General features: G+C 31.0%; 8 protein-coding genes and 1 pseudogene across 9 annotated transcripts in view; 6 read left to right on the top strand and 3 right to left on the bottom strand.

Annotated features, from left to right (window-relative positions):
• The window catches only part of LOC118051017 (uncharacterized), a 3663-nt gene extending 777 nt beyond the window's left edge, over positions 1-2886 (bottom strand). Inside the window, exon 1 of the mRNA XM_035061524.1 lies at positions 2467-2886. Coding sequence (XP_034917415.1) covers positions 2467-2781 — 315 coding nt within the window. The 5' untranslated portion in view covers positions 2782-2886. The remainder of the gene's footprint in view (positions 1-2466) is intronic.
• Positions 2887-7492: 4606 nt separating this feature from the next.
• LOC118051469 (RING-H2 finger protein ATL70) lies at positions 7493-8573 on the top strand. Its single transcript, XM_035062125.2, has one exon. The coding sequence runs from the start codon at positions 7827-7829 to the stop codon at positions 8328-8330; it is 504 nt and encodes a 167-aa protein (XP_034918016.1). The 5' UTR covers positions 7493-7826; the 3' UTR covers positions 8331-8573.
• A 6129-nt stretch (positions 8574-14702) lies between these two features.
• Positions 14703-16829, top strand: LOC118051089 (uncharacterized). The gene is made up of 4 exons (XM_035061633.2): positions 14703-14992; positions 15085-15183; positions 15293-15453; positions 16510-16829. The coding sequence occupies exons 1-4, from the start codon at positions 14899-14901 to the stop codon at positions 16615-16617; spliced, it is 462 nt and encodes a 153-aa protein (XP_034917524.1). The 5' UTR covers positions 14703-14898; the 3' UTR covers positions 16618-16829.
• Positions 16830-20126: 3297 nt separating this feature from the next.
• On the top strand, positions 20127-22401 carry LOC118051074 (uncharacterized protein At3g28850-like; annotated as a pseudogene).
• Positions 22402-23972: 1571 nt separating this feature from the next.
• Positions 23973-27855, bottom strand: LOC118050654 (uncharacterized). The gene is made up of 4 exons (XM_035061067.2): positions 27103-27855; positions 26325-26480; positions 25450-26142; positions 23973-25260 (listed from the first exon to the last, which is right to left on the bottom strand). The coding sequence occupies exons 1-4, from the start codon at positions 27499-27501 to the stop codon at positions 24124-24126; spliced, it is 2385 nt and encodes a 794-aa protein (XP_034916958.1). The 5' UTR covers positions 27502-27855; the 3' UTR covers positions 23973-24123.
• Positions 27856-39198: 11343 nt separating this feature from the next.
• On the top strand, positions 39199-41049 carry LOC140954733 (ubiquitin carboxyl-terminal hydrolase 8-like). The gene is made up of 5 exons (XM_073405414.1): positions 39199-39378; positions 39592-39705; positions 39803-40047; positions 40296-40445; positions 40554-41049. The coding sequence occupies exons 1-5, from the start codon at positions 39199-39201 to the stop codon at positions 41047-41049; spliced, it is 1185 nt and encodes a 394-aa protein (XP_073261515.1).
• A 5010-nt stretch (positions 41050-46059) lies between these two features.
• Positions 46060-49879, top strand: LOC118049616 (protein YABBY 1). The gene is made up of 6 exons (XM_035059661.2): positions 46060-46278; positions 48111-48239; positions 48430-48550; positions 48932-48983; positions 49068-49143; positions 49472-49879. Exons 1-6 carry the CDS (start codon positions 46210-46212, stop codon positions 49532-49534), a joined length of 510 nt encoding a protein of 169 aa, XP_034915552.1. The 5' UTR covers positions 46060-46209; the 3' UTR covers positions 49535-49879.
• A 5918-nt stretch (positions 49880-55797) lies between these two features.
• On the top strand, positions 55798-57167 carry LOC118049632 (dihydroneopterin aldolase 1). 2 transcript variants are annotated; one of them, XM_035059683.2, is made up of 3 exons: positions 55798-55935; positions 56514-56712; positions 56854-57167. In XM_035059683.2, the coding sequence occupies exons 2-3, from the start codon at positions 56516-56518 to the stop codon at positions 57056-57058; spliced, it is 402 nt and encodes a 133-aa protein (XP_034915574.1). In that variant the 5' UTR covers positions 55798-55935; positions 56514-56515; the 3' UTR covers positions 57059-57167. The 2 variants fall into 2 exon arrangements, with proteins under 2 accessions (XP_034915574.1, XP_034915583.1); XM_035059692.2 differs by lacking the exon at positions 55798-55935 and having other exon boundaries at positions 55948-56712.
• Positions 57168-57508: 341 nt separating this feature from the next.
• On the bottom strand, positions 57509-61490 carry LOC118049626 (uncharacterized). The gene is made up of 7 exons (XM_035059672.2): positions 61333-61490; positions 61056-61200; positions 60833-60918; positions 60039-60197; positions 58840-58950; positions 58193-58259; positions 57509-58117 (listed from the first exon to the last, which is right to left on the bottom strand). Exons 2-7 carry the CDS (start codon positions 61186-61188, stop codon positions 57837-57839), a joined length of 837 nt encoding a protein of 278 aa, XP_034915563.1. The 5' UTR covers positions 61189-61200; positions 61333-61490; the 3' UTR covers positions 57509-57836.
• Between the last annotated feature and the right edge of the window lie 9299 nt (positions 61491-70789).

The following is a 70789-nucleotide window of genomic DNA, read 5'->3' as shown; positions in this document are numbered from 1 at the left end:
CTAGGGAAGTGAGTGCAGGAACTGAAAGAAATTGAAAGCCAGTGGTGCCTTCACTTATATCCAACCTTATGGTTTAGGGTATCTAGGTCAATACCATGCATGGCTTAATAAACATGCATAAGGCTATCACCAAATCAATACTCACTGTGAGAGACTATATGGTGTAAGTTTAGACAAACTTGAAGCATCAAACTAAACTTCTATTGATGCCAAATAAGACAAAACATGTTTTTACTCCAGCTGCTAGTTTTTCAAACTAGGTGAGGATGAGTAAGGTACATAGGAGTTATGGTAACGAGGGTTAAACAGGTTGTTACGATTGGAATGCAGCATTGGTGAAAAATGTAAGAAAAGACACTTGGTCATGGCAATAAAAGAAAAAATTATTACCAAGTGCACAAGACAGATGCATCTTGCAGGCATCCTCAACTCAAGTTTTGGTTTGTGTTAAGATAACATCACACCAGCATCTAGAATACATTTAGTGCTGTTTGGTAGTGTGGTGCAAGTGTTTATGGACAAGTGACAGAGCCTTAATACTGTTTATTATAGTTCTAAAAAAATAACTAACATATTAAAAACATAAGAGTATATATACATTTTTGGTTTCAACTTGTTTCGAGATCTCTCATTGCACCCATTCCTCTATAATTCAATTCATCTATAATTATCTGACAATTAGAAGAATGTGAGTTATTAACACTCCTTAATGAACATTTGAAATACTCCAAGTTGATTATGCATTAGCTTGATCTTAGCATGTGGTACAGTTTTCATGATGTGTATGTATGCCTCATAATATTTGAACTCAGATCAATCCATTTGAGTTCACCTTTTTCGATAGATCTTGCTCTTTCCTTTATTACAAAAGAAAAATCTTTTTCACAATAAGAACATTGATTGCTAACCGAAGCATACTAAGAACTATTGAAATTAATGCACATTCTTAAATATGCTTGAAAAGTATTAGAAGAATTATTAAGTTCTGAAGCGAACAAATGTACAGATTCTAGAATTCATATATAAGTCAATTAGCATGAAGTGTTCTAAAACTATAACGAGACAATATCAAATATATCTCTAGACATTATTAAGTCGTTAATGTTGGTTATAAATAGGCAAAAGGCACAAATACCTTGTCTATTTGATTACTTGAAATAAAATTTTCTTCTATTCCAACAACCCAAGTGTAACTTTCTACATTTTCCACCAACTATATGCTTGCTCTAGCTATAACAGCTATTTCACAACAAATTAGCCTTTTCTACAATAAGACATAAGTCCTGAATCCTTTACATTACCTTATCTACACTCGAAACTAGCGTTGTGGCACATGGGAGAATAAGCATTAATTTTAACACCAGCAGTTTCTATGGCAATTTGCAGAAAGTCCTATGTTGCTTAGACTCGGGATCCATGTGTGTGTCCAACATGCATTCCCATGTCCAACTTAGCTCTTTTTTTCCAAATATTCTTTTGTTTTTCCATCTTAGCGTGTTTAGCAGTGTGGTTGTGGTTGTGGTTGCTTTTCAAATAACTTTTCGTGCCAAAATGCATGCCAATGATTTTTTTTTAAAAAAAAATTTATTTTTTATATCAACACATCAAAATGATTTGAAAACACTAAAAACATATTAATTTGAAGTTAATAAAAAAATTAAAAAAATTTAAATTTTTTCAAAAGCACTTTTGAAACACAGAAACAAGCAGTCACTTGAAGTGTCCAAATGTTCATCCTCATGTCCTAGCTTCCAATGCTGGACATGAGTAAACAAGGAATAAAAGCAAACACAGACAGAAGCTCATTGCCAAATTCTGCATATTGTGGAAGGCTTAGTCACAGCACATAGAGAAGCTTCCAAATGTTCTTGCTCAGATAAGAATGAACAGTTCGATTGCAACATTTTAAATATATCTCTTCTTTTCAAGAAGATGCAATAAAGATTAATCAATTAAACAAAAGGATAATTGGTTTATATGCTTGGCACTATCAATGTCTTGAAACTAATAGAGAGTACATTCTCAACAGTTATTTCTCCATGATTCAGGCGTCTTAGTGCATTTTACCCCAGCTTATATGTTTCAGAACTTTGAAAATCATTCTCCCGAAAAGCCACGTCCAAACCCTCAATCAAATTCCTATTTTCTTCCATAAGTTAATCTAACACAGCCAGGTTTCTCCATAACTCCCTAAAATTAGAAAAAGAAAAAAAGAAGAAAGAAAACAAGAAAGTAGTTCTACCATTCAATCAAAAAAGAAAAAGAAAGAAGAACAAGAACAATTTAAACACTTAAGCCGAAAACCATCAATAATCTCTATAATTAAACCAATTCAGAAGCACTATATCACACATAAGCGATTCGATCAATCGGAAGAAACAAAACCTCAATTTACTTAAATACTAATCCAAGCAAAATATCCAAAAACCAAGAAGAATGTAAGGAGAAAGTGGGGTTTTGACAAACCGGAAAGAAAGATGAGGTATTGATAGTAAGGAGAGAGATCTCGTCGACTTTAGGTCTAAAAACAGAGATCTGAGAATTTTGGCCAGTTAGAGCAAGTCTGCGGTCGCAGGGAGACAACTGGAGGCTACTGTTGAAGAAGAAAGATGCCCTTGATGAAAAAGCGATTGAAAAAGTGAAGCCATCAGATACTTGTACAGTGGTGTCTGAACAGGGTAAATAGACCTTGTTCGTGTCATCTGATTTTACTAGGAATAGAGCTGATGCTATTGTTACAAGGAATACAAGGAGAGCTTTTAGTGCTGTTAAAGTTGCCATTGCTTCCCTGGTGGCGGTGGTGGTTTTTATTGATGTTTTTGACTTGCCAGAAAAAAATCAGAGAGAGAGAGAGAGAGAAGGGAGACGGAGCATAGATTCAAAGACGAGCAGAAAGGAAGGAGGATGATCGGGTTGAATGGGCTTTCCAAATATGGGCTTACTCTTGGGCCAAAATTTAAGGTATTGGGCTATGTATATGGTGCTGTACCTCCGTATCATATTGTTACAGTTCTTGATTTGTGTTTTCTTCTTTTATTTTCTAGTTTCTTATAATACGTTCGCATAATTTTTACCAATCGCACTAAATTTTATCATTTCTTTAATGTCTCCATTCTTTTTGTATTAATATTCTTTTTTTTTAAAAAAATTTTTTTTTTTTTTAAATAAAAACATAAAGTAAAAGAGATAGTTTAGAAGTATCTTAATAATTATTTTTTAAAAGTGTTTTTTATTAGAAAATACTTTAAAAATAATATTTTTTATTTTTTAAAAATTTAGTTTTAATGTGAGCGTATTAAAATATTAAAATATTAAAAAAATATTAATTTAAAGTAAAAAAATAAAAAAATAAATGTTTTTTTAAAAATATTTTTTTTAAAAAAAACAATAAACACCACCATTAGAAATTCACGAATTAGTTCCAGAAATTGTATCCCTGTAGGGCCACACCGTTGCGTTAGCTAATAAATGCCTATGCTGGAAAGCCACACCGATTTGCGGGTGGCCTTTTTTCTTTTTCTCTTTTTTTTTAATGTTTTAGAAAAAAATATTTTAAAATCAATTTATTAGAATTACATTTAATATATTATCCAGTTACATTGTTTTTAAGAAGATTAGGGATTTTTTAAAGTCGATATTATCAATTGCTTTATAAATAACTATGTATTTAGTAAGAATAAAATATCAAATTTTTTTGTTGTATTTTTTTATAGAATTTTCTCCAATTTATTGATCTTAGATTTCTTCATATAGGTGTGTAGACATACTCAATTAATGTTTTTTTAGTTTTTTAATTGAAACTATTATAATAAGTTTTTTTTAAAAAAAAAAACAATAGTTTTGATATAAAAAAAAATTCATCAAAATACAAAAGAAATGAAGTAATAAGAAGACTGGGTCTATTTTATAATTGAAAAAAGATTTCAATTAAAATAAAATGAAAAAAAAAAAAACTCAAGTCAACTAGGTTAATCTTTCAAACTCGTGACACGAATCATGAGACTAAAATAACCATGTAGAAAGTAAAATGCAACAAATCATAAAGTCTGGTCTCTAGTAAACTAAATGTTAAAGGATAAATTAAAAAAAAAACAAAAAAAATATTTATTGTAATTAATAATTTTTTGTTAGGTGATGCACAGTAAAAACACCATATCTTTTAGTGTTTTATTAACTAAATCATTGGTTCGCGTTGTGCTATGAGTTATGTTAGTTTTTTAACATAAAATATATTTTTAAATGTTGCTAAAGTGTTTTCTAATAAAAAAAAATAGTTATACATTCAAAATTTAATGCATATTGAATGATATATTTTTTAAATGGTGATACCATGATATATTGGATGACATTTGTTTTCAAATATTAATACTATAACATATTGGATCGATCAGAGTTAACTTATTAAATCTATGATTTGGGGTATGAGATTATAATAACTTTATAGAAAGAAAATCAAAATAAATTGTGAAGGCCTATTTCTAATCAACCTAATGGTGATAAATAAAATTAAAAAAAAATAAAAAAAATTACCTGAGTCAACTTGAATTAACCAGTCAACCTACAACCCATGTCTTGAAATTGGAATAAACCCATAGAAAAAAAAATTTAAAAACAATATAAAGTTCAATTTTTAACCAACTCAATATTAAAAGGATAAGATATATATATATGAGATTAAAATAAATCTACATAAATAAAATTCAAATAAAATTACAATACTCAATTCCAAAATAAGCTAAAATTGAAAGTTGAAATTGAAAAACAAAATATTGAGTTGTTGGATGGTGAAATTGAGAAAAATATGTTCAATTAAAAAAAAAAATCTAGTCAACTTGGATAATAAGATTAGAATAATTCCATTAAAACTAAATTAAAAAAATAAAGCTCAATTAAAAAAATAAAAAAGGAGCAAAGTCAGGTCAATCTATTGGAAATTTGGTTTAATTTTTTTAACATATAAAAAAAATTAATAAATTAAATGTGTCAACTTGAATTAACTCATCAACTATATAAAAATAAAAGCAAAAAAAATATAAAAATTAATTTTTAATAAATCAAATAGACTGATCAACCTATTAAATACTAAAAAAAAAACATGAAAGTAAATACCCGTGATTGTCAGTTTATTTCTTTTGCTTAAGGGTATAAAAGTTTGTACACGATTCCTAAAAAAATGTAAAAATAACCTTTAAATAAATTTTACTTTCAAGTTGATATAGTCTATATATTGTGCTAATAAAAAAAAATAAAAGATTGAATTATCCCAAAAAATTAAATACATAATGTCCAATGAAACCTTTAAAAACTACCACATTACCCCAAGGGTAAGTTAACATTTTTTTTATTGGAAGGTAAAAAAAATAATCATCCTATATTCCGATGAATAGAAATATGTGTCTATACACACACACGATGAGTAGAAATATTCTGAACCTCTTTCAATTTTTTTCTTGATTTTAATTAGGTGAGACCGTAACCTAAGAAAAAGAAGAAGAAATTTATGTGTGAATGAATGGATTGTCAACTCAAGATCGAGGTGGGTAATTAAAATTGAAATCTCTTTGGAAACTAGTGCTTTGCTAGTTTGAACACTTTGAAATGGAGTGTGTGAAGAGATAGTTACTTTCCTCCCTTTCAAATTTTGAAGTCTCAACCTCTTCCAATGAAATAATAATAATAAACATTGTGAGGATATAGCTTAACTGGTTAAATTCTGGTTTGATCTTCAGAAATTACTAGTACGAGTTTTACAAACCTCAGGGTAGCTATTGGAAGGTTACATGATCGTTACTTTAAAGGCCCATGAGACTAAACGAGATACTCGTAAATTGATCCGAACACCCATATTAATCTAATAATAATAATAATAATAGAAAGTGTCCAAAAGGTTTATCTATTAACATATTAGCTTTAAATTCAACTTCTAAAGTAATTAAATATAAATGCAATTAAGTTTTTGTACCTAATTTACATGGTCGTTAACTTTAGAATCTATGAGATTAATCGAGAGGTGTGTAAGCTGAGCCCGGATAACCACGTTAATCTTAAAAAAAAAAAGTGCCCAAAGGCTTTATGTATTAACATATTAGCTTTAAATTCAACTTCTAAAGCAATGAAATATAAATGCAATCAAGTTTCTGTACCAATTAGATGTTAACCTAGGTTGATTAGATTAGTTTCTTGATACCATGATATATTGAATGACATATTGAATAATATATGTTTTTAAATATTGAGATTGTGACATATTAAATCGACTATAATTAACTTGTCAAATCTACAATTTGGATCGTTATATAAAAAGAAAATTCAAATAAATTATAAAGATCTATTTCTAAACAACTTAATGGTGAAAAATAAAATTAAGAAAACCTAGGTTGTGAGATTGAGAAAAACCCATAGAAAACAAATAAAAAAAAAATTACAATGTTCTAATTTTTAACCAACTCAATGTTGTAGGATTCAATCGAAAAAAAAAATTTAAAAAAAAAAAAAAAACCCAATTAAAATCAACCTAGGCTAACTTGTTATGCCTGTAATCTAGATCATGAAGATTCAAATAATTTTATAAAAAAAAACTAAAAAAAATGATTGTTAAATGGTAAATTATTTTAAAAAAATAAACTAAACACGAGACACTATTTTGATGAAATAAATAATATTTATGGGTTTAACTACAATGATTTAAGCCAAAAAAAAAATATTAAAGGTTGAATAGAGAATATATTATAAAACATAATAGTCAAACAAAAATAAAAAAATTGAAAAGAAAAACTAAATAAATAAAAGATTGGTACGGGAAAAAAAAAAAAAAAATAAAATCATGATCCAGAGTGAAGAGCCCAATTATAAACATTTGATGATCATATTTTAGCGTTCTGTGGGACCAAAGTCTAGGTCTCACTTTGCAGATGAAGGATGCTTATCTCCCAGTTCTCCCGGAGACTAGACGATAAGGAACGATGAAGACATATTATGCCACCAAGCAATTCGTCATCCCAGAGCAGCTGGAGCTCATGAGAAGCCTCATCAATGGCGTATCTCACTTCAGCCCACCACATACAGAAAACGACACGAGCAATGATATGGTTGGAGCAACTACTTAACCACCAGTCAAGAGTATTTTGAGATCTCCGGCATCAGAGAAAAGGGAAAAGAAAACAGGGCAAAAGAATCTTGAAATTTTGTATGTAGCAGGTGGTAGCCACTAGCACCAACCTGTTAATCATGGCCACTGGCCGTGATATAAATAAAACAATAAACAGACGCCGCCACAAGCAAGAAACAGCTCCTTGCCTCTGTGTATCATCTTGTGGGCAAATAATTGGCTGGCCTTGCTTGAATAATTAAAGTAGCAATCAACCATGGAATGTATCTGTATATTATCAGCTAGGATCGTGCGTTGCACGCACAAAGAGAATTATAGAGGATTAAAGAATTGTTTTGATTAGTTGAAAGAAAGACGTTACTAATCATATCAAGATTAGAGTAAATTGCAGGCTACGAGAGCCGTTGACCTTAAAAAAGCTAAGCAGATATAGCCATAATATATGACAGATAAAAGAAGAAAAACATATCGTATTCACATTCATTTGCTTGCCTCCTTGCCCTCTCTTTACTTCAAAGCCCAAATACATCTTCCCTTGATAAAAAATCCACCAATAATACTGTTTATCTGTCCCATCTCACCGTTGACTTTGTAAATTTATAACACCCCAAATAAACCATTTCTCTTGCCATGGCCATGGCTGACCAGATCATTTGCATCACATATCCAATTCGCCTTCCAATCCCGGCTTCTCCCAGCTTCAATATTCCCTGAGGATATGAATAGCACAACAGGGTATAATGGATTTCTTGGCTCCAGTAACATTGGTGGATTTGGCTATGGCATTGGTGTATCCATTGGAATCCTGCTGCTCATCACAACAATCACTTTGGCCTCCTATTTTTGCGCGCGAAACCAGCAGACGTCGGAGCCAAGCCGGGGAAGAAATTCTGCAGATCGGCAACTGAACCCGCAAAACTGTGTTGTTGATATAGGGCTCGATGAGGCCACTCTAAAGAGCTATCCTACACTTCTGTATTCGGAGGCGAAGCTACACAAGACGGACTCCACCTCTACATGCTGCTCCATATGCTTGGCAGATTACAAGAGCACCGATAAGCTAAGGTTGCTGCCGGATTGCGGGCATCTCTTTCACCTCAAGTGTGTTGACCCGTGGTTGAGGCTGCACCCAACTTGTCCGGTCTGTAGAACATCTCCATTGCCTACACCCCTCGCAACCCCTCTGGCTGAGGTTGTTCCACTGGCAAGCAGGCGGGATTGACCAGTATAGGGACGGAAGAATTATGTTTCGCAGTCTTCTGATACCATCTGGACACTGCAAAATCATGTCATCCTACTGGATCAGCTCCAGTTATTGATCCATAAAGCTCTTTCCCGCAATGTAATCTGTCCTATATTCCTTTGTTTTTTTAGTTTTGAAACAAATTTTATGCCACACAACTGATTGAAATATATGCAGGTGAGATTCAGTAAGTTAATTTAACATATAGATATTTTTTTACAACTCTGCTGTATATAAAATTACAAAAGTTCGCATTCTGTAAAATTAAACCGGATAGTTGTTCTGGAGTTGACAAGTTTTCCATTAAGAGAAAAACAGCAAGATGCACCAGAAGTTTAAAATTAAGTGCATTTGTGGAGGTAGGAAATACAATTGAAGTATGAGTTATGACACCATCTACCAGATACACAGTATTGAAAAGAGTTGGTAGAAAGAAACGTCAACAATGCCGATAGCCTGTAAACCTCAGCGAAAATGGATTTAAACCAATCCAATTTTACATAGTCTAATGAATAGACAGGCAGGCCCTAGAACAGATCATAAGACAGCAACAGTACTAGGATATGCAACTAAAACCTTGCTTAGCTGATACCCCATGTCTACAAAATGACGCCCTACAGGAGTAAATTTGACAGGGAACTTGTCTTCTGTAAGTTAACTCCCTTTAGCCTTCACACCCTCCATCAATAGCGTCTCCAATATTGATTCTTGAGCTTAAGAGAGAAGAGAGAAACAACCGGAAAACAGAGAGAGAGAGAGAGAGAGAAAATCATTAATCAACCATATTTCAATAACAAGAAAACTCGATACTTGTATTAACAAATTTCATTTAGCAAAGAAAGCTTCATTAAGGTGGTTCTTGGCCTTAATCTTGCCTAAAAAGTAGATCGAGATTCATAAATATTTTTGAATTCGGGTTAGTTTTTTAGCATTTTAACCAGTTTTATGCTAATTTAATCTCACAAATGGATTAGTCGAGGTATTTAGGGCATTTCTTAGGTGTTTTATTGCTAAAAATAATATTGAAAATGGGTGTTTTTATTCCAAAAAATTGGAGACCCAACTTTCCATTTAGTTCAAGTGGGGGAGATGAATTACGTCGTCTATTTAAAAAACACGTCGTACACCTAACCCGAAAGAAAAAAAAAAAAAAAAAAGGGTCTGAGCGCGTGGGTCTAGGATGACAGCCTATGCATCTAAGCTTATATTTAAAGGCCATCTAAGCTTGTTAGCCTTGTTAATTTTTTTTTTTAATTTTATTATTTAATATTGAGTTTTTTATTTTTTATTTTTATAATTTTATCATTTAATATTTAATTGATTTTGAATTAATTTATCACGAACTCAAATAAAATATTTTGATATTTAGTTGGTGTTTAATTTAATAAGTGTCTATTAAATAAAAAATAGTTTTATAACAAAATAAGTCATTAAACCCAGTGCAATCCATGATCCGGGTTCCAGGTTTAACGAGTTAACTTGAGTTAATTGAGAATTGAGCTTCATAAATTATTTTAGTTTGTATTTTGTGAGATTAATTTGGTTTAAAAAAATATATTTTGATATTGGGTTGATGCTCGGTTTTATGAGTATTTATTTTTTTTATTATATAATTAAATAAGAAATAGTTAAAAATATTATTATTAAATCCAGAGGAGTCCATTAACAGGTCACGCATTTGGCATATTATGGCGTGTTAAGCCACAAAACCTAGATTAATGTAATATATTACCATATCAATATTTTAAAAAAAATCATCTTAAAAAAAACTAAAATTAAACTATATTTTTGTCAATTATTTAAGTTGTCTTCAAACTTGTTTTATATTAAGATAACTTTCACATATTTAGTTTTATATTCAGACTAAATAAAGAGTTGTATTAGAAGATTTCAAGATTAATTTAATAGGTAATGAACTATGTTCAATGACATTGTCAAAAAAAAAAATACCATGACCCAAACATTTATTTTTTACAATAAAAAGATTTTGGTCTTACCTGCAAAAGTAAAGCAATAACTATGATGAGATTTGCTATTGAGGCTTTATTATGGAGTGAATATTTATTATAAACACCGAATCTCTTAACCACCCTACAATGACATCCTCACATAATGTTTCAATCTCCACATCAGTTACATAAGAATTTAATTTGTGCTTGGAGCTCTAAATAAATAATATTTTACCTATTCAAGTTCGAGCGTGTTTGGCAGTGTGGTAGCGGTTGCTTTTCAAATAGCTTTTCGTGCCGAAAAGCATGCCAATGATGTTTTTTTATTTTTTAAAAATTATTTTTGACACCAGCATATCAAAACGATTCAAAAAGTATAAACCGAACTTAATTTTAGCAAAAAAAAAAAATTAAAATTTACCAAAACACAGGTGGCAACGCAGAGACAAACGGTCTCTTCATCTACATCAATTTCTCCACCACATGATCTGCACTCATTCTATATTGTTTGCACACCATCACTGAAATCATGAGAAGTAAGATTTGTTATCTCAAATATGAATCCCTCAGCTTTAATCAGTCTTGTCAGTAACCTTTTTCTTCTTCTAAAACATATACCTTTTTAAATTTTAGATATATTAATTTAGTATAACTACAAAATTATATAAATATATTTAATTAATATGAACTTTGAGGGATAGTTCAACTAATCAAGTCTTGTGTTTGCTCTTTAATAATCACAGTTCAAGTTCTTTTACAGACACTAGGAAATTTACATGGTCGTTAATTTCAGAACTCGTAAAATTAAACGAGGTACGCGTAAGCTGACCTGGACACTCACATTAATGAATAAAAAAAAATATGTATAAATGTATTAATTAGCATATCATAATAAATCTATAATGTGAAAAAGAAATATATCAATGGTTAAAATCCCACCAGACATGCATGTTTATGTTTTCCTACATCTTCTCTTAGTTGAAAGATTAGATATAATATTTAAATTCATTTGTATGGTTTGTATTAGTGTACGTAGTGACTTGGCAAGATACTTTTTTTATTTTTTTTTTATCAAAGACTTGGCAAGATACTTGATTTTAAAGAAGAAGACGCCAAGGTTCGATTCCTAGTTTAAGCAATTACGTTTTGTTAAGTCAGCAATTTACTATTTCAGATTCTAAACTAATCAATCAAGATTTAACTTAGATTTCATCAGATCAATTTTTTAATTGATATAATTTGTAACATGGTCATTGTTATAATTTCTAGGATGACTAGTTTTTTTAAGTTATTTTTTCCTAGAAGAACTAGGTTTGACAATTATGGATACATTAACATCACCTCAAAGCCCATGCATATTTTTATTTTTGCTTCCACCTTTTCTCTTTAGATGGAAAAATACAAAAAAACTAAAAACTAAAAAAAAATCCTTAAGGATGATAATAATTATTTGTATATTGAGTTTATATTATATACCTATTCTACCCATTATATATTGAGTAAGATATACATATTTTATCTATTGAATTTCAAGTATCCATTACTAAATTACAATTTATTATTCAATGTAAAATAAAAATGTTATTGATAAATACGGGAAGTAAAGGATAACAATGTGTATTATAAGTCAAAACCTTTAAAAACTAGAAATATCATAATTATAAAGAGACTCTTAAAATATCAAATTTTATTCATCCATGTCTACAATCATTTATATATATAAAAAAAAACCTAGAAAAATCAAGTAATGCTAAATAAAAAAATAAACTAGAAAAAATATTTCCTATAAATATAAAAAAAAACTAGAAAAGTATAATAATACAGAATAAAAAATAAAAAAAACATAAAATTAACTAATGAAAATATATATTTTTCAAAAAACAACTCTTGTATATGTATGAGATACATATTAGGTTTGATAATAGTTATATCTTATTTATTATCCATCTAATAATTATAAAAATAGGCTTAATATAAAAGTCAAGCCTTCAAAATCAAGTTAGATATAAAAATATTTTCATAAGTTTTTTTAGATATATATATTTTTTATGTAAAACTATTTTAATAATTGTCCTCATATGCTATCCTCGATTCTAATATGAAAATAGAGGTTTTGAAGTACAGTATCATCTAATCACTGGTAGGGTCCTTCAAAATCCTTGTTAACAAAGCAATGTAAAAGTCAAAAACATAACTCAAAGAAACTAATGTACATATTTAGGACAAGTTCACAAATTGTTTTTTTTTCCGACAAGTCTTAGTTTAACATGAAAGGAAAAAGAAAGACGGGAAAAACATCTTACTTTAACATGAAGTAATAGAAAGAAAAGTAACAATTAAAGTGTCACAGCGTTTTTAATATAAAAAATTATTTAGAGAAGCCAAATTATTGATATGGCTTTTTGAATAGTACAAGCTATGCTAGGAACCTGCGCTCTATCATGGGTCAATTCAATTTCTTTTAACATAAAAAGACATGGTCAAATGACGATATTGTTTTTAAATAAGTAAAAAAGGCCTAATACTTGAGTCATCAACTTGAATGTATTTAATAGGACCAATTAATTTAATAATTTAATTTAAATCAAAGATAAGGATAGCAAACTAATCATAAAAAAAATTTAGTAATAATTAACTAAAAAAATAAGTTATTAATATCATATTTATATAAAAAAAATCTTTGGAGACCCATCACCATTCCACCATTAATATCACCTATGATCAAAAAGTCTGCTAAGATGATTCAAACCTCACTATAAAATGATACAAAACAACATCAAAAGAAGCTGTAAGGGTTGCTAGAGAAATGCCCTAGAAAAGCAAATCAACAAAAACACAATAAAATGGATATCAATTTATATTCAATTAATTAATTTTATTTAATTCAAGAATAAATTTATTTAGAAAAAATATTTTTAAGAAAGAAAAAAAAATACCCTAAATAACCCAAACAAATAAAAAAAATAAAGGACATAAAAAACGTGCACACGCATATATATAAACAAAACTAAGTCTCCAATAAAATAAATATCGATAGATAAAATTGAAACCTTATAATTACAAATACAAATTTATCCTTTAATTGCAACCACCAATGTATTACTTATGTCATTTACCTGTGCTATTTAAAAGGAAAATACCCGTGTTGCTCTTAAAAGGAAAATACCTGTGTTGCTCTTAGTTAATTTTAAATTACCAAAATACCCTCATTGCAAAGGCAACCCTATCCTCAACCATTATTCTAAAGCTTTTTTAGGGTAAGATGATAAATCTACTATTCTCGTCCATAATAAAAATGTGTCTAAGTGAACAATGAATTCACCATCCCTTTCATTTTTCTTTTAATATGATTTTTTTTCCTCATGTGCACTTTAGTGATAAAAAATCATTTTAACAATTTATTTGTATTTAATATATTTAATATTAATATTTTCAATTTCTTCTTATGAAAGCTATTGAGAAAAAATTTAATTGATGAAATGATGAATATTTAAATAATCTATTTTAATTTTTTTGTTTTTTAGATAAATACGTATGAATGATTTTTTTGACTGAATTGAAAAATCATTTTGGTTCTTAATTGGACTCTCATTAGAGCAGCAAAATCAAGAAAAAAAAGGTTAAAAAATTAGTTTTTATTTTTATTTTTTACTATTCCATTGGATATGCCTCGAGAGATTTAGAATCGTTTTTCAATAAAAAAAAATACAAAGTAAAAATCTTCAATTCATTTCGATTTTAAAAGAGGTCTTTTCCGAGATGATTTCTTTATTTTTGAGAGTGAAAATGAAACAAGGGAAAGGGCATTTTATTTTCGCACTACAAATTCACAATAATGAGTCATAAATTATTAAGAAAAAAAAAAAACAGCTTGAACGATTTGTCTTTATAAGTGTTTGTTTTATGTTGAAAATATTTGTTTGATATTAAAAAAATAACAGTTTGTATAGGAGTGTGATTCTGATTATATTTTAAAATATATTTTAAAAAATATATTAAAATAATATATTTTTTTATTTTTTAAAAATTATTTTTAAAATCAGTATATTAAAATAATCTAAAAAAAATTAATTTAAAATAAGAAAAAAATAAAAAAATTTAATTTTTTAAAATATTTTTAAAATATATATAAAAAAAATAAATAGAAAAAGAAATTATTTTTTTCAGCTTCTTTTCCTTACAAAGTCACTCTATCATTAGTCAAAGAAATTGAAAATTCCACCTAATGTTCGCTCTGCCAACGACCATTAAATGCAGTTAGATCATTTCTTTTTTAATGTCTTTTTATTGATTTAATAAAAAAAATAAAAATAATATATTTTTATATTTTAACTGAAAAATACTCTCAGCAATGCATCCAAGCGTCCAAATCCTCTAATCAATCATACAACCTCAACAAATCTGGACCATCCATTTCCAGACCCAAAAATCAAAGATCAATATCAAACCCCAATCCCTGCTATGAAAACAGGATAAAATCAACTGATCTCGAAAACCCAGATAGATATATGCATTTTTAGATTTCCATTACGAACACAAATCAATCTTCTCTCTATAAAAAGAATCTTTAAATCACCACGATTTCTGAAACCAACCCTATGAAGATGGCTCTGTACAAGCTAATTGTAACTTTGCTTATCTCGCTTTGTCTGATCCTACCTTTGACTCAAGCCTCCAAATTCGAGTACTGCGGTCTGTCTCTCTCTAATATACAATTCATCAATATCAGAACTTGTATTAGTCCCATGTTTTATCTTGATTTAATCAATTCTTTTTTAATGCAGGTAACAAGGATTATGCCGTTAAAGTTAGCGGGGTGAAGATAAGCCCGAATCCGGTGAAGAAAGGGAAACCAGCCACCTTCACCATCTCTGCAACCACAAGTTAGAATTTTTTTTTTTCTTAAGGAGATTAATGGGTTTTATTTTGCGCGCGCGTGTGGATGATTAGAATCGGTAAGTTTGATTATTGAATTGCAATTAATTAATACAGGTGAAACAATTACTGGAGGGAAATTGAGAGTTGATGTTAGATACTTTGGATTCCCTGTGTATGGAGAGTATCATAATCTTTGTGAGGAGACATCGTGCCCTGTGACTGGTGGCGACTTTGTGGTGTCTCATTCCCAAGAGTTGCCTGGATTCACACCATCTGTAAGTGATTTATATGTATTTTAATCACTATTATATTGAAGATGGTGTTGATTAGAAGAGATTGTGGTTATATCATGCGTATGTGTGTTTTGAAAAATTCTGGTGATTATTTCTCGATTATGGCTTTAAAAGAGAGAGGTTGAACTAAACAATTGGCTCTTCAAGTTCAGCTGTTTAAGTTTTTTTGTATCTCTGGGCTGCTTATTTGGGATGATGGATTGCTGTTTTAGTAGATGATCTTCGTTTTTGAGAAATCTCGGTTGCCCATTTTTCTAAATGAGCAATCTTAGTTTTGGGATTAAATGGTTTAGTAACTCATCTTGTCTTGTGTAATGATATGTGCCTAATTTTTCATGCAACCTCATGTTTTAAAATCTTCATTAGATGTTACAAGACTCATCCTTGTTTTCTGGAGCAAAATGGTGAGTTGTGCAGTGAGTCATTTTTTTCTACCAATCAGTGTTGCTTGTGGGTGGTGCATTGGTCAGTGATCAGTTACTCCAAAGCACTCTTTGAGATGGGGTATTATTCTTCGAAATAACAATAATGTTATTTTTCTGTGAATCAAATCCAACTTATAAGTTGGTGATAGGGTATTACTGTGCAGAAATCTGAACAACACTATCACAGCTGCTATCAGCGAGGAATAGATGTTTTTGCTCCACATAATTATTGTTTTCAAGAAGTACATCTAGTTTAATGACAATAATGTTAATTTTCTGTGAATCAAATCCAACTTATTTGTTTGTTTCTAATGAAGAATTTATCATCATGATATCCATGCTCGTGCTTGAATCTATCTCTACTCCACCTTCACCTTTCTCATTTTTCTGTTATTCTTCTTTTGAATGGTGCAACATATGGAGGAAAGACTGCCCCAGCCTGTTTCTTTTCTCATTTGAATTGCTGAGTGTTTGATTCTGAATGGTTGTTGTATGGAGGTCCCTACTTTGAATCACTGATTTAAATTTATAGTGGAATCAAGATAGTGAGATGAAAGAATTTACATTTACCTGCTGCCTTAATGATATCTATGGCAATGCTTATCATTTGCAGGGTTCATACTCTCTTACTATGAAGATGATTGATGGAGAAGGAGATGAACTTACTTGCATTTCCTTTGGTTTTCACATTGGTTCTGCATCATCTGTTACTGATATTTAGGTGCCTTGGAGGGTTGCCTCTTGGTCTAAGCACACCATCAGTGTACAAATAGCATGTAAAAGAACCTTCATTACTTGTACTTTCAGCTACCCACATATTCCATGTGGTATTGTGTTATTTGCAATTAAGCTCCATTTTATTGAGACAATGTTCAATGCTAGAGCTTCCTTGCTGAGAATATATCAATGCCCATTATGTGCCCTTTGAAGCAACACGCAGGCTTAAACTCTGGGGCGATGTCGTTTCAAGATGATCAGAGTCAAAACCTATGCCATTGTGCACAAATGTAGGAGGGAGAAACAAAAATGTTTTGATCATTGAATGATCAACCACATATTTTATGCAAAATGGCTGGTTCACTAGGAAAATCCAGTCGGTTATGGATGAATAATATGAAAGCACAGGTGAGAGGGGGTCACGGGGTTTCCACTCAAAAGTTTGTGTTTCAGTATTACCCATGATTTTGATTTTGATCATAAAACAATATAATTAATGGTACTTTTTTTCCCACATAATTAGCTAGGGTTTGCCATGACCGGCTGTGGCCACAGGCACAGGCACATTATTCCATCAAGATATTCAAACAAGTTTATTGAAGTATTTCTGTTTTTCAATGCTGTTACATTCAAATTTTTTTTTATTTTTTATTTTTTATCTAATCTATGAGAAATCCATTTTCTATCGAGTTAGTATTTGACTGGCTCTTTGCGGCAAGGTGGATAAATTTTTTTCAGCTAAAAAAATATACAAGCTTTTTGAAAGCATCTTTTGACAAGAAAAATTATAATTATAAATTAAAAAGTTTATGCAATAAGTTGAAATCTATTTGTGCCAATATATATATATCGATTTGCTTCATTGTAGGTTTGATATAAAAAAAAAAATTTCAACACAAAATAATGAATATATAAGTGTTGTTAATGAGTTTTTTTTATAAATGTGAATCAAAATATCAATATTTACGTATAATAAAATAAAATGAGAATCATATATGTTAATAAAGACTTGTAGGGTTCCAAGTTAATTTCTAACATATATAATATATATAATAAAAAAAATAAGACAGTGTTGTAAGTGCATTTCATTGTATCATAATTGTAAACCATCGGCTAAAAAATCAGTAAGTTGGTGTTAAATAGGGTAATTTCTAATTAAGAAATGATAAATTAGAATGAGAATTATTGTAACTTGGGACGAACATCCTTATTAAAGTAACTTAAATTTCTTAGATGGAATAAAATAATAAAATCAGTATGCAAAATATTAATTAGTGATAAATCGCTTAAACTTCCTGATAAGGTAAAATAATTATTTTCAAGGAATAATTTTTGTAAAATTGGGGTGAGAATATTTATAATAAATAGAAGGAAAATCCAAATAAATTAATGTTTAACTTTATACATTAAAAAAAAAACATTAACCATTGGTATAAGTTTCACGTACAATCTCGTAGTTTTAACCAAAATGGGAGGAAATATGAGGGAAATATTTTTATTATTAATATGGATGAAAGTCTTCAATGAATTAGTTTGAAAATCTTGATAATTTAAGTAAATGAAATAGTATGCAAATTATAATTTTGACGTGAAAGTTATTTATTGTCTAGTTTTATGATATCAAACATAACTTTCAATTTAATAGTTGGATCGGGCTAAAATTTCATGAGAAATCTTATGACATATTGTTTTATTTTGAGTTGAAATTTCAAGGCAATTAGAGTTTAAGAAGGCCTTTTAAGAATATTAATGGTTTGACAAAAATACAAAAAACAACAAATTGACTCATTTATAGCATTGTCGTAATTTTATCAAAAATCTTTTCTCATTGGCATTGTTCATGTTGACAGGCCTTAAAAGAGAAGGGACACAAATTATTAATTTTCTCTTGCAAAACTTGGTGCCCTTTTTCAAATTTGAGGATTAGAAAGTGTTAAGAGGAACTTTTACTAGAAAAACTACTCCAAATCTACTTAGAATAGGAGGTTTTGAGAAAAATCAAGTTAGAAAAAGTGGAGCTTAGAGAGAAACTAAGAAAATTGAAGGAAGAAAAAGATGAGGTGGTAGATATTCACCGAGAAGGCATTTGAAGCATACAAATCTACTAGTAAAGCATTTTAGTCTATTAATCCAATTAGTTAAAATAAAGTCAGATGAATTTTGATATAAAAATTCCCAAACTTTGATTTAGGGTTCTTTAATGAAAAATATGAAACTGATTTTAATAGATTCAATGGGGATGAAATAGGTTATGAATATCTCAAAATCTTGAATAATGATAAAAGAAATTTGGTGTTTTGTGGGGGTGGTAGGGCTAGTGAGGGGGGGGGGTGCAATTTTGTTTAATTGATTTGAATGTTTGTTTATAATATGTATTAAATGTGTATTGATACGAAGATGATGAATGGAGATTACTTTAATTATTTTGGTAAGTTGTAATTTAATTTTAATGTACTTTGATTTAAGAAGTTTTTAGATTAAGTGTGAGAATTGTTAAATTGTTGTGTTTTTGGTTTAGTGAAGAAAAAATGAATTGGTTTGGTTTAATTGATTTGAATGTTTTTTTATGATATGTATTAAATGTGTATTGATATGAAGATGATGAATGGAGATTACTTTAATTATTTTGGTAAGTTGTAGTTTAATTTTAATCTACTTTGATTTAAGAAGTTTTTAGATTAAGTGTGAGAATTGTTAAATTGTTGTGTTTTTGGGTTAGTGAATAAATAATAAATGTATTGGTACTGTAAATTATAGTGAGAATAGAGATAAAGTTAGAAAGAAAAAGGGTTCTTTAGGGCCAGCCATGTAAAGAGTTTTAAGAAAAAACTAGATAGTTCAATGTATATATTTTATAACAAGTATCTATATATTAGTTTTAGGTATCTCTTATACCTCAGTTTATATAAATAATTGCTTCTTTTTATATATATAAAAATATAATATGCATCAGTCTTTACGACTCTAATAAATTTTCAGTATTTAAGAGAATATCGACCAATAACATTTTAGTAACAATACTTTAATGCTATAAAAATCTTATAATTATAATAACTTTATAATTTTCTTTATAAAATATTTTTTTTATAGATTTTGTCTTTATTTTATATCCATAAATTAAATATTATATTCATTAATTTAATATTATATATTAAAAATAAATTAAGTATTTATTAAAAATAAATATATATTTATATAAAATATAATAATACTACTGTAATCAACCGATAAACAAGCATTTTAAACTAACAGAAATTATACTAGTAATTGGTAGACTTGTACTTCCATTTTATAATTCCATATTGCATTTTGTAGCTTTTGACTAGTAAAGGATATAGTAATGCAAGTTATCATTTTATAGTTTTATAGTATATTTTTGTAGTTTTGGAGTATGCATCACATCTCTCTCTCTCTCTCTAACAGCGCAAGAGCATTCTTCTACCCTTCATTGTCTTTTATTTTAGTGCTTTTTCAGTTTTTTCTTTTCTTTTCTTGGGTTCTGAGTTGGAAGGTTAATCAATTGCCGAGAGAGCTAAAAGGGTAAGGAATTAAAGCTCATTACTTGAACATGGTTTTCCTGGAAATTGAACATGACTTTTGGCACGCCATGCCTGCATGGGTTCAATTCTGCTCCTTCAGAACTTTCTGCAGTGGTGCTCCGCCACCTATCAAACCGTGCATGCGAAGCTGCCTTTATCATCCAGTGGTTTGAAATGAAAAGCACATCAATTTATACATTTTCGGAGGCCTTGCTCCTCATACCATGACGAGACACCAAATTGTTGATAAAGGGTATGCCCCCTCCGATAAAAGGGTTGCCTTGGACACCACCTCGCCCCCACAATCTGTGCAGTAATCAATTCACAACCTCAAAAAGCAATCCACTACACACACAAAGGTTTTCAGCTTTTTGCTTTTGTGCCATCGGAAACCAGAAGAGAACCCTCTACTGCTGCCCCATGTCCTCCGGTCTCTCTTAAGTCATCCTCAAACAAAACTCAGCCTTGCCTCTTCAACTGGTTGTGATCACATGCCATCCATTTCGTGAGAAAACAAGCAAAAGAAATGAAATCAGTGAAGGGAAGATTCCTAAAGAAATTGAATTTCATTCCAAGTATAAGCACACTGAAACAAGGTCTAGTTTCCCATCTGAACTCCTCAGAAAACTTTTCCGATCAGAACTTGCAGATACCACCAGTTTACATACAAAAGGATCACAAGAAAGACAGTCTAGCTATCTGGTAATTTTGGTGTGTCAAAGCAAAAATCAGAATCCAAAGATGAAGAACTGGACTTGGAAATTAATCTCTTCGACAAGGTGAACATCACACCCTCCATAGTATCCAATGACAGATTATCTGTCATGGACAGTCCTGAGGCCCCAGTCTCTACAGATATCAACGTGGAGCAACACACGGGAAATGAAGCTGAGAAAGAGATTGAAGGACACCCATCTCTTTCAGATTTTGAAGAGAAATCTCTTCCTGGAGGAAGTCAGGCTGTGATCCTCTACACAACAAGCTTGAGAAGTATAAGAAAGACATTTGAGGATTGTCATGCTATTCGGTTTTTGTTGGAAAGTTTTAAAGTAATATTCCACGAGAGAGATGTTTCGTTGCACTTGGAATTCAGGGAGGAACTATGGAGGATAATGGGTGGCAGGGTGATTCCTCCAAGGCTTTTCATAAAGGGAAGGTACATAGGAGGGGCTGATGAAGTGACTGGTTTGCATGAGCAAGGTAAGCTTAAGAATCTCTTGGCAGGTATACCACTCAATCTGTCTAATTGCCCTTGCACTGGTTGCGGTAACATACGATTCATAGTTTGCTCCGATTGTAATGGCAGTCGTAAGGTCTTTGCAGATGATCAGAATGATGAGACATACATTAGATGCCCTGAATGTAATGAAAATGGATTGGTTAAATGCCTCATCTGCAGCTGAAGTTTAGCTACTTTTTCCTAAACTCTTGCTTGATTCTGTATCGTGTATATTCTCCATCTTCCCTAACTTTTCCCCGAGTTATATAACATCCTGTCTTGTAACTTGAAAAATTCTTGGACAGAATTCCCGGTGCTTCTCTTAGTTGTTCTATATGTAAGATTGGAGGCGCTAATGAAATGTAGTACCAAATGTACTGGTTGTGATATATATATAGAGCAGTTAAAGCCCTTTGTGCTGCACAAATCCTTGTGTCATTTTCTTCCATTACCTATTTTTGTCATATTTGTCTTTCTTCTCTAACATTTTTCTTCATTCAAATTTCAGTGGCTGTTTGTAAGTCATAAAATGGAAATATATTGATTACTTTAGCACTGGATGTCCCCTAAAGAAAGTTATGGATTGACCGTTTGTTGCTGCAAATCCGATTGACATTTCTTCTTACATGCATTGTTGAACTTCAGCTCGCTTTTCTTCTTCTTCTTTTTTATTTCCATCGTAGACAATCATTAGACATAGATGTGCATTATGCAATGCAATACGAAGAGTAATGCTATTTTATCGTTACGTGATTTTCAAGTCAGGTTCTTTTGCTAATTCTCTGCAGGAACTCTATTATGTTCTGATGACATAAGGAATGATGGCTAGTAGAATACAAGAGGTGCAACCATATTAGAACAGGGTATTAGCAGGAGCTTTATACGTTACCAATATCTTTTTTCAGATTAGGTTGAAAATTGTTTTCTAGGATGATGAGGAAACACGGCTTTCAGGAAGCAAGAAAGGGAAGGATGATGACAATATGGGAAAGAATCCATTCAACGTGGGTTTATGTCAGGTGTGGAGCCTTGTGCAGTCGAGCTTGAATCATTGTCAAGATAAGTTTGGAACGATAATGGGTTGGGAGAACATGCACATGGCTCTTCATAAGATTATAACAAAAAGTCACTGGTTGGTAACAAAAGCTAGAATGGTACGATAAAGGAAAGTGGAAGGACATCATGATGGTTTTCACGCCAAAGGCCTTTTATGATGAGTCGTATAATGCAGCTTTCTTGCATTTTCAAACTAGGCTACCAGTTCTTGATTCATGCTTTCAGTCCATGAAAGCAGTGGAGCAAAACAATTTTGATTTCTTGCTTTAAATACTCTGGTAGTTGTTGCTCGACTCTTCCGGAACTTCTAGCTTTTCGGCTGATTTGAAGTGTCTGAATGGTGTGCTCTTGTCCAAGCATTTTTATTCTATACAAATGCAGAGGATAATTCAAAGTAAAATAGGCAGGAAATTACAAGAAATCGTGGCTCGTAAGCGACTATAGAGCCAATAATCAGCCTTGAAGAAGGCCCGATTTCACCGAGTCAAATAGAAGCGGGGCCTTGCCTCATGTGCAATTGCCTTTGATAGCCTGAAACTTGGCTCAAATTTGAGTTGATGATGATGTTATATTTCATATTCATTTTGTCTGTCTTTGTAAATACCTGTATTTGAATGGTGGGCCTGAACCAGCCAGGGTTGAGAGTCTGTTGGCTTGCAGAGCTGTCGTCATGGCTTAAGGCTGCTTCTGTGATCATAAAATTGCTACCGGAAAGGCTAACAAAGATGTCACCGGCTGAGTCAAATTGCATAATGGGAACTTGAAAATGAAAAGCTGTAAGCAGCATGTTTCTGCATTATGATTATGGCTCTGTAGCGAGCAGATGAACTAATCAAGTCATTATCATTTAATCAGTCTTCCAAGGCCTGCAAATTTCCCAGCGTAAGTGTAACGTATAAAACAAATTATTCATTGCGATCAACATCATCTTCTTCACCTATCAGAATCATAATCATCATCATCATCAATTCACTATTAAAAACTAAAGAAACAGATAAAAAAACCAATCTCAAGGCTTTTATATGGAAAAAAGTGAACGAAGAATCTCAATCTTCACTTCGCAAACCGAAAGAGAGCTTCTTGTCAACGTGACATGTCCACAACTTGCTCATGGGAATAATCCAAATGATGCTTATGGGAAGGGTAAATCCTGAACGTGCACAGCTGGGGTAGGAATTCTATAGAAAACCCTCTCCCCTCCACTTGTTGGTTGAGGTAGCTAAAAGAGGAGACTTCAGGCTTGGGTTTTTTTAATCTAGAAAAGGAACATGCATTCCAAAGAACCTTTTCGTGTCCTTGAATACCAATCTCCAAAAGTTCCTCTTAGCAGCTTACACCACACAAGGATAGGAATAATTGGCTCCGATCAAATAAGTTGTCACAGAACCAGAATCCTAAAATGAACAATCTCAAGGAATAATGCCTCGATTTTCTTAATGAACAATCTCAAGGGTCAGATTATTGCCATCAGCGGATCGTACGGGAACTTGAGATCATGTGCAAACAAGGGAAAGCACAAACGATAGCTCCATTTGGAAGACCAGATTAGAAGAAACACAACATGATCCTTTTCTATTCAAACTCCTCAAAAAGTTGAAAAAGGTCCTCTTTGTTAATATCATTCACATCATAAGATCACCGTTTGTAGAATGAAACTTTAGTTAGGCTAATCACACTTCCCTAAAATTTACAGTGTCTAAACAGCAGCCTCTGCTATGGAGGCATTGACTGACTGTGGTAGTGATATCAACATTTCTGTGGCATGAGTTTCGGTCAAAGGTTGCCAGTACTGGGTGTAGTGGAATTCAATCTGCAACCGATGATGAAGAGGTTTTGATGTCATTAAACCTTTCTTGATGTCTGCCTGCAGTTCCCTGATTGGAATTGCAGCCAAGAAACTCTTTATGTACGCTTTGCAAGAATCCTTTCCTTGGCACATAACCTCCCCTTCTTCCTCAATCTTTAATGGTTCCTCGCTTGTAATTGGTTCTTCATGCTTGGTTACCAGTGCCCCCGATGTAGAAGCCGCCTCCTCCTTCAGGTTCCCTTGATGCTGATCCTTGGGTTCTAAGACGGCTGGCACATTCTGCTGATCACCCATTGTTTTCTCATCAGATGATTCCGCAGCATTTGGCAACTTATGAATGATTGTGTTGCTGTCAAATTTCAAAATGTAGGCCTGATTGCATCCCTCATAGAGCCTCTCTCCTAATGTGTCAATAATGTAGCAAGCTTCTGGTTCAACCTTTAGGATGAAAAAATGGTCGTTCCAACTTACAATGTAGACCTGAGGTTCGCCGGCACTTGGACATTCCAATCCAGTATGACTTATCTCATCCCAAATGTTATCAAAGGACATGGCTCCATGCAAAAAGTCAAATCTTCCTTCATCCATCCCATCTGGATGGAAAAAACCGATAAAAGACTTGCCAGGGACAACAGAAATAGAACGAATTTTGGCTTGGAGAACTGTTTCAAGGTCAAAGTGTTTGTCAGGGAACCACTCCCTGTAGGTTTCTTTCTCACAGAGGTTTCTCCATTCCAAGGACCCTTCTCTAATGAGACTATCAAATTGGGACTTAATGGGCATGAGACCATGGTTATTCTGAAACCAGTCGGCAATAATAGCAACAAGGGCTGTACAAGCACTCTCACCTGCAGCCTGCTCACTTCGCTGATCAATGGAAGCAAAGAAAACCTCAGTTTGAAGCTTCATCTGTCCATCACGGCTTATCACTTCTTTTTTCTCCCAACTTCCTATGGAAAAATTGTCATCACCAAATTCAGATACTGATGATCGATTTGCATATGTATCCTCCTCTGCCTTATGCCACTGCAAAACAGGTAGTGTCGTTTCAATATAGAAATTCATCTGATTATGAAAGGAATTATTAATCACAAAACAACCTGGACCATCCTTCAAGATGACCAACAATGTTTTCATTTTGTGTACTTTCAATACTGCAACATTGGAAACAAATAGCATTAAAGTGAAAGCAGAGGAAATCAACAGATGGCTTACGCCAAGAGCAAGAGATTCATCAGAGCTAAGCTGCCGCCGATCAAAATCAATATCATCCCCGCCTTCTTCTCCATATGCCTTCTTCAACAATGGCTCTCCTTTAGCTTTAGGAGACCTAAAGCTCAACTTCCTTTTCCGCCATGACAATATGCTGCGCTTAGAATTCTGCAAGAGAGATGGCTCAGAGACTGATGGGGTATAATCATCACTGTGTAAGCAACCCACATCTGACTTGCGATTGCTGTAGTAAAACCAATCTTCATCTTCAGCATTTATCCTTGCACTAGGGTAAAAAGATCGTCCAGCATAGTTTGCAAAAGCCAGTGTGCCATAACTGAATGACTTCCTCACTGTAGAATCCTCCTTGACCTCATCCAATTCTCCTTCCTCCAAATCATCAAGTGACTCACAGTCAAATGGATAGTTATAGTTATCCTCACCCTCCTCGCTCCTAACAGAGCACCTGCCTTCACTGCCTTCTTCCTCACGACAGGCCTTTTTTGCTCTCCTGGTAGATACATATCCAGTAAAAATCTTTACCTTTCTGAGACCAGCTTTAATTGCAGAGAGCTCATCCTTTTCAGTTGAGACAGCTTCTCCAGATTGAGGTGAAGATGGAATGGGTACTATAGCTCTCTGTACTGACTCAGAGGTCTCATGAGCAGTTCTCAACTCCAACAAGCTGAGTGATACCTGCAAGATTCATACAAACTGAGATGAGAAACTATAAAAAAATTGAGAAAACATTAGAAAAACAGAAAAAGTCAGAGATTTCGTATAGCAAAGACAGGAGAGGCAAATTAAATATGCAGCAGGATAATTTTCAAAAAATCAGGAAGAATGGACATTGGAAGAAATTCAATGGCACAACATACACAGAGCAAAGGGCGAGGCTCGGCCACACCAGCAGAGACCATGAGCGGAAGTCTTAACTCAAACTCCTTCTGTTCAGCTGCAGAAGCAAATTCAGCGAGGTTCACCGTTGCTGTTCCAACTCCAGGAACCTTATTCTTGGGCCCTTGGTTCACACCCTGAATCAGAAAACAAAACTGCTAAGTTCCCTTCAAAGTTAACAAGAAAGACAAATCCAAACAATCGAAGCAACAATTTTTATAAAAGGTCAAATAAAAAACCATTTCAAGCAATCTCCTCAACAAGAAGGTTTTGAAATGACGAAACCATCAGGCAAGAAACCTGCAAGATATCCAATATACCCAAGCTTTTTTCCAAGACAATAAAGAAAGAATTACTTGACTAAATCCAACCACTAAATCCCTTAGAGACCAATTAAGAATCATTTGTTCCCCCGAATTGACTACCAAAATAACCCACGAAAAAGAAATCACAAAAATAAAATATAAAGAAAAACCTTCACATGCTTATATTCTTGAATTAAAAAACCACTTCATCTCAATTACAAGCAACCCAAAAACTAACAGTAACTAATCACCAAAAATGAAAAATTTAAATTCATGAAAAATAAATGAAACCCGGAGTTTTATTAAAGCTAGACATTTCATACGCCAACAGATTTTCCTAGATTCTACAGCAAACCCACAATTTTTTTAATCATATTTCAATGGATAAGAAGACAACACCCGTAAAAGATCTTGAAAAGAAGATTAAATTTCTATGGAAAAAAAAAACACTCACATTGAAGACAGTGAAAGAGATCTCCCAGGGATGAAACGCATTTTCTTTATGAGCAGACAAAGTACATAAACTCTCAAACTCCTCATCCCACTGCACCAAAACGCCACCGTTTTCCCCTTCACCACCGCCACCATAAACCTCCACTTCTTTCGTGAAATCCCTCTTCACAACCGTCCTCCTCAATGAACTCAACGCCAATTTGGGCCCTTTCCACCTAATCTCCACCGTCAATTTCTCCGACTTGTCCTTCAAGTCACCACCTGACGATGTCCCAGGTGCGACAGCTAAGGCTTCCCGCACTCGATCCCAACCCTCAATCCTTCGCACAACAAGCCTCACCTCATACTTCTTCGAAATCAAAGGTGGCCATGGCCGCCACCTCATCATCTTCACCACCATTCCTCAAAACAAAACAAAAACCTCCAAAAAATTTATCGTAAGAATATTCAAAAATGTCTATCCATTCCTCTATAATGCCCACATAATCTCGTCAATAATTATAATAATATTAGAAAAAGAATCTTTATAGTTGTTTGAAGCAAAATCAGATATGCCGAAGAGAAAAGGAAGGGATACGCCGTTATTTAGGGAGGGGCTTCAGAGGGAGGGGGGATCTTTCTCTTTGATTCTTTTTCAACATCGCTCAATGACTATCAACAGAAACAAGTCAAAAGCAGGGTACGATGTGAGAGGGTTTGAGAGAGACAGAAAGAGTTAAGTTAACTAGGGTTAAACTAAGGTGGTTAGGGTTAAGGATGGTAAGGGAGGGTATGTATCCCGAGTGTAACGGCGTTCTGTTGTTAACAAGGAAGGAGTTGACTTAGCTCTCTTTTTTTTTCTGTTTCGTTTTTTTGCTCTTTTGTTTTCATTTCTATTAATATTGTCTTTGATGTGAGTCCCGTTTTTATTTTCTTTTTGTTCACCTGTTTGCTGTTTGTTTCTCGTTGGATTTTCCCTTAATTTTTATATTTTTCTCTTTTTTAAAAAAATAATTATTATACATATACATTCGACATGAATAACATTCCACTTAGTTGTGGATTATTCCCTCGCACTGAACCTTTAAAAAAATATTTAGATGTTATTAATATATTTTTTAATATAAAATAAATAAATAAATTATATAAAAATTAATTTAATATAATTCAATCAATTCGGTAAATTTAAAGATAATTCAGACAATTATTAAAATGTTCTTTGATTAAAAAAATATAAAGACAACAACATCTTAAATAATATATATATATATATATATATATATATATATTAAGATGATTACATGTTAATAACACCATATAAAGAAAATTGAAACATATCATAAAGGTCAACTCTCAATCAATTCAATCTTAAATAATGAAATTGAGAGAGAAAAAATCAATTAAAAAAAAAACATAAAAAAACTTAAGTCAACTCGAGTTAATCTATTAAATTCGTTATTTAAATTATAAAACCAAAATAATCTCATAAAAAGCAATCGACAAATTATGAAACTCAATTCTCAATTAACACAATATTAAATGATAAAATTAAAAAAACAATCCAAAAACACACGAGTCAATCAAGATTAATCAGCGACTCGAGTCATAAAATCATAATAACTTCATATAAATTGAAAAAAAAATTGTTTATTTTTAATGAATTGAGGATTTACCTCCTCTTTTAATTTTTGTTAATTAATATTAATTAGATTTTCATACACCTTATAGGTGATATTTACGTCATGTATAAATCTTAATATGTTGGTTTTATAAGTGTGTGTTTTTTCATTGATTTTTTGAGTTCAAATATTAGAATTATCTTTTATTAAATCTTTCTAAATGCGTCATACCAATGTAATAAATGTGTTTAGAAAAACTTGATCTCGATAATGTAGAAAATGATTCTAAGATTATCGTGGAGCAAAAGAAAACTAGATGTTGTACCGAAGGTTATCGGTAATTATAAGCATTAATTACTGAGTTGAGTTGAGTTGAGTGGAGTTTTATGTCGTGTAAAATTGTTAATCCTGAGTGCTTACGTTTCTGGTTGGATGGGTGATTATTCGCTAATTTATCATTTTATCCCAAAGTGATGGCCCTAAACTTTATTAGTGCGTAGAGTTGTGTTTTCATGCTAAAAATTGGTGATATTTTTTCAGTCTTTGATTTAAAATTTTTTTTGTATTTGAACTTTGAAGGGTGCTTCAGCTGATGTGTTATCGTCATGCCAAAAATACTGGGATTAGTCAAGGTTTGGATCAAGAGATTTGCTTCTCCTATAATTTTGAGTTTGAGTTTTAAAGTTATTAATATTGATGGTTACTAGAGGTTTACCTTATCGTTAACTTCAGGACTCATGAAGATTAATCGAGATGCGCGCAAATTGACCCGAACATCTCACGTGAATAAAAAAAAAAACATGCCAAAAATATTTAACTATTAAATTACTATTTAGAATTATAATAATACTTTTTTTTATTTAGAAATACATTAAAATATTTTTTTATTTTTTAATATTTATTTTTAACATTAGTATATCAAAATAATTTACTATTATAAAAAAATAATTTAAAATAAAAAATTCAATTTTTTTTAAATTAAATATAAAAACAAACATAATCTATACATCTAAACACGTAAAGGAACATCCATTTGAGTAATTCATTAATTTCGCCTCAATTTTCCAGAGAAAAAGATAATGGAACTTGCATAAAAATGAACGATTTGGCAGTGCAGTGCATAAAAATAAAAATAAAAATATTTGCATAATTGCATTATTAGTATACCAATTCTTAGTGATGTGAAACCTGATGTTACACACTCCTCATCCTATTTCCTTTCAGTTGTTTTGGACTCTTAGCATGGTTGGGAAGGGAAAGGGATCGATGAGAAGGGGAGATTTACCTCTCCACTGCCATGAATTTTTCAGCTGAACTAGGGAAGAACTTTATAATCCTATTATTTGAATTAGTAAAAAAATTTGAATAGTTTATAATCTCTTGATTTTTCTCTACACTTAGTTTTTCACATAAAAATGTCTTGTGCTTTGCGTTTATTTAATTTTTTTATTATTAATATGAGTGTTTGCATCAGCTTGTGTTTCTCAATTAATTTCACGAGTTATGAAATTAATAATTATATAAACCTTTAATATTCTAAGATTTTATATTTAACTCATGTTGGTTGGTTGATCATGTTTCTAAGTGGACAAAAAGGAAAAAAACTTGAACTTGAAAACTAGTGTGGATTGTAAATTTGATTATATTTTTTTCTAGCAAGAATTAGGTTTTTTTAATGCATAGTTTAATAACACGTGATTGTTATAAAGTGTAGTCTTTTGAAACTAGCCATGCATGGATTGTTTTCCTCCTAAATAATCAAGCTTTTTATATTGTATTTATTATCTGGTTAGTCCAAGGTCTAGCTCGCAGCCGCTGGAACTATTTGCAATAGCGACTTTATTATAAGTTGCCAAGTTATTTTAAGATTATTCTAAAACAGTTATACACTCGCATAATTAATTATTATGTATTTGGATAAGATGGTGAGATATCACTTGTCTTTAAACTGAGGTTTGTTAAAGCGCGCAATCGAAGAAAATCTTATATTAGTCTAAACAAAAAAGGTTATAACGAGTGAAAAGACACCAAGAAGTGCTGGTGATTTTAAGATTAGAAGTAGTTAATTTTTAAAGTGATTTTTGTTTAAAAATATATTAAAATAGTATATTTTTTTTATTTTTAAAAAAATTATTTTTAATATTAAAAATTAAAATTATCTAAAATATTAAAAAAATATTAATTTAAAGTGTAAAACATCAATTAAATATCATTTGAAAGTATAAAAAAATATCTATTAAAAATTATAATTTTTTAAAAAAATATTTTAAATAAAAACAAATAAGCTTCTATTCTCATGAAAAAAATGAATTTGAGCCTATGTTCCAGTAGAGTTCTTAAAAAAAAATTTATTATCTTGTTTTAAATTTATTTGTTTAGTGTTTTTGGAATCATTTTAATGTGCTGATATTAAAAAAAAAAAATATTATTTAATATATTTTTAAAATAAAAAACATTTTAAAAACAGCTGCTGCGACCATTTAAGTATCCCAAATATAAACAATATTTTTATTCCGTTACTTGAATTAAATGCCATCTTTTCTTATTATCGTGAAAGAATAGGTTTGCTGGCATGAATACCAAAACCACGTCGCTTTCTAAAAGAATCAAGGACATTGGAGGTAACACCACCGAAGAATGGAGGGTAGGACACATGGAATGGGACAAAGTGGAGGGGCAGCCACAAAACAAAAGAAAGCGATGCAGACCACAGCTGGAAGGGGACCCGACAACGACAAACAAATAGTGGATGGAGGGCCCAAAAAATAAAAATAAAAAACAAAAAAACAGACGGGCTGGAATAGTGGAAAACCACGCACGTGCGACCTCGCTTGCTAGCTTTCAACTCAACCAAAGCTCTCGGAATATGGTTGTCGTGTCTGGTCTGAAATTGACTCTATCACGAGCTGCATCACGGGGTTATTTCGGATTTTTTTATTGAGACAATGATGTTATGTCTTTTTATAAAAAAATTCTTGATGGATTAAAAAATTATTAGATTAGGTTAAGATGATCCTGTTTGTTTTTATGTTTTAAAAATATTTTAAAAAAATATTAATTTTTTTTTTTCAAATTAATATTTTTTTTGATGTTTTCAAATTATTTTTAAAAATAATTTTTATAAATAAAAAAAATATTATTTTAATGTATTTTTAAATAAAAAATATTCTGAAAAGTTACCACAACCACAATTCCAAACAAAATTCAAATTAATTTGTTAAATCAAATCAAGATTTTAAAAAATTTCTTGGTGAATGTTGTTCGGACTCAAATCCCCTTCCACCAAGGAGTTTTAGATGGCTGAGAATTTGTATTTTGTATCAAATTATCGAGAATCCAGGACATTACCTCCCCGGAGCTTCCATCTGTTTGGAAATATTAGTTATTTTTTTAAAATTATTTTTTAAAATTTTATTTTCAATATAAACACATTTAGATAATTTTAAAAATATTAAAAAAAATTAAATTTTAACAAACTTCATAGTCGCACACCTAAATGGGAGTTACGAGTCATTCCTTTTTTAGCTAAGAATATACCAATTTTTAAAATAAATTAAACACATTCTCATGTGTGGAGGAAAGGTGAAAAAAATTGTTACTCTTTTTTAATATTTTATATTAATTGAAAAAATATATCTTTTATATGAAAAGTTAAATTTATACTTAGATCGATCTCAATATATTAGTTTTTAGCACATGTAATAGGTGTGATTATAGACATATCTGCTTAAACAAAAAATAAATATTAAAATGGTAAAATGTTAGTACTTCGAGATTAGATTATCAAGTGAGGTTGCTATCATGGTTTTTAATTATATCCATTAACACTCAAATATATGAATAAAAAATTAGATTAAGCACTCACTCCACGTGTACAGTCGATTTGAGTCTAGTGGCTTGGGTATGACACGTAATACATGAATTATGTTCTTAATCTTGTTCATAATACACATAATATGAAAGCATTTTAATCCAAATGATTAATCTTGTTTAATTATCGAATTATATTTAGGTAATTGTTTATCGAAGGGGTTGGGGATTTCCCCAATTTTCTTGCGGGCATGTTAAATCAAATTAATGGAAGAGTTAAAAGCCAATAAAAAAAAAAAAAAATTGAAGGGAGGTTTTTATTTATTTATTATTATTTTAACTTTAGCATGGAAGCCATGATTACAGGCCATTAGCTGGTGGGAGGATGGAAGTGAGGGCCACATGTTCCGCTTTAATTTTCATCCTCGGGTGGGGGATATTACGGAGGAATCCCATGGAATTGTGCCTTCCAGTGTGCGAGCTAGAATTTTTTAAATAAAAAGATAAATTATAAATAAATATAATTTGTTTTATTTGATAATAATAAGGTAAATCTTAAATTAAAATTATATATTAAATATATGCTAAGCATAAAATTGTTTTCATCTAATTTGGTAAAATATATTACATTAAGGATTTATATAAAAAAAATTATGATAATTAATATTTTATTCCAATATTTTTACACCATTTCAGCATTTTCTATTTAATAATATTTTTTTTATATAAAAAAACATTAGTAGCAGTGTAAACTAAGATATGTAACTAATATTTTTTAGATCATTAATTATATTTTTGATGTTATATTTTCAAATTAGCAGCGTTCTTTTATAAATAATTGATAGCAATAATAAGCAAAAAGTGGAGATTAATTAAAAAAAAAAATTTCAATCCAAGTTATTAAATTCTGTTTGTAAATTTAACAATTACTTTTTCAGTTCCTAATTAATTAATAATAAAATAACAAGTAATTAAATAATCTTAGAATTACTAATAGAACATATTGAAGCACTCTGTGTTTGTGTTTAAAAAATAACAAGTCATCTATATAGTTTTTGTTTGACAGACTACTTAATTTCTGAGTTAAAAAAATATAAGCTCTAAATTTTTTATTTTTGTTAGCTACCCATTAAAATTTAGATATGAAAATTTCAAATTTTTTTAAAAGAGAAAAAAAAAGTGAAATATCCCAAATTTATTATTCAGAGAATTGAAAAAGAAATTGACAATAAAAATTCAAGAATCATAACAATTCTGAAATTTCAAGAAATAAGTATGACATAAATCCAATAAATATAAATAAATCAAGAAAGAAAAGATCAACCTACCTGAAAGACAATGTAAAGAAATTGATAAGAAAAAAATAACAAGAAGATAAAAAATGTTGAGAGATAAATCCACAAGTTGTGGTTTTTTTTCTAGCCACATTATTTTCTTCTTCTTTTTTTGTTTATTATTTGATTTTTTTTTTTTGCAAGGCTGTTATATTAATATTTTAATATAAAAAGTATTAAAAAAATAAATAAAGTGGCCATGTGCCTACACATTGAACGAAACTTTTCTTCAGTTGCTACATTAGATGTCAGCCAATGGGCACCATTTGTTTCATCAGAAAAAAACTAAAACCAGTGGGTTTAGTTTTACTGCTCAACAGGCCAAACCAAAACCACAGATTTGCCCTAGTATTGTCACAGCACAGTCTTATGACTCCATTACAGCGTTCTTAGCTGGTAGCCTGTGCGTGTTCTTGGGGTAACAAAGACACGACTCGTTTTCCCCCCTCTTCGACTCACTAACGAGGGACTCGACTCAATATCCGCCGCCAGGCTTCTGCCGGTGACCAGACACGAGGGACTCGACTCGATATCCGCCAGGCTTCTGCCGGTGACCAGACACGGCGATTGCTACGATAATCTGTGGGAGCATGAACGTCTTTCTGAGATGTTAATGTTCAAGCTGTAAACTGAAGCTATGAACAACCGTCCAAAAGTGAAAACTGGAGCACAGAAAGGAAAGAACAAAAAACAGGGAGATGAATCCATGGTTTATCGTTGCCTCCGAGGGCAAATGGAATCTAGCGAGGAGCATTATTATTATAGAGACAATTCAGGACAACCTGGCTGGGCTCTGAAATCTTGATATACAGACATAAATTAGATATAAATAGCAGATTGATGAGAACATTTCACCGGAACAATCAAAGATTTGTTTATGACACGCACGCTAACTCTTAGGTCACAACAAAATCTTGGAACAAGCTGCTCAATATGAATGGAATCAAGCTACCCATAGCCTCACACGATAGGATTGTACGACCTTTTTGATGATTTTGTCGCCTCCCGGGTTGAATAATTTGTTTTTTTCAACATAAAACAAATCAATATAACAGCATTTCATATATTTTTTTGACATAAAAAAATCTCAATTATAACTTTAAAAATTTATGCATCTATTTAATTAAATGAATTAAGAAGTAGTTATGCAATTGAAATAAAGAATTAAGTTTGGTCTCTAACCAACCAAAATTAATCACATCCTTGACTGAGTCACTCAATCTCAATAATTTTTTTATACTTTTCATGTAGTTATATGATAAGAAAAAAAATCATGAAATTGAGAACAAATTGAATATCAGAGTATCTATTTGAGATCGCAATAAACCTGTGAATATCAAATCAAAATAAATTACATTATCTAATTAAAAATCAATAAAATATTAAAAGATAAAATTAAAAAAAATAAAGTAAGACAAATCAATAAAGACCCAATTGTCAAGGATCAGATTGAAAATAAAATTAACAAAAAAAGTTAAAAAAAAAAAAAGGGCCCAAATGGGGGAGGGGTGGAGCAACCCATGCGCCCAGGCCTATCTATTTTTTTAATGAGGCAGATGAACCAAATTTTTATCATTATGGTAGCTGAAAAATTAAAACTTGTGTTTTTTTATTTTTTACCGAGAAATACATTTTCAACCCATTATTTTACTTTAAATACCTATAAAATACTATAAACACCTTGATAAACTTGTATATGCATCAAACAACCCAAAAACTAACCATAACAAGAAACGTTTCTGAGCTTAGATCTTTTGTCTCATGAAAAGCTAAGGGCAAGAAGCACATATGATAAATTCCTCTAATTGAATAGAACCCATTGACACCAAAATCAATATTTGTTTTTGTTAGAATCGGTGTCAAACAATACTTTCTCTCTATACTACCAAAATCCAGCCACTTTCTCTCTCTTCTCTCAAATTAGGGACTAAAAGAATAAGAAAAATAAAGTTTTGAATCAAAACTAAATTTTCAAAAAAATGGAGGGACTAGAAGTTTATAAATTGAAAAGTATGAGGACCAAAGTGTATTTTTGATCAAATTTCAAAACATCCACCTATTTTCACTCCTTCATTCAATCGTGTCCCTGTTAATAAATTTAAAGTAATTGGGCTTCATTTTGGCCCCAAAAGAATGCAATCATCCAAAAAAAAAAATTGGAGGACAAAAATGAAAAAACTGCCAGAGTGAACAGTGTTCTTGGCTATGAGTTTCTGCTAATAGTCAAGTGAACTGACATCACAAGATGGCATCCGTCTAAGATTTTCCAAGGAAATAAAATGGCAGAGCAAGACAGCAGGATAGAAACGCCGACGACATTCTTCCCGTCGATTATTGCATTGGCTTGGCCCTGGGGGCTTGAAACTCAACCGATTCTAGATGGAGCAGAAGGTATCGATGCAACATCATAAAATGCCAGATTTATGTCTTTTATTTGCAAGAATTAACAGCAAATTTCTTCTCTCACAGTTTCAGATATCGATCAGCTGTCACGTTTGCTCGCAGCACAACTGGTCTCTCATTTTCCCATTAAACTTGACTACCAGTCCTCCAGCAGAAGTAATACTAAGGGCCACCAACAGAACTTGACTTGTATATTTAGGGTTCCAACAACATTTTTGCTGAGTTCATCCCATGTAGATCCGAAAGACCCTAATAAATCTGTAATCATACTTGCAAGGATGTTCTAAACAATATTATTACACTAAAAATTTATCTATGGAGATTGGAGGAGGTGAATATTGGAGGAGGGGAAGGAAAATGAGGGAAGGTAAAAGGATGTTGACGACATCTTAACCTTGTTAAATTTATTTTTTATGGGACTTTCAGTCCCCTCTGCAATTTCATCCAAGTTGAGGAGTGCTAGACGGGAACAAATAACCTTGCAAGTTTTTGAACCTTAAATTGTTGTTTTAACAATTTTTTTTAAAAAAAACTTAACATTTCCATCTTTTAATAAATAAGTTCCCTGAACACTGGTTAGTGTTGCCACCAGTGACCTCACACGGCACCGTGAACTCCAATAATAAGGCCACCGTGATCAGCAACCGTGCAACAGCCACCATCACCCCTCTGCACTGTAAGCTTCAATCACGCCATGAGCATCACTGGTTCCATCATAACTAGCATGCATTTAGCATGATTTAAAAACACAACGCATTATTTAGCATAAACAATAATAATTAAAATGAAAACACAAGGCATGATTTAGCAATTTTAAATACAAAATTCAAGAAAAACACTTTTGTTGATGTTTTTGAATTTAATAACTAGTTTATAAAATCTATGAGAACTTGGTTTATATATTAAAAATATCAAAAAAAATTATTTTGTTTGTTCGAATATCAAGGATTACAAATGTATACATAAAATGTATTTCTAATATTAAAATAAAAACACAAAAAATCTATTTTAACATAAAAATAATTAGATTTTAACTTGATAAGATAATGACTTCCTTACAAAGAAAGATTTTTTTAAAAAATAGATATATCAATAGTTAGAAAATACAACATCTTAGTTTATATCAGATAAATAAATAATGCAATTTACTTTAGGTAAGTTGTACTATAGGTGATACATTTTTCTTATACACAATTCGTTCCCCTAATCCAAACTCTAAGACTAGTTAGGGGTCCTAGTGATTAAAATACCAGGTGACGACTTCATCTCTTTTTACTGATATTAAATAAGAATTCTTTGTTATTTCCATCAATCACCATAAAGATCTCGGTCTAGGAGGACGATTGCCACCATGTCACATACATGCGACATAATAACAACTCCATTGCGAACACTCATGGACTAAGCTTTGTTTTTTTTTTTTTTTGTCTAATTTTTGTATTTTAAATTATTTAGTTTATATTTATTTTCAACATGCTATTTGTAAATATTTTTTATATACTTTAATTTTTATACATATTATTCATGTATGTTATAAATATTTCCTTAATGCATCATATATTTTAATTTTTTTAGAGCACACTCTTCCCAATTTGTCCGGAAAATTCATCTAAATAATTAATTAACTAGCTCGCCAAAAAAACACATCAACTAGTAAAAACACAATGTACCCACAATGATGTGTATTTTAGTATGATGTGTATTTTAGTGTTTTCATAGATCCCAAGCATTGAGTCTAATCTAAATTATTTTAAACCTGATCCTTTGATCTCATGAGGATTTTGAAATGGAGATCTCATGAGTCTAATCTAAGTAAGGCTTTCAGCTTCCAGGGAAACAAATTCTTTGGAGGTTGAGATCAGCTCCAATGTCAATTTTCTTTTTCCTTTTCTTCTTCTTCCTTTCTTTCTTTATAGTTGTGCAGAACAAGACTTACGAACCAAGTGTATTTGCTTCAATACTGAATGCTTAACAGTTTTAGTCAAACCACTTCTTGAATGCATTGCTTGCAAGAGGTGAGTGTCATTCTCATATTCCACATTAAAGGGTGAGATATTGATAATTGATCTTATTAAAAATACTAATTGCTAATTTGTCATACGTGTTTTGGAGCATTAAGTTCATGTGTAAGCTCACGTTATCAGAACAAAACTGTATGGACAATAAGGTCCAAAACGAATAATATATGACAAGTTAGACCGGGCTGTTATAGCCATAAAAATCGAACCTCATTTGGGCCAGGTAACGTCGGTATTGAGATGAAGTCAAGCCCAGTCTTGAGATTGATCAGTTTGGTTAGGCTTTATGTGCCCGAATGTCATACAATTTTTTTTCTTACAACATACACAATCACATACTTTAAGTCCTGCCCACCATGATAATCTAGTTAACTTAATTATAATACAATGTGCTTATGTTTCTCACAGCTAGCACAGAAGTGAAGCTAAATGCAAGAGCCTTCTTTTAATAAATCTTCTCTATGATTCCATATTTGACAATAGACTGAAATTTCCAGAACAACCTGATTTCCTCTTACAGGAGAGCTTGCAATATTTTTATTCCAAATCTAAGCTGGTTAGTTTTTTATGAACTTTTGTTATCTCAGTAAGAAATAAAGATTTATATTGGGAAGAATTCTTTCATGATTCAGTTCACCTCTTGTACAGTTGCATATATGGGACTTCTCAGGGCAGGCAATCCAATTTCCCATGGATAATAGGATCAACCTGCCATATGATATCCTGGGAGAACATGGCAAAGAGGTGACTGATTTGTTTATTTGTCTGTCTTACATTTTGTTACTACTGTTGAGGCTCTTAGGCAATGTTATCCATGAGTGCTTTTTAAGTATTGATGTATAATTTTGCATATTGTAGTGTTTAGTGTAGTTATTTTATCTTATGTTGCATGCAGATTGCACTTGAATTGCCACCCTATGGATTTTAAGATTCTATGACTGCTATAGATGAAAGGTTTGATGAGATGGTGGGGATGGGGACTTCTTTTGGTGCTGGTTCTGTTAAAATGAAGTGGTGCACTAATCATGTTCGACACCAAGGAGCTCCTTATGATCTGGGGGTGGTCTTAAGAGAGTTGGTTGCTTGGGTTTATGGGGATGGCAGAATCTTGGGAGTACATGTTTCATGAACAGTGCAATTCAATGCTTGGCACACTCCCCATAGCTAGTTGATTGTTTTCTTGGGAACTATAGAAAAGACATAAATCAGGAAAATCCACTAGGAACGAAGGTTTATGAATGGTCTTTTATATTAATTGATCTTCTTGTAGTAACTTTTGCTTCCTTTGCGCAGACAATCGTTTGTAAATAAATTTTTGTTTGTCTAGGGAGAGCTTGCTTTAGCACTTAGGGATTTGTCAAGTAAGTTATGGACACCAGGAAGTACCCCGGCGGCTCCTGCAATATTCAAGCGAAAACTAGCAGATTTTGCTTCTCAATCTGCATTATGTTGAATTTTTTTCCCTTGATGTTTACTGCTTGAGGATCTTTCCTGGTTTTGTCAACTGAATGTATTTGTTATTTCTGCTGTCATTATAGGGTCAGTATCAGTCAACACTGGTTTGCCCTGCTCGCAACAAGAAGTCTGTCACATTTGATCCATTTATGTACTTATCACTGCCGCTACCTTCAACAACAATGCGGACTATGACTTTGACTGTTTTGAGCACTGATGGGAGGAATTTACCATCCCCTATTACTGTAACTGTGCCTAAATGTGGGAGGCTCAAGGATCTCATTGGGGCCTTGAGCATTGCGTGTTCTTTGAGAGACATTGATGAAATGCTGATGGTGATTGACGTTTTATCTGGTTTTCATTGCACGGGTTGTTAGTTCCTCCTGTCAAAGGCATTGGTGCTTAATTTCATCAGAACAAATTTATTTTGAACATCGAATTTGTGGCATTTGTTCATGTTTTAATAAAAATATATAGGTGAGTTCAGGATCAGATAAGAGTCGTGCACTAGTCAAAATTTTAATATGCATTTATGTTTATGAAAATTTCTTGAACTCTGAATTTCTGATGCTGTAGATATACAAGAAAAAAAAAATTTCATCCCATGACTGAGCCATCTGACTCGATAGCCTGGATCAGAGACGAAGACAAACTTGTTGCTTACCGGTTACCAAAAGATAACCAGAATTCACTCTTAGTTGTCTTTATGCACGAAAGGGTGGAAAGGTGAGCTTATTTATACTCATGGTCTGGTCATTTGGTTGGCTTTCTTCTGCTCTTTTTACTAATGTTGATATTCAATTTTCCTTTGAGTTTGTATCTGAAATTACACAGTCCACTTTTTATGCCTGCTGAAGATGCATGCAATGACTATGATGATGTGGGGATCACAACAAGTGAAGATTCTACAATGGAGAATGTCATTAGCCCCACAATCCGTAAAGGCATGGACACTGGAATAGAGGATGACCAGTGTTCCAGTTCTGATTTTCGATTCTATTTGAAATATGGATTGAGATCAATAGAGATGGAGATGAATGATCCATTACCTGTCCCAAAATTTAACGATGACTTGAAGGTCTATGCAACTTGGTCAGAAAACACGATTGAGAAGTATGATACATGTCTTCTCAACTTGGAGGACTTCCCAATCGATGATTTTGAACTGTCAACCTCCATTTCCCAGAAGGACAGCCAGTTTTCCAATCATTATGTATTTTATGCAACAAGTAATCATCATGGAGGCACGGGATGTGGTCACTACGATGCATTTATTGATGTAAGTGGTGTTCATTCTATCTATGCATTTTCTTTTATTGCCTTTGGTTAAGAGACTGCAGATAGAACCATTCCACAGAGGGACACCTGCAAGCGCACACATTTAGACAGAGCTAGGAAATATTTGTTTTTATTGACGCATGTTGTTCATCTGGGCTGGCTTCATCAATCTAGGATTTTTTTTTTTTTATAATAGTGTTTCTCATCAACTTAGAATGAATTTGGAAGTTCTCCAAGGTGTCATGGAACTTGCTGGATGGATTTGCAGAGTAATCATCTTTAGGTGGCATGCACTGTTTAGAAATCAGCATTTGCATTTGTGGGGCAATCGTTGATTACAAAAATTGACCACTGCATGTCCCCTTCAGGGTGTCGAGCTCTGTATGCCATGCATTCGATATATTATAATAACAAGTGAGTCAAAAGCTGTGAAATAGAATGGGGAACACGAATTCTTATATTGATGTGAAATCTGATGTTACACACTCCTTATCCTGTTTCCTTTCAGTTGTTTTGGACTCTAGCATGGTTGGGAAGGGAAGATTTACCTCTCCACTGTCATAAATTTTGCAGCAGGGGAATGCGAGTCAAACAAATTCTCTTTGTTTGTTTAGAGATGGACGGAAGCTAGTGCTTATAGTAGAAATGAATTGTAAGGAAGAAGAGGAGGGGGAGATGAATCTAGCTATGTTTTGCTCATGCAGAAGTTAAAGCAAAAGACAGCAACACAATTTTGTGGGATGTTCCCGAATCTGAAACACAAATCTCTGTATTTCTGTGGTCACCTCATATATTTTCTTGTCTTCAAGTTGTTCTTGTGCAACTTGGGTATCGCAAATGGAACAAGTTCGATGATATCAAAACATCTGCTACTTACGTACTTTTCTACAGTAGAGTTACTTAAGCATCAAAACGGTCTTTTGACAGGGTCAAGACCTGCATTATCATTTAGAGACAGCTTCCTCTGTAGCAGCAGGAAGCAATTATGCATTGGAGGGAACACACAGGAAGTACGGGGGAGGATTTGCTGTACATTTTTCAGGGGGCGTCAGTGAAAGCAAACTTGTTACAAATTGATCTTACACTTTTTTTTTTTACCGTGTACAGATGCTCCATACGGGATTTTTGAGAAATGTCCAACCATTTTTTTTGTCAGAGTTAAGGTGCCCTTTCCTTGAATGTGTATATAAAAGATACAGTGATTACTTAGGGTAATACCTGGGAAATTGATGTTGCTTGGTTAGAGTTACAGATTCTTTCACCATCTGTTTTGAGCTATGATTTTTCAGATATCGCAAATTTGTTTGACAATAATAGCCTGTCATGTCTGCCCGATCGCACTCCTTGCAGATCGACTTGTAATTTTGGAAGGCGATCGAACTGTGTTCTTGGCGATGCAACAAGATGGGTTTTTCTTTCTTCATCATTCTCGTCCGCTGGTAGTGTGAGCAGAATTTGATGACTTTACGTTAGCGCGGGACAAACTATTCCAAGTCAAGCAAGTATTCATTTACTTAACTTGAAATGTGGTTTGTTTTTAGTGAAATATTTTATTGGAAAATGTTTTTGCATCTTGTAAAATATTTTATAGGAAAGTTAGTTAATAAAAAATATTTTATAATTAATTTTTTAAATTTAGTTGAATTTGGTTTATTTGTTGTAAAATATTTTGAACTCGTAAAATTTAGTAAATTATTTTACAAGCAATAATCCATTTACAATATTATTGAACTATTTTAACGGTTATTTCTATTTCATCATCATTATTACCATCTTTTCCTACATCATTGTCATTTTATCACTATTTTAATATTATTATCACTGTAACCAACATCATTTCACCACTACTTTCTTCACAACCATCTCTTTTTTCATCACCATCATAATAATTTCATCTTTATCACTGTCATTTCACTATCAATTTTTCTATTATCATCACCATGACCACCTCATAATCTCTTCCACCACCACCATCCCCATTAAAAATATTATATATGTAAAATATTTTTCAAAGTCAAATTCTTGCTATTTGCTCTTAGAGTTGGAGTTCTCTACCTTGTTAACGTGATGATGGATACGCTCATTTGTCAACTAGAATAATCCAAGATCTAGACTGTTAACTTTGATAACTACTATCAATTTATTTTTAACATAACTATCTTCAGATCCCAAAGCTCCCTTTTCCACATCAAATCATAAAGCTACAAGTCAGAGAGTTTTTCTACAATTAGGACATGCAATTGTTTTTGACAAAATAGAAAAAAAAAACAAAAAAAACATATTTGGAGAAATAATACACTTAAAAAGTTACGTTGTTAACATAGTGTCGTCTATAGATTATTAAAAAAAAAAACCATTTTTTTTAATAAAGGTCAAGTTCTTTGAAAAACACAACTTATTGATTGCAGTGTTCCAAATAACTAAAACTTTGTATTTAAAACGTCGAAAAATCATAGAATGAAGCATAATAAGGATAACAACAATCATAAAGTTACTTGTGATTTTGGTTTGGACTTTGGGGTTTAGTTAAGGTTTGAAGCTTGGATTCGGGGTTTTTGACACAGTATATCATGGAATAGGGTTACAGACCTAAATTGTAGATAAATAGATAGAGAAATAATGCAGATGAAAGCAAAATAAGGATAATAACAATCATACAAGGACAAAGAATTGTCCAAAATAAATTTATCGCACAAAGAATCCTTAGTTGTAGTTTTATTTTTAAAATAAAATCTAATAAGTTTTGCCTCTATGTAAGATTCTACCATCCTTTAAGTTAAAAAAAAAAAAAAAACTAACTTAACACGGTAATAAAATTAGAATCTTAAAGTCAAAAGGAAAGAAAACAAAAAATCCAAAAAATATTTAAAATTCAAACAATCCAAGAAAAATAACAAAATTAGCACAAATAACATCTTCGGGGTCTAATTTGGGGGTCTTACGATGCTCAACAAGTTGGACATCCTTTAAAATTGGGCCTGAAAATATCCTTGAAAAAATTAAGTCTAATCCAATGGTCGGATCTATGGCATTTTAATGCTATTTTGTTGGTTTGGCACGACCGAATATCTTCTTAGACTTAGCTATATCCCATTAGTTCATACAAATTATCTGCTAGGCTATCCATAAAATCTTTTTATGACATATCCCTATCTGATTATTCAGAATCTTTTGTTTCTGTTAGCTTGACCATATCAAGAAAACTCTGATATTTTTTTAAAAGTATGCAATTCAATAATTTGATGAAAAATACAACACACCAAATATTTATATAGAGGTAAAAACTAACATAACTAAAAGAATCCAAAGCTAAGTAGAAAAGGTAATAAAATACTACTAGAAAATTGGAAAAAAGAAATAAAAACATTGACAAATAATATTTTGTTGTTGTTTACTAATGAAAATTGTGATGGAAAATTTCCAAAAGTAATTTTTAATGGAAACAATGATGGGATAAAAAAAATTCATCAGCAATTCCATTAATATTGTTGACATGTTAAATTGTCAACATGATCACCGATGAAAATTTCATCGATGATTTTAAAATAAATTAAAACCTAAAAGTCCCTCTACTCTCCCCATTTCTTCTTCTTTATTCAATCAAAATCACAACAACCCTCTCTTCTATTTTATCAATTCTAGCAACCCCCCCCCTCAAATTCAACCACCCAACCTATTGGCATCGACCAATATTTATCTAGTAGTGTTAGCTTCCCTACTTTGGTTTCATTTTTTATCAAGCTTCACTCCACCAAGTAAGCAAACCCATCTATTTTTGTTGTAATCTACTTATGTTTTAAGTTAGTTTATTGAAGTTTGTTTGTAGTAGTTGTGGTTTGCTTGTACATTTAAGTTTTTTACTTGTTTTATAATGATAATTTTATTGTATTAATGTATGATTTGTGTTTTAGAGTTTGTTTGAGATTTGGGGGGAATGAATTTAATTTTTTTACTTGATGAAATTAAGTGTGATTTTGTAATTTAAATGTGTTTGAATTGAAGAAATGATAAGTAATTTAATGAGTGTTAAATATTTTTGTCAATTTTATAGTTAAGTTGAAAATGTAGAGAAAATTGATTTTGTTTTAATCGGTAATGATTAAAATGTATTAATTAAGGTTTAGTAAATTTGAATTGAATAAATGATGGGTAATTTAATGAGTATCAATAAGTTTTTGTCAATTTTATAATTAAGTTGTAAAATCAAGGAAAATTGATTTTTTATGGAATTCATAATAATTAAAATTTATTAATTTTGGTAAAATAAGTCTGAATTGAATAAATGATAGTTAATTTAATGGGTATCAATTATTTTTTATCAATTTTATATTTAAGTTGAAAATTTAGAGAAAAATGATTTTTGTGTGTGGAATTGGTAATAATTAAAAGATATTAATTTAGATTTATTAAGTTTAAGTTGAATAAATGATGGATAAATAGTCACGTCTCAATTATATTATGTTAGCATATTTCAAATTTCTGGAAATGAAATTCAAAATTAACTATGAAAATATATTTTTATAAAAAATTTATATCTCCTAGGTCTAATTGGAAGGTTTTACAAGCCTCAGATGGTTACAACAATGACCTCCTTATAAAACTGAATTTTTAGAACCTCTTAATTAAATTTGAACCCAATTTAAAGGTTGGATATACATTAATTATGACTATATTTGTTAGACTACATGTGTTGACGTATATGAGTTTCTTCGTAAGCTTTTCCTTGTCTACCGATCCATGAATATACATGCAGCACATGAACTAGTGTTTAAAATCTGAATTTAATGTTTAGCTAGGGTTGTTGGGAAGAACACAACTTATAAATTGAGTTGTTGGGAAGAACACAATTAATTTTACTATTTTGCTAAGTATTTTTGTACTTTTATTTTATTTTTAATTTTTTAAGAACTCCAAATCTTGGCAGTACTTCTGCCCCCCATCGCAAATAATTGAAGTGACTTTGTTAGAGAGCTTTAATGCTAAGAATGACGTATAATAGCAGGCATCACCTCACTACCAATCGCACAGCAAAAAACAAAAGAAAGAAAGTAAATATCTCCAGGTATCTAAAAGAGTGGCTTGTTTTCTTTATAAACTAGTCCTGCTTCACTTTCCAATATCTCTCTATATTAACTCCTCAAGCTGTCATTTTACTTTTTCATAGCAAGATTCTCTCCTATCTGGTGATCATCATTTGCAGTTCTGTCCTAGAATGTCTCTAGACATTGCTTCTGAACGTGTTTGCTATGTTCACTGCAACTTCTGCAACACCATTTTAGTGGTATATGTGCCTCTCTAATCTCTCAGTACTCTCCCTCTGCGTGCTTCACTGATCAAGAATCTATCTAGCTAGCTAGCTAGCTTGGTTCACCGATCTTTTCATCAATTCTCAGATTCTTGTTGATCTTTAAAAGTTCAACTTCATGTATTTGAGTCATCTTTCAAGTTAATTTCTTCAAGAGAATCGCTCAAAATGTTTTTTCAAGGAGTGCTTTAATTTTGTTGATACATTTTGTATGCTAGGGTTTTGGTTCAAACATACTGGGTCCATTTCTTTGATTCTGCACAGAAAAAGAAATATATTACATCCATAAAGAAAACCCATCTTCTTAACTTGTTTTGTTTTAAGGATCTTGTTCATTATATAACTAGACAGTCCATGTTTCTTTCGTATGTAAAATTACTGAAGAATTCTCGATCCATCAGAAACAGATGGAACTTTTTTTTATTTATCTTAAGCTAATTTGCTCGATCCATGGTCTTTCCTTTTGTTCTTTTCTATGGAAAGATCCATGGTCATTGAGCATATTTCTTTTCTGTTTTATACAAATATTATCATCATATTTATTTCTTATGATCTATTTTATATTTGTTTATAGCACCTATATATATACTTAATTTTACCGAAACATTCACCCTCAGTATACTGGAAGGTAAAAGCCATGTCTATGGCCGGATGTGTCAGGAACCTAGGGTTTCTTGCAAGAGCCCTTTCTTGTCCAAGGAATACTGCTGCTCTCCACCAATTCATCATGTCATCATTACTGTTTGTTTTTATTAGTATTTGATAACAAGGGTAAGATTTGAAAGTGTGTGTGTGTGTGTGTGTGTGTATTTTTATGAAGATCAAAGTTATATCCCTTGTGTAATTCAACTTTTTTTCCCACTAAAAGATCTGCTGATTTATCCCTACAACAAGCAAAACTGCTTTAGAGAAGTAAAAAAAAAAAAAAAAAAAACTTGTATCTACTCCTGGAAGGCCCAGGAGGCACAGAGACCAACAGCTTTTGCTGTGCAGTGTGCCTTCGAAATTTAGACTTTAATTTGGTGGCGGAGATTTTGTTTTTTTAATGTTTTTATTTATTTTTATTTTTTTGTCATCCACTGTTGAAAACTTTATTTTCTCAACATAAAATAATCCTTGGATGCACAAGTTCGTTTCTTCATAAATATACAAATAAGCTTCGTATAAACAGATAAGTTGTATCAAGAAAAAACTTGCATTCACTGCACATATATATATTATGTTTCACTTTAAGGAAATTAATCAGCGGTGTAGATTTCATGACTGACTGCAACAAAAGCAGACTGATATGCTCATAGATCCATTTCTCTCTTTATTCATAACCATGTTTCAGAGCCCTGATTGCTGCTTGGTGTTTTCTGTTCATGTCATGTCATTTTCCTCTCTCTCTCTCTCTCCAATTTTAAAGTTTCACTGAATGCGTACAGTGTCAGACGCACTGAAATATTGGAATTGTCATACTAATTGTGAAACATCAGTAGTACTAAGTTTAGTTTACATTATCAAGTAAACCTCCTTCTCCCGGTTGTCCAAGACAAAAGGATATGAAATTAGAAAATTTGGTCATCTTCATCAAATTCTTATCTTCTTCTTCTTCTTCCTTTGAGATCAATTTTATGCACTTTTAGTTTTATAGATTTATTCTCAGTGCTCCCATAGAAAAGAGAGATTTTACTATATATATGCATATAAATTTGAAAGCTCATTTAGTAGTTTCTGTTTTTAAGAAACTATTCAGTTCCATTTACAAGATGTCTATATAATTTTAAAATTTAAGGGTTTTTTTTTTTGGGATAATCCTTTTGCAGGTTAATATTCCATGCAGTGCCAATTCTATATTGCTGAATACTGTGACTGTTAGGTGTGGACGTTGTGCTAATATGCTGTCTTTGAATACTGGATCTTTGCTACAGACTTCACATCCTCAAAATTCTCATGTGAGATTATATAATTGAGAAGATTATTGCTGAATTTGAAGGGGAAAAGCTGCTTAATTTAGGCCAGCTGTTTATATACAATATTATAATTGTACAGTAAAAAAAAAGGAAAGGAAGAACAGGGGTATATTATAATTGTATTGAACATAATATATATCTCTTGACATTTATTGATTTACGAATTTTGCAGAAACAAAACTTGCTTTATCAAGATCTAAGCGAGGGTTCCCAGTCTTCTTCCACGGGCAATAGGGTTTCTGCATTGGAACCTTCGCAGAATGAACAGCCCGGCAGAACAGTAGCAGTGCATGGTACTATATCTCTCCCTTTGTTTGTGGGTGTGTGGAATCCCTAGCCCTAGCTGTCCCTGTTAACCAGAGGGTGATATATATACATGGAGTCGTTTTTATATTGTTAATTAGCTGTTTAAGAGACAGAAACAAAAACAAAATAAATCTATGACAATTTTGGAATGAATTTTTTTATTTTTAAAATAAAAAATATATATTTATTATCTCTGATTCGTCTGTCCTTAAATAGTAATAAAACGCTACAAAACAACGTAAATATAAAAAAGTTGTATAAACACATATCATTAATTAGTTTACATGTTGAGAGAGTATTATAGAATCTTAAAATTTTAGTTTGTATAAATGCTTAATATTGTAGTGTTTAATTGAAATGAATTAAAGCTGCAACGGGGAAGAAACAACGGACTCCTTCAGCATACAACCGATTTATTAAGTGAGTATTCGTAGCTTAGCTTCCCACTTTGATTACCACTTTAATTATGTGTTTTTACTAATCCTTGAACCTTTGTCTGTTTAGAGAAGAGATTAGAAGGATAAAGGAAAAAAATCCTGAGATTAGCCACAGAGAAGCTTTCAGCAATGCAGCCAAGAACGTAAGTTGCAACAATATTAATGATCTTCTTTTTTTCTTTAAATTTCTAGGGTTGATCTTCCAGTCTTCACCCATGAATTCTTGAACGCTGGGATAATTAACCCAAAGAAAATCTAGCTAGCCATGTTTGTTTTAGTGGATATATATGTAGAGGAATATACTTATATGTGTGTGTGGGTTTCAATAACTGTTTGAGTTTAAGAAGATCTTCCATGTTTAGGGTTCATCATGCAAAGATTTCCGAATTATCTTTGGAATTAACAAGAAGTTAACCATTGAATAACATTTAATTTATCTCCTCTATATCAATTCTTCTTGTTTCATTTCAGTGGGCTCATCTCCCTCACACCCAGTCTGGTCTCACACTCAACGACACCGGCATGGATGCATAAGGTGCTGCTCGTACGTCCGGCCAGCAAGGAGCCTAATAAAAACATTTTGGCCATATCATTGCCAAGAAGTTTGCTTATAAACTAAAGTAATCATGCATGGTACTGTGATTATTTTGATAATAGCTTGTTGATTTCAAAGGATTCTCAGCTTCGGTCTGGCGCAAGACTCCAAAGCTTTACCTTCATTGCTTATTGTAATAATCAGTGACTTTTGCAAGGACCATTTTGAATAAAACTAGTTGCAAGACTGTGTTAGGGGAAAGAATAAGACGTATAATATTCAAGTATACGCAGAAGAATGCTAGCAGTTATAACGAATAATTAATATACATAGTCGTGCTTGTATGTCTTGTCTTGTTGAAGGCCTTCTCTGAGCAATTGCAACTTGGAGCTCGACCAATGATAGGAAACGTGTGGATTGACTATTATTGCCTGCATCGTACGTTTGCTGGTGGGTCAACCTCAGAGTTCAGGCCCTGATCATGACTCCTACCTGAGCTGTTAGAGGCAACCGAGTGGTAATGGGCAATGGTTTGTAGTTTGATGGGAACCATACGAGCTCTTGACAAGCCAACATCACCATTATTACTGAGCAGTGAGAACCCTTGAGTCGAGGGCAAGAACCAAAACAAAAATGGGAAGAAGACATTCCAACACCCCCCCGGTATCCGGCAGGTTTTTTGGGCGGAGTATTACCTGAGATTCCCATGGCATCATTAAAAGAAGAACAACAAAAGTATTTGTGAATGATATATGGTAACACGATCTCGGAGCTTTTCTATTTGTTGAGCAAATAGGTTTTAGCATATTAAAATGATACCACGCTAAATTAACTTAAAATGATATTGTCAAAATTCGTAGGTAGTTGGCTTGGATGATCTTCAAAAGCTTACTTTGAGTCGTGTGGATTACAGGCATGATTGATTTTTCATGTACATCTCCGTACCACTACAGAAAAAATATTATTTTTTAATGATATTATCTAAAAGATTTGATAAAATATATAAATGTTATATATATTATAATAACATTGCATGATTGTTATTATTAATATATACTTTAGTGAAATTGTGGTATATTATCATTAAGAATATTAGATATAAAGGCGTTTGTTTCAAATGTCATTAAATTTTTATGGCATTTGAAACAAATTATTGTAGATTCAATGTCAATTAAGTTAATTATATATCATATTTTTAGTAAAATTTATATACTTATTTTTAAAGTAAAATAAATTCCGTTGAACATTATATATAATAAAGACAATCACTTTAAATGTCATAACATGCACTTGCAATAACATTTTACTTAAAATACCAATTTAACTATTAAATAGTTGCAACTAAAATTTCAGTTCGTAGTATTATACGTGTTATTGGATACAAGCAATTCAAATCTATCATTATTTTAGTTCAATTGGTATTATCTATTGACTCTCCATTTTCTCCAATATATATATATATATATATATATATATATAGAGAGAGAGAGAGAGAGAGAGAGAGAAAAGGGGGGGAGCTAAGCAAGATATAATGGTATTTTTTTATTTGCTTCGAATTATTAATTTTTTTTTGTATTTTTAGATCATTTTGATACACTAATATTAAAAATAATTTTTAAAAAATAAAAAAATATATATATATTTTTGATACATTTCTGAGTAAAAAGCAACCGCAACCATACTCCTAAACACGCTCTAAGTTGTTGACTGATCTTGAAATAAGGGACACTCTAATTTTTAAATTAATAAATGTAGAAGTAGAAAATAATATGAAAGAAAAGAAAATAGAATGAAGTTATAAGGAGTGTGTATATGTGAATGTAGTGTGTTTTTATATGTGAAGCATGTACTTAAATTATGGAATGGTTAATTGTGGTTCCTGAAATTGTTGATTAGTTTCTACTCATGTATCAAACTGTCTAGCCTTTCTTGCATGATGACCAAAGTATATATAGACATTGGTCATGTCTGCTTACCTCTCAGAGCATAGAGAATGGTGCTCGGGTGTCTTAGTGTGAGTTACATGTATCTTGTGGAGTGTGGAGAGGGGAGTTGAACCATTGGAAAAGAAGTTGGTGTTGCCATTGGTTGTGCTTATTATTCTATAAGTGGAGAAGTGTCGAGTGTCGAGCTGGTGTATCTAGCCATTCAGGTCTATCTTGAATGGTACAAGATAACCATTGGTGAAAAAGATGGTGTTTACTTTGCATAGAAAAATTTCATGTACAGCTTGGAATGTGTGTCTACATGGTCTTGAGTACTTAAAAATGCATAGAGGTATGTACTTGGGATAGTTTTTAAACAGACCAAGGTGAGTGTTGAGTGTCAAGCTGGTGTATCTAGCCATTCAGGTCTATCTTGAATGGCTAAAAATTATAGTTGCATGGGCTTGGTCAAAGTAACTAGGATGGTGAATTTTCTATAACATCATTTTCCCCTTTAAGTCTTTTAAACAATCATATTTAGAAGATTTTGACCAACAAAAATGGAGGAAAGAAAATAATTATTGGTTTATGCAATTCTGTTACCTTTTCATGGCTTTTGTTAACGTGCCTTCATAAGAGTTCTTCTTATATATCTTTAATGTTTTTTTTTAATAGTTAGGAAAGTTTCATTAGTTTTATATGTTTCATTAGGATATTTTAATAAAGATATGGAGATCTTATTATAAAGAATTTTTGTTGGAGACTTAGAGATATATTTGGAGATATAAAGAATTTAACGGAAACAGGAAGATTTCATCATAAAGATTTTTCATTAGAGACATTAGAGATATGAAGAAACATTACTACTTTTATTCAAAGTTCATAAGATAATAAAGATATAATATATGAAAATTATTTTATCTCGGGTAGTTAATTATAGGATTTTTCTCTTTTTATTCTAGTTGCATCTCATTATTTATAAATTGTTGGAGGTTTCTTCTTCATATCAATATTTCTATATTCTTTTTCATGTCATGGCATTACTTAGTGTCATGACATGATCGTAGAGAAAGTGATAGAACTTATAAGGATTTATTGTATTTATATCACTCTTCATATAAGATAGGTATCGCGTAAAATCATTTCCTTAAATAGCAACCAATACCTCAGAACGTGTAGTAGTAAAAGGTCTTATCAAGAGCTTATAGAATGTTAGGGGATCACGAATGGATCCTTGGTGCTTCTCTTGTATGCCCTAGTAAAAGAATGATGAAATTGTAAAAATCTACTCTTTAAAAATAAAGGTGTTTTTGTCTGATCGTGCTTGCTTCTTCTACTCTAATATGGTTCTCTATTGCATGTTTCACGTTAAGGAGGATTCTATTAGGAAAAGCATATTGGTGTTCTCGTAAAGAGTAGTTGTATACTTCACTTATTAGAACTTTAGTGGAAATAGGTTTGAGTATATTTTTCATGTTTAGCATTTCATTGTCAAATATTTAGAGATACTATAATGCTTTCATCTTTTTTATTAGGTGATGATGAAGAGTTCATTCATGCTTGCTTTTTTTTTTTTTGCTAGTATGCTAGTACTGAAATGAAAGATGATCTTAATGCAAAGATCATGAAAGTCAAGGATAGAGCCAAGCTCAAGGTTATGATACCATACCTAAATAGATTCATTAAATGTTATCGAGAGAATTTTACATATAACATCGCTTTTTTGCATTACAAGCTCTTGAATTCTTCTAATGTTTTATATATGCTTTATAAGATCTGTAAAACCATTGTAATTATCTAAGTTGGCCTTCACCGAGATATTGTTTTGGTTGAGATGAATGTGTAACACTTGATGATACAGTGCAAAGTCCCCCTACCTATTACGAATGTTGTTTATTCTTAATAGCTCATGTCTTATCTCATGTCTATGTTTTTTTTAAAATGGAGCATATGAATGAGACTCAAAAGAAGATTTGGTAGTAGACAATCATGTGGTTAGGACTTATTAAAAAGTGTCATTTATATTGAGAACAACCCCTTCATAAAATTAGAATATTGTGTCTATTTATATCATGTTCCTTGAAGAAACTAGAATTGTTTATGTGTACTTGATGCATGTAATAGAGCTAGGAGTTCTTGTTGAGGGAATGGAAGAGTGCAAAGATATTCTTGTAAAGCTAGAATAACATTGTTAAATACTTTCACTTAATAAGATATTTGTTGGAGATATAGAGGAGCTGAAGTTCTTGTAATGAGGAGATTAATTACTCTTTTATTTCTTAGAGTGTCTAAATTGTTTACTTTGAAAAATAATTTTTGAGTAAGGAGGTGTGAAAAGAAAATGAATTAGTTGATGTTCAAGTTCCTACAAACAACTCCACTAATGAAGTCGTGAAAACATTAGATAAGAATTGGGCTTGCCATAGATTCATCCTAAGTTATTTATTGGTCTTAAATGCAGGCTTTTGTCTCTAGCCAAGGTTGTTCATGAAAAGCAAGTCCTCTATTTGAAAAGTGGATACTCTGATGTTTAAGCTAGTAAATGTACAACGAAAAAATGGAATGAAGTTATAGAAGGTGTGTATTTGTGAATGTTATGTGTTTCCATGTGTAAAGTTGTTGTTTTGTTGAATAATTTATTGTAGTTTCTAGAATGGTTGAAGATTGTTATTCATGTATCAAATTATTTGATTCTTTTTACCTATCACCAAGGTATTTATGGACATTAATCACGTCTGCATACCTCATATAGTATGGAGAGTGGTGCTCAAGTATCTTGATTTGAGTTACTAGTATCACATAAAGCGTGGGGAGGGGAGTTGAACTTTTAATGAAAATCGAAGTTGATGCTAACATGTTAAATCGTTTGTCGAAAATGGTTAAAATCGGGTGAAATCGTTTAGGACCGTTGATGTAAATGTCATGTCCAGAAAAAGTATTAAATTGGCTTCCTTTTTCATATTTTCAATGATAACTTAGTTATCAAATAGAAAAAAAGGGGTGTGCGAAGCATGCTCAAATCATCTCCTTTCTCGAAGGCTGGAAAAGGCCTGGAAAAAAACTTAAACCAAATTTGCATCATCTCAATAGTCTTATTAATATTTTTTTTTGAATTTTTAAGAAAAATTTAATAATCTTTCAAATTTATTTTTATCTCAAAATTATTCACAACCTTTATCACATACATTCCAACTCATAATGATATTGGAATTTGTAAGGTATTCACTATCCAATATAAAACTTAAATCTGCTTTACTAGTTGACTTTCAAAAAGACAATTTAAAGCTTATTTTAAAACGGGTAAGGGCTTTGTGTTTATTGAAAAAATAAAAAAATAAACACTAGTTATATAAAAATTTATTTTTTTGAATTTTTTAGATCTTTTGATTAGTTTTTGCATTAATCAAAGAATAAGTTTTCCTTTTTAAGAAGCACAACGTATATTAATCTTATGGATAAAAGAATTTAATAAATTTTTCTAAATGCTATCTTTTGGATTTTGATATATATCTACAAATAAAACACCATAATATACCTCCTTGAAAAGATTACTTAGGTATTTAATATCTAACTTTTGTTTTTGTTTCTTACAATAGACAATTGTTTTCTTAAACAAATAAATATTTATTTGATTTTCATGTGTATAATAATTCTTTGTTTTTTAAGCCTCTCAAAATCAATTTTCTTATTTAAAACTATACTATTATAAAACCCTTAATTAAATGACCATTGTTTTTCACTCTCATCTCATAAGACGAAGAAATATAACACATAGATTATTAAATTAAAAATTTCTACAAAATTGGATATTCCTTGATTAACTAGGTAATTAATAACTTAAAATAACAAGTTTTAAATTTTGATATATACTGCCAAATAAAATTATTCATGAGTAAACCCAAACCAAGTATATAATTAAATATATTTTGTAATATGATACATAATATTTTTTAAAAATATTTTGAGTTTTTATTTTTATTTTTTAATATTAATATATTTAAATACTTAAAAATCATTTTAAATTAATAATATAAAAAAATAATTTAGAAAGTAATTTTCAAAATAGGTTCAATCATGTCACCGCACACTTAGATGCCTTCTTGTAATAATTTTTTTTAATGTATTTTTATTTAAAATTATATTAAAATAATATTTTTTTTATTTTTTTAATATTAACTCATAAAAATAGTATAAAATAAAAATAATAATAAATTTTATAAAAAAAGATATCTAATCATTAAAAAAATAAAAATAAAAATAAATTTTATAAAAAAAATATCTAATCATTAAAAAAAATAAAAATAAAAATAAAGCTAGCTGACACTCTAAAGGCGGGGAGAAGTAATGATGATCTTTTGGTAGGCCACCAGGCCCACCACCATTCAATCGCTTCAAAAACTTCCATTCCATTTGGGTGGGTGCCAACTCACGAGTCACAGAGGCACAACACAAATTTTCCCATTTACTCAGTGAAGGTAAAGCGTACATTTCAGAATCTTTTTCTTTTCTTACATAATTTGTTGATGCTATGCTAAATGATTTGTTTCTCTACCGCCTTCGGCCATGTTTAAAAATTTTAGCTCCTTTTGTTGCAAAATTTAGTCCCAAAATCTCCAATTTCATCACTCTTTAAGTGCATTATCTTCGCTATTAGATCCTTGAAGAAGCACCGCACCCATTCTCATTTCACAACCCAGAATTGAATCGGTGGATTGACTCCGTAAGTAAGGTTGATGAGTTGGGGAAGTGTTTGTTGCACTCAGAATGCGACTCAATGAATTGACTTTATGCTATTTTTCCCTTTGTTTGATTGGATTGGATTGGATTATTGCGTTTTAGCATGTGAGAAGCATGACTGTGCAATGCACATCAGGTGTTCATTATTTTGACTCATTGAAAAGTGAGTAATCTTTAACTGTCCAAATGGGGAAGGAAGGCGAAACATTTCTTGTTGAGCATTTTATGGCCAAAGTGAATATGTTCCCATTTGTGCTTGGGGATTTGATCTTTTAATCCTTGAGTCCATACTTACGTATAATACTATTTTAAGCAGCGATGGAAGGTGAGGAAATAAGAGGGGGAGACAAACTTATATTAAGAGGGCTGATGTTTCATGGTTTCCATGGGGTGAAACCAGAGGAAAGGGCATTGGGTCAGAAGTTCTTGATAGATGTGGATGCTTGGATGGATCTTCAGGCAGCTGGCAAATCTGACTGCTTGTCAGACACTATTAGCTATACTGAAATTTACCGGTGAGACCTTTTCGTGCTTACGATCGGTCATCCAACATTTGTTAGTAGTGTCTCACGGCTCCTTAAATCAAACATGCATAATTTATGCCTCCTAATTAAGTGTTTTGTTTGTTTCGATTATTGACTTGGGTCATCTAACAGCATTGTTAAGGAAATTGTTGAGGGACCGCCACAGAATCTCCTAGAGTCAGTGGCTCAACTGATTGCTTCTACAACGTTGTCCAAGTATCCCCAAATATCTGCTGTTCGTGTGAAAGTTGGGAAGCCTCATGTTGCTGTTCCTGGTCCCCTAGATTATTTGGGTGTTGAGATTCTTAGACACAGAAGCAGTGACATGTCAAACTAAATTTCTAGTATGTAATCCATTTGGCACCCCGAGTTTGTTTGGAGTTACTGTTTCTGAAGTTGTGTTTTGAACTTTAATACTTCTTAATGGACCATTGCATTTTTAACTTCGTTTTATAATCTTCGAATTGCAATGGAATAGAACTCATGGAATGACGGATTTCATGATTAAAAACAAAAATCAACATATAATTATGGGTGAAAGTGCAAGTGTAATGCTATACAAGACTGTCATGTGCCGTGACAGCCTCTCTCTCTCTCTAAACGATGATCAGGAAACTATATCCTCAACCTTTCTCCGGGGAGGCGGCCTTGGAAACTGCTGCTTCTGTGTAGACATTTGCTAACAGTTTCACTAAGCAAATACACCAGCAAAAGCCTTGATCCCGAGCTGGCCAGAGTCAGTTGTGTGTATCCCTCTGCACCCTTTTACATCATCATATACAAATACTAAGGAAAAAATGTGAGTGGTTTTATTATTATCAAGGAAGTACAATTAAAGTCCATATATATCATCGATAATATATATATATCAAGCTTTTGCAATCACGTGTAGCCATTCCCTGAGACGAAAACAAGATCACTCATATCACTGCAATTTCGCATGCATGTTCAGCCATCATTTTAGATGAAAACAAGATTGCTCACATTCCAATGCTTTGGCATACACGATTCTACAAAACTTGTCTCAACAAAGATGCCAGGACATGGAAGGGGATTTTTTAACACTTCTACAGAACTTTCTACTAGGATTTGAAATATGGAAGAGAAAAGCCGGTTCATGCAGCCACACCACTTGGTTGTCGATCAGCAGCTTTGCCTTTGCGGTTCCATATTGACGTGGTCTCAATAAGCTTATGTGGTACCAGCTGCCTTTCCTTCTTAGTGAGCTTGCGGAAATTGTGGACTCTTAGCTTGGCGATCTTAGCCTCCTCCTCAGGGGTTGTCTCTCTTACTACTACTGTCAGTCGACTCTCGGGCCTCTCTCTAACTCCACATTTTCCTTTAGCATGGTAGGAAATTCTTTTCTTAAAAAATCCCTTTCCAACAAATGCTTCAGCTGCATGAAAAGAAGATGCAGGATAAGTAAAGTTCAGATAGAAGTGAGAGGTGCAAGTTCACCTGCATTACTTACCAACAAGGAGACGATCCGGATCTAACCCATGATTATGAGTTGCATTTGCTCGAGCGGAATGAATAACCTGCAAAACAAAGACTTTAGTTTCTTATCTTTTCTTCTTTATTTATAATGTCAAAAACTCTAGTCTGTTGAAGTTGAAATACTGGCTGCTACTGGAAAGCACAAAAACTGCTGGTCTATTCCAAGAAATGAGGTATAAGCCAACAGAGATCAGAGACTTGACATGATTTCAGAGACCTTTTGCAACTGAGAAATGAGCATGCATCATAAACATTAAAGTTATATCAATGCTCATATTTTAAATCATCAACACAATGATAGTTCATAAAAAATACCCAAGGGAAGAACTCTAATTTTATTTCAGAAAGTGAGTCTTTTTCTATCATTCCAGCTTCCTCAAGTGACATGATATTTTGTTTGTTTAATTATGGTGTAGCAATTAAGGAAAAAAAGAAATGAAAAAGTGGTGTCTAGATTTTTGATGGGTAGTCTGTGACCCAACTTATAAGCTGTTTTCTGTTTTCTCATCCCCAACAATCCCCATCGCATTGCAGGGAACAAGGAAAGACACTCCACTTTATGACTGAATCTATCAGACTCAATCACAACTTGGAAACTCTAACAGGCTATAAAATAGTTACCTGGAAGACAGTTTTTGCAGCTCGCTTTACTGTCAGTTGCAATTGCAATAGTGCATCTTCAACGCGCATGCCACGAACTAATGTAGCAACCAAGTTGAGCTTCTTAGGACTCTGAAGCCAGCAAGCCAAAATAATTCAAACAGTTAAGGCACATCTTTATTCAATTGATCTGCAGAAGACTAGAGACTGGCTTGCCTAGTCTTAGTCTTTTAGACCAGCCCTACTCCATCCATCTTGGCCCTATTGATCAAGGTACATCATAACAGGGCTTCCAAGTACCATATAAATGAATCTATTACATCTGAAAACTTATCCTACATTTACAGAAAACTATTGAATATTAAATACAACTCAATGAATTTTCAATCCATAGGATTACAAAGATCCACCTTGAGGGCATAAAAGTAGGAAACGATTCAGACCACAACTATTATATTCATCTTCACAACATTTGAATCTTAGGAGTCTCATCATCTAAATGGATCCAAATCCCAGAAAATTCACAACAGATGCAATATATGTACTAGTTTTGCAACTCATTCTAATTCTGAAACTTAAATTACTGGATTGAAATAATTCCAACAAAAAACAGATGATGAATAGACTTTCTCCACTGTCCAAAACCATCTTTCTATCAACTATAGCAACAAAAGAAGCTTTATATAAGTAGAAACACAAAGTAATGAAGTTTTCTCTCATTTCAAGGACAATCTGATCTCGCAAATAACACACCAAATAACATTTTATTGATTATCAGTAAAATAATCACCTAGGATCTTCCATGAAAAGGGGAAATTTTGAGGAGTTATAAATTCGTTGTCCAAAACCATCCTTTTATCAGCTTTACCAAAGAAAGAAGCTTTATATAATCACCAAGAATCTTCCATGAAAAGGGGAAATTTTGAGGAGTTATAAATTCATTGTCCAAAACCATCCTTATTAACTTTGGCAAAGAAAGAAGCTTGATATAAGTAGAAGCACAATGTAATGAAGCTTTCTCTTATTTCAAGGACAGTCTGCTTTCACAATTAACACACCAAAGCCACCTTGTCAGCTTGATCAACTTGACCTTAGGTATTATATGAGTATTTTCTTGGTTATCAGTAAAGTGATCACCAAGGATCTTTGGTGAAATGGAGGAATTTTGAGAGTTGCAAATTAAATTGTGTGATGCACAAGATAAATGTTGCCTCTCATACCATTTTTATGCCCTTTAACACTGCCTGAACCGTTTCAGGTTTAGAGACTGCCTTTTGTTCAGTTTTTCCACTCTCTAATGCTAGCATAGGAGTGAATGGAGATGAAACAGGTTGCTCCTCAGAAGAATCTGCTAGTAGTTTCCTTGAATTGGAAATGCCCTGGAAAGATGACAGGAGCAGCAAATTATGATTGCAAAACAAAGGGGAAAAAAAGAAAGAACTTATGCAGGATAAAATAATCCAACCTTTATTAGAACTAACCTAAATATATTGTATCAGTAAAATAAGTACATTAAATCAATAATCTGTGTTGTCTACATAAGTCAAATGAAGGTGAAAAAAAAAAGGATATATTAAGTCTAAACCATCAAATCATGCTGCCAATGGCTGTTTAATTCCAGGTCAGAGACAAAAAAAAGGCCAAAGTATCTAGCATCCATTTTAAATCAGAAAATTCATATTAATAAATAGTTTATGTAAGCGAGCGGGTGATCAAAAGAATATGCACAAAGAGATCCTTAATTGGCAAATATCAGCATAGCCAAAGACACAATCGTCACATCCTCCCATCCTCTAATGGTTGACGCTTTACAAATGCAATTTTTTTCACTGTCAACTTAGTACTTCATTAGATTTGATTTAAACAAATCTGACACAACTGGGAGTAAGTAATGGCGTGCCATAACTACAAATATAACCGATTTTACCATGAAAAAAAAGAATGAAATTCAGAAAATTCGTAACAATATAGCAAAAACAGAAAACCAAAAGGGGGGGTAGTGAATTATCATTACCGCCTGTTGCAAGAACTGATAAAAAGGCCTTGTCGAAACATTAGCAGAAGGCAATTTCCACAACCTCGGTAGATAAGACAACTCACCTGCCAAGAAAAAAAGGAAGTAAAACTCCACATCATATCATCCAACCCCTCAAAAAAAATAAAAAATCTAGATCAAAATAGAAAAACCCGTATAGCTAAAAAATTCAAAAACAGATAAAAAAAAAAAAAAGAGTGACCAGGTAAAAGAGAAGAATCCAAGCGAGATGTAGTGGTGGTGGTAGTAGAAAAATGGGCAATGTGATTGTGCTCTGCACTTCTTCTCCCAACTTGACGAATCAAAGACTGTAGATGTCTTTGCCAACCCACCATGACTTCAAAACCCTATACATGAAATAGTGGGATTTTATAGAGAATAATGTAAAACCCTAAACCCTTGTCGAATAAGCCCAGATTCCATCTCTGATTTTTACAAAAAAAAAAAAATAGAAATCCATTGGAGATTATCATTATTACCTGATTCAAAGAAACAGTCACTACACGCTGGTAGATAGTGTTGTTAAACAGAATAGAAAAATGACGCCAAACGGCTTCTTCTAAGCGAGGAGGAAAGACAAACAGCAGCTCCTCTTCAGACTTCAGACGCAGTGTAAGTACAGCTTCAAGGGTTCGGGTTGGGCCGGAAAAATGACAAGTTAAGAAAAGCCCAGCCCAAATAAAACCCCAACAAAGATTTTCTTTTTTCAAAGATGATGTTAGTGTTATTAAACTTGGTTTAGTTGGTCTGCCACGTTACTCATTAAATCTGGAATTTGATTTGGATGTATAATCTAGTGGGAATTGATTAAGATAAACTAGGTTAATCTGGTTAATTATTCAAAACTAGGTGGGTTAGTGTTACTACTTGTCTTTTAAAATAATATTATTTTAATTTTATTTAAAAAAATTAAAATAATATTATTTTAAACAGATCCAGATTAATTTTAATTTACTTAAATATTAACTTTTATAACTATCTTACATAATATTTATTTATAATACCATCTTAAAATTTGTATTTAAATTACACATTAGATATTTGTGGCACTACTTTTGGTTTCAAGCCATGCTTTTAATTTATTGCAGTAGAAAATCTTTAGTAAAGTGGCATTTTTAATTAAAGTAATGAGATAAGTGCTTTTTTGTTTTTCAAATAATAGCCCTTCATTGCTTGCTTCAAGGCCAATCAAAGTCATTTAAAGCTTCATTTTTATAAAGAAGATCTACAACCACGAGAATATTTTTTATTATTGTAGTGAAGGTTTTTTTTTAAAATATTTTTAATTGAAAATATATTAAAATAATATTTTTTTTAAAAAATTATTTTTAATATCAGAACATCAAAATAATCTTAAAACACAAAAAAAATTAATTTGAAGCAAAGAAAAAAAATAAAAATTATTTTTAAAACCGCTTTTTGAAATGCAAAAAAAACAAACTAATATTTGCTTCCCTTCATCACTTTGATGGTAGTGGTTAGATCATAATTTGAGGTGTTAGTTTAATATGTTTTATAGTTAATCAGTTGATTACGTGTCATTATCATATAAATACATATTTATTATTAAAAAAAGCTTAATTTATTTTTGATATTCATAAAATATTAGATTAATGAATTAGAGTAAAGATATAATTCATGAGACAAAAATGCTTTGTAAAAAAAATTATAAAGTTCATATAATTATGAGATTCTTATTGCATCATAGCATTATTCATAAAATATTTTTAGTCAATGCTCTTTTAAGTATTGGACATTTATTGGAATCGTAAAGACTGATATGTATTTATATATTTTTTTCCTTCTGAAAGGAAGCAATTGTTCTCATAAGTTGAGGTATAAGATATACCTAGAACTAATATGTAGGTGTTTGTCATAATATATGTATATTGAATTGACGTACATGAGAATTTCAAATGAAGAAATCACTTATATCTATGAAAAGACTCATGTGAAGGTTATGTAAGTGATCCTTGAACTTAAGATAACTAAGTCATTTTATACAGAGAATGTTATGTTTTGATCTTGTTACATATTATTTTAATCGAGATAATAAAATGGTAGACATTGAGTAGAACATGAACTATATGAAAGTACTTGAGTGATCAAGAGATGATTCATCACCCTATGTGAATTAGATAAAATATTTCATATATTCTCAAATAGTATTGACTGAGAAATAATTGGTCAAGGTGGAATGAGATTTGAAAAAAGTTTCAAATCGTATTCAAACAATCAATAATGATTACGCAAAGAATAAGCATGATTTAACATGACAAACATATTTCATGCTCTAATGCTAAATTAGAATATTATTGATGAAATGATATTAATTATACTAAGAAACCGATCACTAAGAGGTTAAGTCAAACCACTAATGACTTTTCTAATATTTAGAAGATCATGACACATTGCTAAACGATGCACCTAATCTTTAAATATAAATTAATTAATTTTTTTAATTGATAATAAATTAGATTATTTAATTTATTTAATTATAATTATAATTTATATTTGGGTCAATATATTAGGAACGTAATAAGGTTACATACATTAAGATCCATTAGTTAGAAATTAAGCTGGGATGATTTAATTAAGCATGAATTGATTAAAATATATTTTAGAAATTAAGGACTAGAATATAATTAATACGATGATTATATTTCTAGATATAGAAAAATCAAGTAAAGACTTAATTAAGTTAATTTCTAAAATTATCCTGGATTAATATATGAATATTATTCAAAGGTAAATTGATATTTTATTAATTTATAGAATTTTTCATATTTTCTTATAAATAATAAGATATGTCTCTTGTCTTATTGGAAAAGTGGTTGTATGTTAGATAGAAAAACTACATAAACACAATATTTAAATTAGCACTCTAGGCATGGCAATCTTTTTTCTCCAAAATAGGGATTTAGAAGATTTTTTATGAGTGGTTCGTGTGGATTATCATTAGAGGCCAGATAATTTAGCAACTTGTGGTTTGCAACAATCGAGCCTTTAAAGAATTATTCAAAGCCGAAAAAGATCAGATTTTCAGGTAATAAAACTCTAAACAACTCTAGATTTATATCTAATGGAATCTTAAGAACTCCCGAATAATTTTGTTTTATAATTTATGTTGCGTAAATGATTTTCAAGAACATGATATGAGAACCTAAAAAAAAAATACAAAATTCAGGATTTTCCAGGTAAAGAACTAACAAAAAGATGAATTAATGCTTCTTCATTAAATCCATAAGATCCAATTATGTTAAAGTTGTTTAGCTTTACATCAATATGGTTAAACCTAGGAAACATAAGAGTTTGCTTATCCACACATATTTCAATAATTGCAGCTTCAACTCCTCCATATTTGAAGATTCTAACATCTCAAACGCTGGTATAGCCCTTCCTACAACAATCTTGCACTGCATTGGAGCCATACTGAAAATATAACATTTGTTTTTGTGTGTGTGTGTGTGTATTGTTGAGAACAAATTGGAAATAGTGAAGGGTTTATGTATAAGTAATTCATGCTTGAAGCAATATAAGATGGCCAATTGCAAGTTCCATTCATTCCAAATGCATTTTGTAGAGAGATAATAATATTTTCATTCCTCGTCACATAATATTAAAAAAGAAAAAGGAAGAGGCCTTCGTGTGTCACCATGGCCTCTAAATGAAAACACAATATATTTGTATAGTTCTTTGGTTATTATTATTTTTTTAATTTTATGTTGTGTTGATGGGTGACTAGCTTGATGATTTATTTTATGCTCCTTTTTTTTTTCAGTCTCAAAATAAGTCTTGGCATTGATTTAGTTAGAAAAATTCAATTTGATTGTTTGCAAAGAACTAAAAATGAGGGGATCAAAATTGAAGTGAAATGAAGTAGCAGCTTTTTATCTAAAAATAAAATATTTTTTATTTTTGGTCGTTTATTTCTTCCTTTTTTTTTTCATTTCAACCATCTAGTTTTTTTCTTAAATTTTTTCCTTCTACATTAATTGTGTTAATTGATTATTTGGTTCATGTTGCTTCTTTTTTTTTCCCAGATTATCACAATCTTAAAAAAATATCTCAACATTGAGTTGGATATTGATTTTGCACAAACTAATTCAATTTTGTTGTTTTAAAAAAAAATGAGGGAACCAAAATTAAGCTCTTGGTGAAATGGAAGCCCTTTTAAAAAAAAAAAAAAATGTGTTAGTGCTCTTTAGGTTTAAAATTTTGTCAGAATTCACTTTTGGTCCCTTTAGTTGAAAATTTTGCAATTTGGTTCTAGACTTCATTATATTCACATTGCAATTTCTAGGTTAGAGAGAGGAGAGAGAGTCGTTGAATTATAACGAATGAGATAGAAAGTTATTGATTAACCATATTCTAACAACAAAAAAAGCTAATTTTAATGTTAACAAGTTCCATTTGATGAAAGGAGTTGAAGTCTTTTAAAACTTTCATTTTACCTGAAAAGGTAGATTCAGGTTAAGAGAATTTTTTTTCCAATTTGATTTTGTGTGTTTGGATCATTTAAAGGGTTTTTGGGTTGATTAATTGGCTTTGAAAGGTTTCAGAGGTGTTTATTAAATGTTTTTATATGAAAATGAGTTTTAAATAGCTTTTTTTAGACAAGAATACCCCCTCCTTAATTTTCCAACAATCTTTGTGATTGTTGGATTTTGGGCAACATATGACACATCGTTCGCTCATTTAAATAATTAAAGAAAAAGATACAACAAGATACTTATATCTGTGCTATCAAACCTATACACTGAGCTTGACTCTCGATAATTTAGAGGGGCTTGGATTTTTTTTTGCTTTTTTTAAATTCTCATTTTAAGTTTATTTAATTAGAAGAAATAAATTGGCTAAATATATATTATATATTGCTTTAATAATTTATTAATTTAATTGAAAATATATTTGAGTTATTATATTTTTTAAATACCATTAAACTTTTAGTTTTCTTTCAAACGAGATAACATTCTCGCGCGCTGCCGCAAGCTTATAAAATAAATGCACTTGATAGTATTATAATTGTGAACCAATGCTAGATAAGTAATAGAAACTAAGGGTATGATTGAACAAATATTTCATGACGGAAAATAAAGTTGTATTAGTAATCAAAAACTTAGAGACTAAACAAAACGTTTTGCAATGTTTTGTGAGGAAAGATACAGTGCTTTCGCCATATAATTTAGCTTTTTTGTTAATAAAAAGCAAAAAAAATTACAAAGCTAAATTCTCTACCAACTTAACATTAAAAAAAACCAACAAAGATAATTTTGAAATGAAAAAAACCTATGAGAAAAAACATTGTAGCAATTGACAATATTTTGTGAAGAGAACTATAGTGTTTTCCCAGTAAAATAATAATAATAATAAAAACCATTTAGAGAAATATTGTAACAATCCACAGTGTTTTGTGAGAAAAACTATAACACTTTCCTTGTATGATTTAGCTTTATTGTAATTATAATTCTTAACCAACTCAATATTAAAAAATAAAATCAACAAAGATAATTTTAGAAAAAATCATATGGAAAAACACTGCAACAATTCACAGTGTTTTAAAGAAAAAAAATTACAAAGCTAAATTCTTAATCAACTCAATATTAAAAAAAAAATCGACATAGACAATTTTAGAAAAAAAAAAAAACAACAAAACAAACACCAAAAAAGGGGGAAAAATCATGTTGGAAACATTATAGCAATTCACAATATTTTGTGATGAAAGCTACAATGCTTCCCCACATGATTTAGCCTTATGTGTAATGACTTGTAATTGTAATTAAAAAATAATAAAAAAAAGATAATTTCAGAGAAAATCATAAAAAAAACCATGCAGAGAAATACTGTAGCAACAACAATGTTTTAAAGAAAAAAATTACAAAACTAAATTCTTAATCAGCTCAATATTAAAAAAAATCAACAAATATAATTTTGAAAAATAAAAAAAGAAAAAAGAAAAACGACGTGGGAAAACACCACAACAATCCACAGTATTTTAAAAAAAAAATTACAAAATGAAATTTTTAATCAAGTTAATATTTAAAAAGTAAAATAAAAAAAATAATATTTTTTTTAAAATAAAAAATAAACACAAAAGGAAAAAGAAAAAATATGAAAGTTGAAAAGAAGAAGTAATTTTGAAAAAAAAAGAGAGAGAAAAAATGGAAAAAAAAATAAAGAGAAAAGTTGGAAAAGAAAAAATGGAAAAAAAAATAAAGAGAAAAGTTGGAAAAAAATAAAAATAAAATAAAAAAAGAAGAAGAAGGAATGTACTGTGGATTACTGTTGTAATCAATAATACATTGTGTGTGGGGGAACAATGATTCCCCCACACCATTTAGATATTGTTAATAAGATTATAGTTGTTATTTTTTTAGTTAGTGTTCTTTTCATGCAACACATCAATTTATTTTGTATTTAGAAAAAAAAATATTCAATGATTTTTTTGTGAGTGTCTATCTTTATTATCATGTAAATAAATAAAAAATAATTAAAAAAACAAAGTAATTGAACCAAGTCAGCTCCATGACCTAGGGCATGTACAAATAAACTTGGGCTCACCTAGATTGATATGATATGTCATCTCAATAATTAAAATACAAAATGTTTTGGAGATTAAAAAAAAAATTATTGCTCAAAAATGCACTAACAACACCTATGCTTGTAACGTCAACATATTTAGTTTGTTTCTAATTTGTAAAATTATACTCTCTTTTTTATTTTTATTTTAATTTGGATTATTTTTTTATTTAGATATTACTAGTTTGGGTGCCCAGCATGACAAGAAATTAATTGAATTTGAATAAATTTTGATTAATTTAGTGCAAGTAAAAATGAGGTGAAAAGAATATAATTTAATGATCAAAATAAAATAGAGTGAAAATTAGCAAATAAAAAAACATTAAATAAAGATAAAGAACATTTTTGTTTAAATGAAACCAAAAACTAATTGTACAATATAATAGGTCGACAATTGATTAGAAAGAGAAGTAAGATAACGATAACAACATTGATGGTGTAACGCCATTACAAAAATATAGATGGAGATAAATAAAAGTCTAGCAACTTTACAGAAACATTCGTGTTAAAATTTGTTAAGTGGAGATTTGGACTAACTTGAAGAACATTTGAATTGGGATAATTGTTTTTTTTTTTTTCCAGGACTTGATTGTGAATATTATAATAGAAATTTGGTACTAAAAATCTTTCAGATACCGCCCATTTTCCACTGGAAAGGAAAAACTCATTGTTTTAGTAAAAAAACTCAAAAAATTAATTAAATTGAAAAAATAAAAATAGATAACTAAAAAAATCAAATCATGAAAAAAAACCGATTAAAATTTTGAAAAAACCAATCAGTTTAGTTTCGGTTTTATAAGTTTGAAATCAAAAAAACCGAACCGAACCGAACTCAAACCGAAAAAACCGGAAAAAACCAAACCAAACTAGAAAAAAATGAGTCAAAACTAAAAAAACTGAACCGTGAAAAAAAAACTAATTAAACCGATTATAATTTTTAAAAAAATGATTGGCTCGGTTTTGGTTTTATAAGTCCGAAACCGAAAAAACCCCAAACCAAAAAAAACCGAGCCAAACTGATTTGAACCGGTTTTTGTTCTAAAAAACCACACTAAAACCGGTTGTTTTGAACCGGTTTTGATTTTTTTTAAAAACAAATTGGATTTGGTATTTTTTTTTTATGATAAAAAACGAACTGAACTAAAAATAATCACTCCTATTATGTCCTTAGAGAAAAGCATGGTCTGATTAATTAAGATTCATGGTTGAAGCAAGGGCAACAATTTACCAAGAAATTCCCTTTTTTAGTTCTTTGATTGAGAAAAGGAGAAAAAAAAGTGTCTTGTTTATAATGGATCAAAAGGAAAAAAAAATACCACTACTGGTTTTCATCTCTATATAAACTAAATTATTGTTTGTGTTTTAAAAATGTTTTGAAAGTGTAGTTACAGTTTTTTTTAAAGTGTTTTTTATACAGAAATACATCAAAATGATATATTTTTTTTTATTTTAAAAAAATTATTTTTGAGATCAACACATTAAAACGATAAAAAACATATAAAAAAAATTAATTTTTAGCAAAAAAAATATTTTATAGAATGCGGTTTGTGCCACGTTCCCAAACGGTGCAAAAAAAAAATACAGAATAAAAAACCGAACCATGCTAATTAAGAAAAAATTGGGAAAAAAAGGAGAGAAATGAATGTTGCTTTTCTAATTTGCACAAAATAGGCAGGAGAATTTCAGTAAAAATATGTGCACGCGACATAAGGAACAATGTCCCAAAAAAAAAAAAGAGAAAGAGATTGATTAGAAAAAACATGAAAGGTCATCAATGAAATGCAATTATGTGCCATAGCTGAGGAAAAAGTATGTGAGAAATCGACATACAAAGATGAAAAAAAATGGAGTTTACATTAAATATCAATAAAAAACAATGCTTGTGGTAAAAAAAAAAAAAGCTTTCGTTAAAAGAATGAAGAAATGTATTGATAAAAATAGTTTACATTGCATAAAAAGAATGAAGAAATGTCTTTTATACAAATGTCTATGTTTATAATTACTTAATTAAATAAAAAATAAATTTCAAAAAGTAAGGTTATTGTAATAACCTGAATTTGTGGGGCAATTTAATCTTAGACGAAACCATAAACAGAAGAGAGGAAAATAAAAGGTAGAAGAAGAGAAAGAGAAAAGGAAGAGAAATGGGGGAGAAAGGGGAAAGATGGATGATTGATTTTAATTAGTTAAGGTAAGAACTTTATACTTACCTTTGCTGGAAATTCTAGAAAGATTGCTTTGAGTTTGTAGATAATAAAATTTCAGTTTAGTTGTTGATTTGTGAAAAGTATAATTAGTTTTTAAACTTTAAAAAAATATGATTTGACCCCTCAAATATATTTTGAAATTCTAGGCAAACTAATTATGAGTTTGAAGGTGATAAATTTCATTTCGGTAATTGATTTATGATATTTTTAATTTAATCTATTGATTTTAAGAAAATTATAATTTGATTCATGATGGTAAAAGATAATTTTTCAATTATGTTCCAACAAGTAATTAAGTTATATTGATTATTTATTATCAACTTTTATTTAATTTTGTTTGAATTTAGAGTTAATTTGATATTGTATTTAAATTTATTTAGGTATTTCAGGAGCATCATATACAACACCTTTATAATGAAAATAGTTGGACACTATAAAGTAAAAACTTATTGTGTGGCCGTAAATAATCAATACGAAATATATATTTATAACATATATGTGTTCACATCCATATAATTATAATGAAAGTCATTGTGTGATAGTGAGTAATTAATATAAATATATCTCTTGGAAGTATTTATAAAATATGTATGTGATTATGAGCAATTATTATGAAATATGTTTGTTTTGTATCATATATTATTATGAAAATGGTGTGATGGGGATATGTATGTGGTATGATGGGGCATGCACATGGTGTGATGGGTTGTGCGTATGGTGGGGTGATGGGTTATGAACATGGTGTGATGATTTAATTTAATAGTATGAATTTTACTCATCAATCTTGTTTTTTGATAATATTAGTTTGGACCTATTTATTTTGATAACTTATATAGCACCGCGTGTTCCCTAAAACTTTTAATTTTTCTTTGGTTAAAAATTAATTTTTTTTTATATTTTGGATTACTTTAATGCGTTTATATAAAAAATAATTTTAAAAATATAAAAAATATATATTTTTAATTTATTTCAACACGAAAAAACACTTAAAAAAACAATCATAACCACATTTCTAAATAGATATTATATAATTATTCTTTCCACAATGATTTTTTATTTCAAGAATACAGGTTTTTAAATGCAAGAGGAAGGCAATTGATGATTAATCAATTATTAATAATAGGACCATTATTAAGATATTCATTCTTGA

The sequence above is a fragment of the Populus alba genome, chromosome 16, assembly GCF_005239225.2.
Source record: "Populus alba chromosome 16, ASM523922v2, whole genome shotgun sequence".
Classification (NCBI taxonomy): Eukaryota; Viridiplantae; Streptophyta; class Magnoliopsida; order Malpighiales; family Salicaceae; genus Populus; species Populus alba.
This window is presented reverse-complemented; position numbering and strand designations above follow the sequence as displayed.

Excerpts from the sequence above, each read along its gene's own strand:
- LOC140954733 (XM_073405414.1), top strand. The coding sequence starts at position 39,199 with ATGACTGCTATAGATGAAAGGTTTGATGAGATGGTGGGGATGGGGACT. Across the intron at positions 39,379-39,591 it reads GGGATGGCAGAATCTTGGGA|GGAGAGCTTGCTTTAGCACT; the intron begins GTACATGTTTCA and ends TTGTTTGTCTAG. Across the intron at positions 40,048-40,295 it reads TTGAGAGACATTGATGAAAT|ATATACAAGAAAAAAAAAAT; the intron begins GCTGATGGTGAT and ends CTGATGCTGTAG.
- LOC118049632 (XM_035059683.2), top strand. The coding sequence starts at position 56,516 with ATGGAAGGTGAGGAAATAAGAGGGGGAGACAAACTTATATTAAGAGGG. Across the intron at positions 56,713-56,853 it reads AGCTATACTGAAATTTACCG|CATTGTTAAGGAAATTGTTG; the intron begins GTGAGACCTTTT and ends GTCATCTAACAG.
- LOC118049626 (XM_035059672.2), bottom strand. The coding sequence starts at position 61,188 with ATGGTGGGTTGGCAAAGACATCTACAGTCTTTGATTCGTCAAGTTGGG. Across the intron at positions 60,919-61,055 it reads GGATTCTTCTCTTTTACCTG|GTGAGTTGTCTTATCTACCG; the intron begins GTCACTCTTTTT and ends TTTTCTTGGCAG. Across the intron at positions 58,118-58,192 it reads TCCGGATCGTCTCCTTGTTG|CTGAAGCATTTGTTGGAAAG; the intron begins GTAAGTAATGCA and ends CTTTTCATGCAG.
- LOC118050654 (XM_035061067.2), bottom strand. The coding sequence starts at position 27,501 with ATGGTGGTGAAGATGATGAGGTGGCGGCCATGGCCACCTTTGATTTCG. Across the intron at positions 26,143-26,324 it reads AGCCTCGCCCTTTGCTCTGT|GTATCACTCAGCTTGTTGGA; the intron begins GTATGTTGTGCC and ends TGAATCTTGCAG. Across the intron at positions 25,261-25,449 it reads ATGAATCTCTTGCTCTTGGC|TGGCATAAGGCAGAGGAGGA; the intron begins GTAAGCCATCTG and ends CCTGTTTTGCAG.
- LOC118051469 (XM_035062125.2), top strand. The coding sequence starts at position 7,827 with ATGAATAGCACAACAGGGTATAATGGATTTCTTGGCTCCAGTAACATT.
- LOC118051089 (XM_035061633.2), top strand. The coding sequence starts at position 14,899 with ATGAAGATGGCTCTGTACAAGCTAATTGTAACTTTGCTTATCTCGCTT. Across the intron at positions 14,993-15,084 it reads CTCCAAATTCGAGTACTGCG|GTAACAAGGATTATGCCGTT; the intron begins GTCTGTCTCTCT and ends TTTTTAATGCAG. Across the intron at positions 15,184-15,292 it reads CACCATCTCTGCAACCACAA|GTGAAACAATTACTGGAGGG; the intron begins GTTAGAATTTTT and ends TAATTAATACAG.
- LOC118049616 (XM_035059661.2), top strand. The coding sequence starts at position 46,210 with ATGTCTCTAGACATTGCTTCTGAACGTGTTTGCTATGTTCACTGCAAC. Across the intron at positions 48,240-48,429 it reads CACATCCTCAAAATTCTCAT|AAACAAAACTTGCTTTATCA; the intron begins GTGAGATTATAT and ends CGAATTTTGCAG. Across the intron at positions 49,144-49,471 it reads TCAGCAATGCAGCCAAGAAC|TGGGCTCATCTCCCTCACAC; the intron begins GTAAGTTGCAAC and ends GTTTCATTTCAG.